This window comes from Sylvia atricapilla, chromosome 2 (assembly GCF_009819655.1).
Source record: "Sylvia atricapilla isolate bSylAtr1 chromosome 2, bSylAtr1.pri, whole genome shotgun sequence".
In the NCBI taxonomy this organism is placed as follows: Eukaryota; Metazoa; Chordata; class Aves; order Passeriformes; family Sylviidae; genus Sylvia; species Sylvia atricapilla.
In genome coordinates, this window is record NC_089141.1 from 108,926,644 (window position 1) to 108,998,732 (window position 72,089).

General features: G+C 41.4%; 1 protein-coding gene across 1 annotated transcript; it reads right to left on the reverse strand.

Moving 5' to 3' along the window:
- Positions 1-4,995: 4,995 nt before the first annotated feature.
- LOC136358170 (amine oxidase [flavin-containing] B-like) lies at positions 4,996-56,151 on the reverse strand. Its single transcript, XM_066314091.1, has 16 exons — positions 56,052-56,151; positions 38,458-38,552; positions 37,449-37,586; positions 26,551-26,655; positions 25,759-25,850; positions 22,232-22,373; positions 20,376-20,525; positions 19,609-19,768; positions 18,779-18,875; positions 17,980-18,033; positions 14,190-14,247; positions 13,132-13,229; positions 11,909-12,020; positions 10,267-10,329; positions 9,697-9,860; positions 4,996-6,994 (listed from the first exon to the last, which is right to left on the reverse strand). The coding sequence occupies exons 1-15, from the start codon at positions 56,095-56,097 to the stop codon at positions 9,705-9,707; spliced, it is 1,566 nt and encodes a 521-aa protein (XP_066170188.1). The 5' UTR covers positions 56,098-56,151; the 3' UTR covers positions 4,996-6,994; positions 9,697-9,704.
- Between the last annotated feature and the right edge of the window lie 15,938 nt (positions 56,152-72,089).

Consider the following 72,089-nt stretch of genomic DNA (forward strand, 5'->3'; position numbering starts at 1 on the left):
GACTGAATTGGCAAGTGGAAGCTGGAGTAATGTCTTCCCTTGATTTTGATTAAGTACAAGCATGCATTTCAATTGTTTAAGATAATGACTGCACAGCCCGATGGGACACCTCCCTGCTTCAGACCTGGAATAGAAGTTTCCACATCTGAAATTATAATGTAATTTCTGCTAAATGCAACACTGCTGTGCAAAATGTTTCCTTAGAGCTTGGAGCATATGCAAATTGGGCACAGCCCGAGGGCTGACAAGGATGCCTCAGTGCATTATTGATATGTTTCCATTCCCCTGCTCCTTCCCAGCCAAGCACCGGAGCATATTCAAGTACAGTGTTAAATCCCAGTGGGCAGAGGGGCAAAGAGAGCCACTTGACAAACCAAATCATCCAAAGGCTGCTGTTTCTGCTGGGTACTACTTCTTCAAGTGCTCCTTGGAGTCTCTGCTGCTGCAGGGAAATGGCACTCAGAGACACTCCTCCTCTCAAAGATACCACTAAAGTTCAATGATATTATGCCCTTGGGCAGATGAGGCTGGTCTGTGTTTGCTCAGCCCCTTTCTGCTGTAGGTCAGGTGAGTGGATCACTTAGATTTGGGTAATGCTTTTTCTCCCCCACAAACCTGGAGGGATGGTGGGAAGGAGTGTACAGAGCCTGTTGATGTCAGAGTAAATGGAACTGGATGGATATGGATTATTTTACTAGGGTCATCCTGCTAAGAAAGGATTAGAAACCTTGCTATCAGAAAATTCACTGTGCACACAGCAAAAACCAGCTCTGGAAGAAAGCTAATACTCTTTGCTTCTAAATTAGAAACTGCATCTTACCTTCTGTCAAAACACAGGGCGGGGGAGAACAGCTTGGACTTAAAACAACTTGGTTTGCCTCTTTCAGCAGTGCCAGGAGGAATGGAAAACTGGGATGAGCCAGCATGACACTGGGCACAGACCCAGTGGGTGAAGCAGTGTGTGTTCACTGGTATTTTGACAACAGGAAATACATGGATCTGCTGGAGAGAGCTCAGAGGAGGGTCACTGAGCTGATCACAGCACTGGAGCACCTCCCCTGGAAGAACAGGTTGAGAGAACTGGAGCTGTTCAGCCTGGGGAAGAGAAGGCTCTTGGGGAGACCCCCCAGTACCTAAAAGGGCTGAAAAGAGACTTTTTAGCAGGGCTTGATGTGACAGAACAAAGGGATTAAAACTAAAAGAAAATTTAGATTAGATATAAGGTGAAACAATGGAACTGGTTGCCCAGAAAAGTTGTAGATGACCCATTCCTGGAAATGTTCAAGGCCAGGCTGGATGGGGCTCTGAGCACCCTGGTCTAGTTGAAGATATTCCTGCCTGTGGCAGGGGGTTTGGACTAGATGACCTAGAAAGACCCTCTTTCTACATCCCCTCCAACCCAAACTATTCTATGATTATTTTTTAATTTTTTTGAGCTTTTTCTAGCCTAGCTTCAGAATAGCTGATCCCTATTGACTGTACAAATCATGCACACTAAAATCAACTTACAAAGCCTCTTACTCAGGTGTATTTTTTTACAGCTTATCTTGGCACTCAGCTGCTAACTGAAGGCTTTTCTAGCAAACTCTGCTAATATTACGACTAGAATATCATGGCTCTGTTTCCAGTGACAAACAAATTCATCCACAGCCTGCCTGGGTAAAGGACAGCTGTGTATTAACACATTAGATGTGCAGCTACCTATTAACATGCAACACATTAACTTGCAACGTGTTAGATTCACAGAGCCCACATCATCCCTGGTGCATTTCTTCAAAGCTCAATGCTCCAAGAAGTGCCTAATTGCCATCAGCAGCTGGTGGGAGGTGGAAGCTGCCTAGTTTGGTACCCAAAGATCATCTGTGCCACAGGGCAGGGCTGGTTTAGGACATGTTTCCCTTGGGCCTCTGGAAGGGCTGCCTCCTTTTGGGGCAGCAGCTGGAGGCTGAGCATTTGAGACTGTGCCTCAAATGTCTGAGAGGCACAAGGCAAGTGAGTTTTGGCTCATGAATTTGGCCCTCTAGGTGGATAAATGTGTGCTCTTTGCAGAAAAAGTGAGGTGTGAATAAATTCCATCCAATAGGTGAATTTCAAAATCCCACCCATCCCTCCTACATGGACACAGAGTGAGAAGGACATTTCCACAGGAGTCCTACAGTACCTGCATGGGTTGAAACACCAGATGAGGAGCCCTCTTCCACACCTAGAAAAATTTCTGTGTGTTTTTGCCAGCAGACACCAAACTGTACTTCAGTTCTACCTTCTGAGAGTTTGCCTATCATTCTTGGATCTTTTTTTTTTTTTTTTTCTCTCTCTAAGGCAATTCCACAGGCTCAGGGAGAATTTATCCCATCTTGAGCCAGAAGGCAAAACTCATCAGTCCCTTCAACATTCTGACATTCTGGGATTTGCTCCAGATGAGCAATTGGTATAATTACACAAGACAAGAAGAAAAAATTATCCTCAGCTCTTGTAGTAGCACCGAGTTCTGCATGATTTAGCCAAATAATTTGCACACACATCTTATCCTCTTCTAAACAATGAGTGGGATTTCTAATTGGTTTCTCAGGAAATCATATTTGTATCTTTTATAGATGATAAACAAAATGGATTTCTTCTGTATTAATCTGTCCACATTAATTTTCTATATGCTGGACTGATGGAAATAATGAAGTACCCCTTGGCTGACACAGTCTCTTTGAAATGCACACTGAAAGCTTTGTAAATAACTAAATTAATAATAATACCATTTCAGTTATGTCCTCTGGGATGCTCCAGGATGTGTCTGAACAAAGGGTTAAAGAGGTAGGTCAAACCTGACTCCAATTTCCATCCCTCACCTCTGTGAATCACATACTCAACTATTTAAGAATTATCACTAAAATCCACATCTATCACACAACCTGCACTCACGTCAACAAAACCAACCAAACAAAGCAAGACAAAAAAATCTCCACAAAAAAAAAAAAAAAAAAAAAATAACATCACCACAACACAGAACAAAAACTGGCAATTCACACAAAACCCATCCCTTGTGCCTTCACCACAATTACAGCAAAAATTCACCATGAACTACTCTCTAACATTATTCAGCCCATGTTTTGCCCAAACTTTCCTGATTACCATCCTTATCTCAAAATGATCATGATCTCAGTTTTCAGCACCAAAAACACCATGGTGGGTTGGCCCTGGCTGGATCCACCAAAGCCACTCTGTCTCTCCTGTCCTCAGGTGCACAGGGCAGAGAAAATATAACAAATGGTTCATGAGTCAAGATAAGGACAGGGAGAGATCACTCATCAAATACCATCATGGGCAAAACAGGCAAAACTTGAATTTATTAGCAACAAAATCAGAGCAGGATAATAAGAAGTAAAAATAAATTGTAAAAACTTCCTCCCAGCTCTCCCTCCTGTCCCCCAGTGGCACAGGGAGATGAGGAATGGGAGTTATGGTCAGTTCATCACACGTTGCTCCTGCCACTGCCCAGGGAGAGGAATCCTTCCCCTGCTCCAGGGTGGGATCCCTCCCACAGGAGACAGCTCTCCATCAACTTCTGCAGTGACAGTCCATCCCAAAGGCAACAGTTCTCCATCAATTGCTTCTCTGTGGGTCACTCCTGCACGGGGTGAGTCCTGAGGGCACAGCCTGCTCCAGGGTGGGATCCCTCCCACAGGGTCCCAAGTCCTGCCAGGACCCTGCTCCAGGGTGGGCTCCTCTCTCCACAGGTCTGCAGGTCCCTGCCAGGACCCTGCTCCAGCACAGGTCTCCCAGGGCTCCACAGGCTCCTCTCCCAGCCCTGTGCCCCACTGTGGGTCTCCTCCAGGGGCTGCAGTGGGTCTGTGCCCCCCTGTGCCCTCCCTGGGCTGCAGGGGCACAGCCATCCCACCACGGGCTCCCCGTGGGCTGCAGGGGAATCTCAGCTCCAGCCCTGGAGCAGCTCCTGCCCCTCCTCTGCTCTGACCTTGGTGTCTGCAGGGCTGCTCCTCTCACAGCTCCTCACCCTGCTCTTCTCTGGCTGCAATCACATCTGCACAACAGCTCCTTACCCTCCTGGAATTTGTTATCCCAGAGGTGTTCCCACCTTTTCTAACTGGCCCAGCCCTGCCCAGCAGTGGGTCTGTCCTGGAGCTGTCAGGGACTGCCTCTGCTGGACATGGGGAAGATTCCAGAAGCTTCCCACAGAAACCACCCCTGTAGCCCCCCAAAACCTGGCCACACAAACCCAGTACAGCAGCAATGCTTTAGAGTCATACCCACTTGCTGGCTGCTTTGAGGGCTGTGAAATGCATTGCTGGTTCTGACATGTTTCTTAGGGGACAGACGCTTTAGAGGATGTGTGAAGGATTAGTTGAGGGTGTTTGCTTTCATTGTGTTGGTGCTCCTTTAGAACTTGTAATGCTGACAGTTAAGCCTGTACAAAGAGCGCTGCACACTTTAGATGTTTTTCACATGGATGGTTACACTTTCTCCACTATTCACAGCCAACAGTTTGTGCAACCACAGGTCCCTTCCTAGGAACAAATTTGTTCTTCAGTTCCATTACCTGCAGCACTGACACTGAGCTAGTGGGTGAAATAAAGTGATACTGGTCTCTCTTTTTTTTTCTAGGGTTTTTATGTTTACATCACACAGTATTTGGTACAAGGTTTCTTCTTATGTTCAGTTTGAGCCACCTGTCTTACAGTAGTAAAAACTAATTAAGTGTAAAAGAGCTGGTCATTTATACTACTACCAAATGTGATTTTTTTTTATAATTATGTATTTAAGGGGTTGAGTGGGATTTTCTGCACTGTTTTGGGAGGTTGCTTGTGTGGTTTTGTTTTTTTTTTTCTTTTATACTCTCCTTTTCTCTACAGAGGTTTGTTTACTAAGAAAAGCTGAAGTTACCTCACAGGTTTCAGTATGAAATGCAAATTGCTGCGTCAGTAAGTAATACCACTACAACCAAGTCAAAAGGGGCTTCCACAAAAGAAAAGCCTCAAACAACACATGTGACATGACAATATTTATTGATTCTAATTAAGGTTAAAAAAATTTCACAGCTGTCAGATAAAAATATCTGCAGAGCCTATTGAAAAGGGAGCTGAAGAAGGAAACCAAGGGAGACAGTCACCACAGAGGCACTTTAGAAAATGCTACGGTTATAAAAGGCACAAATTCATCACACACACAGCATATATATTCCTGCAAAATGAAGTCACTCTTTTTAATTTATTTTTTTTTCCCAAAACACAGAGGCAGGCACCACTGAGCACTGACCTGCACATGACCACAGCAGACACGCTATAAGCAGCTGTCTATGACAATGCCTAAAGGAATTCACTGGAGAGACACTTGGAAAGCCAGGCTGCTTTGGCCATCTCAATTTCACAATCTGTTCTTCAACAGAAGGAAGATCAAGGTGATCTTACGTTGGTGGAGGTGGGAGAGAGAATGTTAGTTCATCTGAACACAGGTCAGGTTTATCTGTGAATGTTTGTAACCTGTGGTCTGAGGGGGTTTGCTTCTTGCCCAAGAGCTGATGCCTTGAGTTTTAGCTTTCATGTTTTTCAGATTCTGTGCTGCCCAGGGGTGCAGTTCTGAGCCTCATATTAAGTGTCAGTAAGCTCTCTGCACAGAGTAGCTGACAAAACAAATCCTTTTCCTGCTGAGGACCAAGGACAACTTTCAGGCCTGAAAGCATAAACGACAGTAGACCAAAGAGAGAAAACAAGGATGGGACCTCACAACCTGAGGCCGTAATTGGACCATTAAACCCCAATATGCAAATGGACCAAAACTTATAAAAATGTAAGACTCGTGACTGGTCAGCCATTCTGTGACCATTCCAAGTCTACCTTCAGTGTAGCCCTGGTCAGGGCTCTTGTCCTGCCCAAGTTGTATCCTACAGGCATTTCAATAAATACCTACTTTATTCCCTGGCTCTGTCCAGTCTCTGTTTCAGGACTTCAGCCTTCCTAAGGCATCAGAGCAGTGCTACGTCTTTTATTTAATCTTGACTCCCTAGTACTCCTGCAGGTCATACAACTCTTTCTTCCTCAAAAATATTACTTTTTTTGTGCCTCAAAAAAGGGAAAAAAAAATCTTAAAATTTCTGCACATCTGTAAAGCCTACTTCAGTGAAACAACAGGCCCACTGTGGAGACAGAAAGATTTCTTTAAGCCCCATAGTTTCTTGTCCAGCCCATGGGTTGCAGTGATGGACAATGCTCAGCGAGGTACTTAATTACTTGATTAATGTCTTTGTATTGAGAGCAGATACACTATTTGGAATCAAGAATTGCACTGCGGAAAAAAAATGCACAAATTAAAGGGAAGACAAGGAGGGTGCCTCAGATTGCTCACATCCTTGTTACTGTTGATTAGTTTATAGAATTAGATTTCAAGTACTTTGGTTAACACCGATTCCTACACCATGACCCATCATTCCTTGCATTGTACAGTGGCTACCAGAACAGTGTACAAGAAAGTAAATTTCCTTTTTTTTTTTTTTTGACAAACTCTTAAGAGCGTTACAAAATATGCATGGTAACACAGTTCAGTTCGTATGAGACAAATACAATTATTTCCATGGTTGTTCCTATGGTACATTTTACAAAGCTGGTAAACTCTTGGAACTTTCATGATAGCAGTTACCTCATCAAATCTGTTAACAAATTAAGAACACAACACAATTGGGTATCCATTAAAACAGACTTCATTCCTCTCTTCAAAGGGTTGGCATGAATTTTAATTTCAAAAATGTAAGCCAGTGCTAACAGTTCCCTCTACCCATAGGGAAGCAGCTTGATTCTCTACCTCCATTTGTCAATTCCTCATCACGCTGGCATCCATGTACACAAGGTGCCACGTATTCCTTTTGTGTGGAAAATGTTAAGAAAACAGCAGCAAATCCTTTTTTTTCATCCCATAGTGGTAGTAAGGTCCACAGCACAATCATAGCAAGACACGGCTGTAAAGACAGAGAGAGCTCTCCTACAGCTTTGGCAGTCTGCAAGGAAGAAGATAAGAGACTTTAGAGTGTTAAAACAGATGTCACAATTCAGACCTCCTAGCTCCAATCAGATTTGTTTAGAAATCTCAGGGAATCCAAATTTTTGAGATTCCCTGTCTCATCTGCTTTAGTTGTGGCAGAATAAGATGAGAAATGCTATGGGGGATTGCTTTATTCATTTTCCATCTTTCTTTCACTTTGAAATTAAGACTACAAAAGGTTTATAAGTACAGAAATTTTTCAATTTTTTTTTTAATTGGCCAATCTCATGAAAAGCTTAGGTTATGATTCAGTTCAGTTCTATCTACCTAATTTCTGATTTTGATTGGAACTTCTCCCCCTGTGGCACACAACACGATCTTGTTAAACTGGGAAAAACTTCTGCCAGATTCAGGAGCAAAAAAGAGAGAAATACATTTTGGATGTGAATAAAACCAATTTATCCTCATTAGTTTCATGAATTTTCTCCCCTTTAGAGGATGTGGAGTTTCTAGGAGAATTTCTAGGGCAGAAGCAGGACTTGAATTCCAAACAGTTTTGGCAGAAAAACCATCTGCAACTGATGAAGCAGATATACATACGTTACATATAAAGCAACTCTTTATAAGTAACGTATGTATTCACTGCCTAGCACTTACAAATATTGGGGCCAAGACTTTAAAAATGTCTCCGCAAATTTAGGTTCCCGTATTTATTTCTGGCCTGAGAATTTTGTGAGCTGAAAAAGCTCTGAACATCTAGTTCAGCTTTAGGTTCCTAATCCATTTAGTAAATAAATCACAAGGAGAGAAAACCACGTAGGAACTCTCTGCAGTAGGCAAATGTCCCAGCAAATTAGAGCTGGATGTGATACAACCAGAGAGACCATATGTACACTGCTGCACTCTTCTTCTGCCTTAAAGATCTTTATGCCTGAAAAGTTCCCCCATGCATTTTAAAAGGCTGTTATGAGGCTATTCATTTGTGATAAAATCCAAGCTGCTGCTACAAGAGGATGTTTAACCGGCACATCAAGATAAAAAGAACAAAACCTAAGGGCCAGAAAGCGAGGTGCTGCTCACAAATGTTACAGCTTTCCAAGCAGTTCAGTAAATTTCCACGGGACTATTTGGAGAACGAAGTACTGCTCTACACAAGCAAGATCAGATGTTAGCCCAAAAAGTCTGCCTGAGACTGGTGCTACAGCTCCTCCACCGTCTGCTCACACCAGTTGCTGAATTTATTATTATACTTCCCTCCATGGCTCTTTACTACAATCCAATATTTTTTACATATAAATTGCTACTCGTTGAAGGGAGAAGTGCAGCAAACAGGCTCTGAAAAATTCCAGACATCTTCAACTTCATGTGCACCAGATCTTGTTCTCAGCCATACCTGTCTTTTCCTGTTTCATCTTGTGCACAGGTAACGCAGCAGAAATGTCTAGAACAAGGTACCAACACGTTGACAAGTAGGAAATGAGGTTTTAGTGGGTGGATTTTTTTTTTTTTTCACTTCTCCCCTCACCCCTGTATAATGCTTTCTTTATATCTTCTCTTTTTTTCTCTCCCCATTTTTTGAACAGTACCAAGCGAAGGAGAGCAGAGGCACCTGCATGTGACTCTCAAATCCACAATTCTCTTTGATCTCCCTATCATTTAGATCCCTGATCAGTTATCAAAAGTGCAGAGTCAGTGCAACACAGCACAGCAGGCAGAAGTGGAAGTGCTAATCCTATCAATAGGGTTGTTAGGAAAGACCAAAACTCTGAATCAGCAAATCTGTGTTCAGAATGAAGCAAGACCTCAGGGGCAGAAAAGCTGGGTGGGTTGTTTTGGTTTGATTGCTTTGGTTTATTTTGGTTTTTTTATGCTAACAACTACATTTTCAAGCCCACTGTGCCCCAGCAGGCAAGAGGCAGCCTCCAGGAGCTCACAGGGACAGACTCCACTGGCTCTGCTGAGCCAGGCTCTTGTGAACAGCCAGGATGCTGGAAACATCTGAAATTCATCCACATTGCCAAACACAGCAGGACTATTGTCCTTTAGCTCACTGTAGGACATAAATGCCACTGGAAATGCCAGCATCCTACGGTTGAACTCGGGTAGATGGATAAATTTAGCCTGCCTTGTCCCTTAGGTGCTCCCTGGGCTCTGGACATCTGGGTAAGAAATAAAAACACTAACATTTTCTTACCAGTAATTGGCATGAACCATCTGATTATTCTGTAAGCTGTAAGGATTCTGTAAGAATATTCTGTAAGGATTTATTTTCTCAGTCTACCACACAAGAAGGCAGAAATCCTTTGTTTACAACTAGAGATAGTGTTGTACAGTACAAATAGGGCCTGTGGAGAGTTGGAGTTCAGTGTCTGGTTCTGACATAAAAGTAAGACCAAGCAGAAATCCAATGAGAATAGCCTTTAAAGAGGTATTTTGTCACTTGTATTCTGAGATCTGGATCAAACCCTCAAAGAGATAACACTTGGTACCCCAGAAATTCAACAACCAAAATGTTGCTTCTGGAAGTAGGCCTGGACTCTAGAGGGTTTTATTTCATATGGATCCCTTTATTAAATCCCTTCTCTCCAGCCTATTTTCTCTACTGTCTTCACCTCTACCTCAGATTTTGGAGACAGAAAAGTACATGACAAAAGAAAACCTCTGAAAACAAAAAAAAAAAGAAGAAAACCCCTCAGTTTTGAGGCTTTGAGTTGGTACCTTTTTTTTCAGTTTCGAACCAGAAGTCCCTTTTTGTAGGCAAATAACCCAGCTGCAGCCACAGAGGTGAAGAAAGTGGAAAATCCAATCAGCTTTAGCAGTCCTGGCACAGATGGCAAGTTCCTCTCCCAGAAGGTTGTAGTGATGGGCAAAGCTGGCACATCCTGTGGGGAGAGCATCCATTATCCACATAACATCTCCACTGAGAGAGGAGGGATATAAACTGAGAGAACCTTGCAGCAGGAACAGAACTGGGCTGAAGCAGTTATATCTTATCAAGAAGCAGTGTATCCAGATTTTCTGCTCAAAGGGTAGGACACACACATGGAAAGGATTCACAGCCCAGTTAAGAAGTGCAGCTCTTTCCAAACTTGCCTTACAGACTTGTCAGATGGGTTTCTATCCTCTTCCTTTTATAGGTAAGAGCAATTTTGGTGAATAAGGGAAAGTTTATTGTGCCTTATTAAGGCTTTGATCTAGTGAACTTATATAAAAAAAGACAAAATATTTATCTCATCAGCAAAACAGCAGGAAAAAACCCCAATCCATTTTATCCACATGAATACTTACAACTGATTCAGGTTCTGGCTTCCAAATTTCGCTGTCTGGGATTTTCCTCATAGCAAACAGTATCTGAAAATAAATGACATTGTCAATAAGTACCATTGATTCTTCAAGACAGAAAAAAAAATCTGGTTTCAATTTTTGTTTAAAAATGGCATGATGACTGAGCACATGAATCACAGTGTATTCAAACTTTAGAAGAAAACTCAACCTTTCACAACTTGTTTCTGGGGAGGGCTGATATTTAATAAGAAACTCCTCCTTGTGGATCATAGAAACAGTAACAGAAAAATCTCTTTATGCTTAGTCCATGCAAGATATTGGAATTTGTCCAGTCCCAGGGGAACAGGATAATGTGATTATGACTAAGAGTTAGGCTCTCATGGCAAAGTGAGGCATGAAGACACCAGTTACAAGGAACAGCTTGTTTTGCAAATTTTGTCATGATGTAGGAAGAGGAACAGCATCCTGGGAGTGATGACAGACCACTATTTTCAGCCTGAGAAAAGCAAAACTAAAACAAAAACCTTCATAATGGGAAAGTTACCATTCAAAGCATCAAAGACAGCAGAGATCAGTAGGATAACAAAGACTCTTTGAAATTAAATTCAGGCAAGACAGCAAGATTAGCTTCTTCTACAGTGAAATAAAATGGAGATGGTTATATTAATGCTTTTTTTTTTTTTTTTTCTATTCCAGGCACTTGTAGATTTAAGATTTAACATCTTTCATGAGGGGATTTTAGTGTAGACAAGATTCATGGACCCTGTCAACTCTTCAATGCAGGAGAGTGAGAAGCACTGAATTTTTAACACATTTTCCTTTCCTAAGTAAACAAGAAAAGGAAATTTTTACCAGTCAAGTGCATTTATCTACTCCTCTGCTGAGGCCTATGGAGGCTCTGCTGTAATATCCTTACATCAGAGAGATCATGAGGCCTCTGGAGTTTTTCAGGAGCACCTGAGGTATAACTTTCTCAAATGGAATAATTTATGAATAATTGATCTCTGTCTCTTGGGGCAGGAGTATGGGCCAGATGAACTCTCCACATTCCTTCCAGGACAATTCGTGTTCCTTGACTATTTTTTAGCCACAAGGGAACTTCATCTCATAAAACAAAGATTAAATTTTTTTCCTTTGCTGCTCCATAAGCTGTAATGTTCCTGAAAATGCTCAGGGCATTGGCATTTTCTCAGAAGAAAAATATCTCAGTCCTTGTTTAGTGACTCTGTGTTAAGGCTGTCTCAGTGGAACACCATTGTTGGAAATATTGAGGAAAAGCCTGGCTTGGTGTGCAGAGCTGCAGGACTGAGCTGTTCCCATGCTCTAACAGCCAGGATCTCTCAGCATGATGATTAACAGATCTGGGAGGACAATGACTGGGGGAGAACTTGGGACTTCTGTAAAAGAAGAAAGAATTTAATCCTAGAAACAAGGGGAGAGTCTGACAAAATAGCCAGAACCCTTTCTAACATTCCAAATCTAAGTGCAAAACCTTCATCCTTTCTGAAGTCAATCCCCTTTGCAGGGATTTGCACCAAGATTCAGAACATCTGAAGCTGTCCACACTCAGTTTTCATTTCCCCTCCAACCACAAGACCTTTCATTTTCCAGAGGACATTTTACAGTGTCCCCTGAGCATCTGTACCTCTCTGGCTGCTCTTTCTCCAGCCTGGACAGCCCCTTCCATGTATCCACTCCACTCAGTGGCTGTCTCTGTGCCAGCAAAATAGATCCTGCCAACGGGCTGCCGAATGATCCTGGAGGGGGACAAGCAAAAAGTCACATCAGCTGCATCAGGAAAGAACTGAAATAGCTGGGTTAATGTTGGAATAAAAGTGTTTTAAATAACAGCAAACACTTGAAGATAATAGCACTGGGTGAGTGGAGCTGGAGGAGGAATCTGGGCTGCATTTAATTTCTTACAGTGAACATGCCAGTGTTCACATTTTTTAAATGTTTACACTGTTCATTGGTGGAAACAACAACTATAGCTGAAAAGGACAACTATTTTGAGTTGAGTTCAACTTACACTATCTTACAGTTCGAGGTTGTGGAATAACTACCAGTGCCAGGCATTACTGGCACAGTGCAGCATTCTGAAATATATCCCAAAATATTTGAAACAATAAGTAAATAAACAAAAAGCATTGTTTTCATTCTATTTTTGCCAGAATCTGCAATAATTATAAATTTAATTACTTTAATACTAAGGCCTCCATAAGATCTTTGTTACAACTGCTTTATTGCTCTTAGTTACTTTTAAATTATAAGAACTTAAAACTTCAAAAGTACAGCTCCTCTACCACATTAAAACCTGTGTATCTAAATCCAATCACCAGTCTGAAGTAAGTCTTTTTCTTGTTGGTAATTCTTATTTTCATGCAAAAACTTTAATGGGAAAGGACTATACAACAGCACACTGATCACTGTATTAAGCTTTCACTGCTAAAAAAGAAAAGAATGAGCCAAAGGAATCCCTCATTACCATCAGTGTCAGCAAGAACTAACTCTGTCAGTATTTTTAAATCATCAGCTAAAGAAATGCTTGAAATGGTTACACTGATCTCAAATACCCAAAGCCATTTTTGTAAGCAGACCATGGAAGCTCCCCAGCTCCCTCCCCAGAACCTCCTGAGCTGAACTCACCAAATAACAGGAGTGGATAAAACCCCCTAATGATACTGTACTCATCCATCATAAAGCCCAACAGAGACAAGTGGAAGGTTATCCCATCTGTTTCAAACATCCCCCAGTGATCTTAAAGGTATAAAGCGAACAGTGACAGAGGATTTATGACCCTTTCTGAGGATATTTATTAACTTGGTCTTATCTTACCACTCCAAAGCCCACTATAAATAGACACTGTACCTTCCATACTGAGTCATTATGCCTGGTGGGAAGTAAGCTGTGTAGCAGCCCCCAGAATACTGCTCTTCACACCAGTTCTTCTCTTCATAATGCACGGGCTGTAAAACAGAGATTAATTCACTCAGGGAAAGGACAAAGTCTCGAGGAAGTTAATAACACAACTGAGGAGAGAGCAGAGAAGAACAGCTTATCATTTGCTGCATGTCAACATCTGACAAGATGAGCACATTTAACAAGTCTCTTAATGCAGCATGAATGCAACACAATAAACCCTAATTTTTTAAAAATAGGAATACACTGTCTAAAAAACTAGTTAATCTGGCCATTGTACAGCATAATCCTCTTAATCTGTCAATGTTAATTTATGCTTTGTGCACACATTTATGCTTTGAGCCATGTAAAGCAAAGCTAACCTCCAGTGTATACAGTTGTAATACTTGTAACGTGTATATTGGGTACAAATATACACTGTTAAAAATGCAAAAGTGTGGCACTTGCATGGTTCTGTGTACAACATCGTTGTGTTCAAAGTCATGTGTTCTCCAGACTGGTGTCTACAACTTTTAACCCTGTAAAACTGTTCTTACAAGTAGAAGCGGCATTAATCACAAAATTTAAGTGTGAGATCACACAAAACCTAACAGCCATTTACCTTTACAGGGAAGAGAAGGCAAAGGAAAGGAAAAAAAAAAAAAACCCAAAAAAAAAACCCAAAAAACAAAAAACAATACATGCAGCAGTGGATCTTAACAACTAGTAAGACAGAAGTCACAACATGGACAAAGAGGGAAAGCAAGCCTGTCACGTGTGACCGCAGCTGAGGTTTATGGTGGCAAGCACTGAGAATCCCATCCCACCCATGGAGCTGGACAAGAATGCATCAACAAAAACATCTTTTAATGTTCCATTAATGTTCATAAAGCTCTTTCTTATCCTCACTGTCAAACCCAACCCAAGGCCTGCCAGGATCTTCTCTCCACTCCTGCACTGAGGGCAGCAAGTGCTCCCAGAGCAGGTACCTTTTCCAAAGGTACCTTTTCCAGAGATTTGGTGCTTACATGTAAAGCTTCCTCTGATCCCAGAACCTTTGCATAGAGCTCACACAGCCTCATCTTCCTGTGAGAGAAAAGCAACAAGAAGACTTCAGTGTGAGGAAAGAGAAAACAAATCACTTTTAATATACCCTATTTCTAAGAGGACAACTATTGTATATGCTTGAATGTGAGGTTCCAGCTTTTTAGGATCTATCCCAAATTAACACTAGAAATAACCCAAGCTCCTGTGCTGCATAAGTTCTGGATTTCCAGCAGTTTTGCAAGCAGTTCTCTTCAGATAACTCCAGCAACCAAAACCCCCAGATTATCCAAATGGTCTCCAGGCCATCAGGAAAAAAAGGAGTAAGGAGTTACACATTTTTGTCTTGGTACATAGTCTAACCTACAGTTTGTTCCTGCAAAGAAGCAGGTCCCAATATACTGTGGCTCTCAGGGAATCAGTACTTAATTTCTGTTTATATAAAATTTCCTCCTGTTTTAAGTTTATGAGTCTATAAATCATTGAATACACTTCATTCTGTAGCAAACCTCAAGTACAATTAAGTTTGTTCCTACAAGCCCTTGGGTCTTACTCTTAGCCACGCTGCACCAATTCCCAAAAGCAAGAAGATCAGGATGAAGTAAGTTATGGAAAACAAACACAGCTCTGGGAAGACATTTACTTCTGGAAGAAAATCCAGTGCTCCACAAAAAGCCAAGCTGGGCACAGAAACACAGGAGTCCCAGCTCTGTAACAGTGAGGGCTGCCCTTTCAGCTATAAGAGCACATGAGGAAACCAAACATCATTGCTGTAAGATGCAGCCCAGCTCTACAGGAACCCAGCTATTCCCATGAGCAGCTGAACTCAAAGATGCTATGGAAAGAGGATGAAGAGAAACAGAATGACTTGAAGGGCCTTGAAGGTGTCCTCACATGCAGGTTGGAGCTTGAGCAAGAAAGGGAAGGTTGCTACAGTTCAGGAAGAGCCATGGCCCTTGGGGAAGGAAACAGCCCCTTCCTTTTGCCTTGGGGCAGAGGACAAGGGTCAGCCTGCTCCAGAAGCACTGAAGGGCCAGAAAGGCTCAGAGAGCTCCAGGACCTAAATATGAACATTCCTCTGCAGTCAGGAGTGACACAAAGCCAGCAACAGCTGTAAGGAAAAGGGTGAGCTCCCAATTTCTCCACAAGTGAGGTGAGCACCGTGCCCTGCACACCACCAGCACCTACCCAGTGTCTGAACAGAACAAAGCCATTTTAACTGCAGGATCCAGCCAAGCCTCTGCTGAGGTCAGCCCACCAGCTCTGACAAATGTCTCAATTTGATCAATTCCTCCTTTCAGGGCAGGTCAGAAACACCACAGGGCTCCACAGGAAAATGAATTATCACTTTGGGACCCATCTGCTTCTGCTCCTCACAGAACTATGGCAGGGATGAGAAAGACTCCTCTTTAGCCTGCCTGTGCCCTGTCCTTTTTCCACAGTGGCTTGCAGACCCTGCAGGGAGCCTGGAGATGGCATACCAGTGACAGAAAGGTATTGTCACTTGTGGCCAACTGCAAGGCTCCACAAAGGTGCAAGTTCACAGCTGTGTGCTGAGTACATTGCAAACACAGAATAGTTAGTTCAAGATAGCTGTGCAAAGGAAAATATTAAGCTTCAATATTAAGGTCAAGAGCATCTTCAGACTCTAAGGAAGTGTAGAAATTGGAAGGAATTATTCATTAGTAATAGGGTATTATTTGACAAGAAAAAAACCTCCAATGAGCAAACAAAACAAAAACCAAACCAGCACTTTCTAAAGGATTGAATTGTATCCACATAAATCAATTAATGAGGACACTACCCCTAATAAGAGCAATCTTTGCATGTTGCTGGTCTCTCCACAAGGTCTGCACTTTTTGTCTTAGAGAGGTTTAAAGAAATTCTTATTAATGGACTTATAGTTATGCTAGCATGGAACATAATAGCAGTACATGGAATATGCAGTGAGCAAAATCCTCATTTCTCGGCTTTGGGCTCAGCTGTGAAATTGCTATAAGCACTAAATAAGAGGAATGTTATGGCTGGAGCTGCCAAGGTAGGGTCCTGTTGAGAGTCACACTGAAGAAGTGAGAAGCTGAGAAGTGCACATGCAGACACTCAGCTCCTTTCCTGGTCTCTTACTCCACAGCAGTGTGTGATGCCATGGCCTTCACTGCACAGCTCTGAAAGGCAGGGCACAGTCTCACCACTGGCACCTGACCTGGGGAGACCAGCTGGAAGGCAGCAGTGAAATTTACTCCCTTCAGTCTGGCTTAGCTGTGTAAAGATTCCCATCTTCTCCCACAGTTTCCAAGTCATGATTTAGGACAGTTGCCACAGACTCTACCTCCTACTCTTCATAGCCAAGGATTACCAGAACACTCACCCTGTCCTCAGCACAGTGTCCTGCACCAGGGGACAGCCAGAATATTCCACAACCATTCTTTACCAAAGCAAAGTCCCTCCTAGCCTAACATTTATTCCGCAAAAGAATTCAGAACTCTTGTATAAAACTTGGCTGTTGGCAGCAGCAGAGTCAGATAATTGTGCCAGTGCTTTTAAAGCCCAGGGAAAAGGATGGTGCCTTGCAAACAGCAAGGACAGACTCTAATTTCATAGAAAGGAAAGCTGTTCTCAGAGACTGTAAAGGCTCACCTGTATGGAGGGTATTCACACACAGTGAAAGACACCATTTAGTGTTTAGGATGGTTCAAAATGCTGGGCACACTGGGTTTCACAATACCTACGTGACTTTTATCATCTGGCACCTGCTGGGCCTCAGTGCTTGGCCATCCCTGCCAAAATTAAAAGAGCTCTGTGGTACCAGGCTGTCATTTGAACAGACTGGGACATAAACAGCTCCATTTAGAGCCATTATCCACAGACTGCCAGACTATCTGAGATGACTGCATCTTCTCTAGTTAGACCAGCCATTACTGTAAAAATGTTTACTTGGGCACAGTGGCCCTTTATCATACTTTAAAATCAAATGTATTTTCTCCCTGTCAAACCAAGGCTCTCCTCACTATCCAGTTTCTACTTGCAGCTTTGATTTGATCAGATACAGTGAATCAGATGGAAATGGAAAATAAAAAAAATCATTATTTTATAAATGCTATTTTAGTAATATACCAAAGAGCACTACTTTATGCAGAGATTTGTTTTGAGAAGACAGTAAAATGACCTTCATCTGTGCCTGAAGGGCATTTATTTCCCCACACTAAGGGCAGAGATGGAGGCAGCTTTCTGATCCCTTCATGATGCTGAAGCTTCCTCTTGGCAGCTACAGGTTCAAGTTGCACTAAGTTACAGACACTGAAAGGACCCTTCAGGGTGAACAGAAAATAAAGATTAAAATCAAACACAGAGGTCAAACCTTTCCCTTCTGACAAGCTTTCCAAGAGCTCAGGGCACCTGCAGGAAGCCAGGGAGGCAGCAGTGGGGGAAGGAGGCTGCTTCTGGACACTTTCCAGCAGAATATCTACACCACTTTACATTCAGCACCTTAGAGCTGTTCCTTAGCAAGAGTCACGCAAACAGAGAAGCTCAACAAATAAGGACCAGGAAAATAAGAAGCAGGACCCTAGAGAGTTTCCAAAGGTCAAGAGCTATGTGGGAATTCTGTGGGTCCTTCATCCAAAACCAAGTAAGGCATCCTCCTCCTTAATGTCTGCCCACTGGCACAAGGTCACAGATAACTTCCTTCAAATTGGAGCATTTTCTTCCTGCTCTGCTCATTTATAACAAAACTTCCACTGGAATTCCACACAGATCTCCAGAGTTTGTACTTACCTTTCTTCTTTTGTGAGACCTGTCAGTCTTCTGCACTTCCGAGCAAGAATGAAGCTGTAAGACCAAAAACAATTTACTCCCATTATTCTGCTACATTTCCGGCATTATTTAAAATGCCAAGAACTTATCATGAGATGCTGTGATTCACAGCCATAGCTTTAGGGTCTCTAATAAAAGCAACCATTTCACCTCTCTGAATAATGCTCCACCTGCTGCTTGCAGGACTCATTTAGGAAGGAGTCACTCTAAAATTCATGTTAGAATATTTGCATAAGCTATTTCCCAATTACTTTAATTTTATACAGCCTTGGGTGCAGGCATATAGCAACAACACGAAACTCGAGATTGAGCTGGAAATCATTTTTTAATAAAAGTGTTAAGACTGATCATATTCTCTGGTTGCTAAAATAACCAGAACAAAATAAAATTTAATTCTAGAAAACAAATTTTCATTTAGAACTGAAGTACTTGGCGATAACTTTACATTTTTGCAATCATCCCTTTCTTTTTTTTCTTTCCTTTCTTCTTCTCCAAGTTTGTACTTTGCCTAACACAGAGGCAAAAGATAACAGTGATAAAAAGTAGAAAGAGATAATTTAATTTTTTAATTAGTAATGCAGTCATAGAGGAAAATTTTGAAGTAAAACAATCACAGAATATCACCATGCACTCAGAAACTAAACTTTAAATTATTTTTTAAGTATTTTCTTTCAAAAGTATCAGGTTTTCCACTTCAATTGTTGCCTCTAAGACAAAATAAAAAGCATTAACTAGACAAGACACTTTCTTTGTCCCTTACCCTATTATGGCAGGATAGCTGCCATCAGGCTTAGTGTCATCAAGTGTTAGACCAATTGCAGCATCCTCATCTTCAATGATCATGGTACCACAATACCCTGGCAAGAACAAGGTGGAAAAGCAGTCACGATCCATGAATCAAAGCACAGGAGCTTCCAAGAAGTTGTAAAATACTCATTCACCTCCTGCTGATCCATCCTAAGACTAATAGCCAAAACAAGACAGGATCCAGAACCATCAAGTTCATTTACAAAGATGGGGGGTGGATGATATTCGGAGGCAAACAGATGTGGGCTCATTATAGCCAATAATGAAAAGTGTTACTGCATTGCAGTTTGCCTTGGATTCAGTAAATTCCAAAAGAGGTGTCATGATGGAAGCATCCAGCACATAAGAGGAGCCCAGGATGACTAGCCCAGCTGGGGATGTCTGTGTGGAGACACCTTCAATTAATGCTGACCAGTCCATGCAGAAAGCAGAATCTGTGCAGACCCTTCCATCACACATCACCTGTACCTTACCTTTACACTCCTGTACAAGGGAGAGAGGCTCATATCCATATCCAGGTGCCACTCAAGGAGAGGACAACAGAATAACCAAGGCAACACAAGCAAGAGGCATGAATTCTCCCCTCATGACTACCTCCTTTTTTGTTTCCTCACCCACCCTCTCCTCCCAAGTTTCTCTCACAGAGGAAGGCAGAAATGGCATAGAAGAATATGAAGTCTCCTTCTAAGGTTTAGCATGCTCTGAACAAAGAGTCTGTTCTGTTGTCAGGTGCTCTCTTCCCTCTCTCTGTCACTACTATTCCTTTCAATTAAAATGCAATACCCTTCTTCCTCCAGAAAGTTTCCTTGTAGTACACGATGCACTTGATGACTGAGCCCATGGGGATTCTGTTGATGAGCTGGTTCCTCATTGGGGGCAAAGGTGGGTTGAAATGAATCTTCAAACAAAGAGCTGGGGGAATGGCAATGATGACATATTTGCCCTGGAAAAGAAATTATCCATAAGCCAAATACATTCTCCCCTACTTCAGCCCAAGTATACTGCTCTAATGATCTTTGCAGACACCTGAGGAGGCTGCAGGGTGTATCTTGTGAAGTGATTTTGGCATTTAGCTAAAGAATTGCAGAATGAAACCCTCACAAAATCCTTCTCATTAAATAAGAAACAATCATTACATAAACAGCCATCTGTTCAAATGATGGACAGCTGTCCTTCCCTGATGCTGACAAGGAAATGCTGTGCTCTAAGAGTCCACTCTTCTCTGTTACAAGTTGGAAGCAAAGCTTGAAGTGGTTTTCACTGAAAGTTTGCTGATAAATTATGTTTTACACCTTACAATTACCCTCTAATTGAGAAGGGAACCGAACACAAAGAGGTGCCAGGAAAGGAAAAGCCTGAATGCACACTTTGCTTTTAGGCATCACTTTAAAGCTCCTACACTGCTGCTGCTTCAGGACAATGAGAACGTGTGACTTCCTGTCACAGTCACATATTTTCATATAGAGCTTTGGACAAGCCAAAAAGGAGAAGCTAAGAGTTTTGTAGCCACCCATCCCACCACTAATGATGTCTTACAGACATGCCATTACCTCATACAAGTCGTGGTCCAGGGTTTCCACGATGACACCATCCCCTGACTGGTCGACGCGCACCACCGGCTTCTTCAGCCTCACCCGCCCACCCAGGCGCTCCATCATCCTCTCACTGATCTGCCCAGAGCCCCCAACAAACTTCCTCTCCTGAAACACAGACACCACAGCTCAGCAGAGCAGTGCTCGTGGAGCGTGTATCGTGACAAAGCATTTCTCTTGGCATTCAAAGCAAACCCCCATCTTCCACTGTTATCAAAATGTTTTAGGGAATTTTTGCAGTCTCACCTGGAAATGCACCCATTTTACTTTCTCCTTCCACCAGCTTTTCAAATCTTTCCCATATCTGACCACCATTTGAACTCTAGTCAAAACTAAAAGTAATAGTGATGCCTGAAGTTTTAGCTTTCATGTTTTTCAGATTCTGTGCTGCCCAGGGGTGCAGTTCTGAGCCTCATAGTGTCACTCAGCTCTTCACAGAGCAGGGAGACAAAACAAATCCTTTTCCTGCTGAAGACCAAGGACAACTTTCAGGCCCAAAAGCACAAACAGTGGACTGAAGAGAGAAACAAGAAGGATGAGACTTCAACATCTGAACCTGTAATCGGACAATTAAACCTCAATATGTAAATAGACCAAAACTTTTAAAAGTGTGAGACCTGGCGACCAGTTGTCCATTTTTGTGGCCATTTTGGGTCCACCTTGGATGTAGCCCTGGTCAGGCTCTTGTCCTGCCCGAGGTGTATCCTAAAGGCCCTTTGATAAATACCTACTTTATTCTCTAACCCTGTCCAGTCTGTGTTTCAGGTCAGCCTTCCCAAGGCATCAATAGTAACCTTGTAAAAAACTCCCTTCTCCAAATGTGGTCTCCCAAAAGATTCCACACATCTATGTGAATCAGCAAGACTTCTGAAAAGTGCTTAAGCCCTCAAATCTTTCTCTGAGTTCACTCATCCCTGAAGAGCTCTGTGTATCAGAAGCAGGAAACCTGACCTCCATAATAAATAACAAGGTGTAAGAAGTAACCTTAGCTCACATGAAAAATGTCTGCTGCAGTACGTAATTCAACCCAACTTAAACTCAAATCATCTCTAACATAGTACAGAATTCAAATAATATTTAATTAAACATATTTAACTTAAATTATCTACAGTAATTGCTTATCTGTGCATATTTAAGCATTTTAATATGGTTAATGTATTCACATTTTTATTTATGATTAAATAATTAGCATTTCTAAAAATATATCCATTTCTGATACAATTAGTGAAATTCGCACTTCTCAAGTAGAAGACCATTAAAAGAGTCTTTACCTTCTTCAAATGCAGAAGCAGCTCTAATGTACCAGACTGCAAACATTTCAAAGCAATACCATATTTAAGCAGGGGTGTTCATTTTCTTTAGACTGATTTTAAAATCTTAATGGTGCTAATGCTCAGAAATTTGCTTCTTAGGAACCCAGCTCTGGGCTACATTTTTAGTATTTACTTGCAGCTGACATTGCCATCTCCATTAAGTGCATCTGCTAAGGATGGCTTCAGCCTCATGACAGAAATAAGCATAAGTAAAATTTTCTCTTTTCAATGTGGATAAGCAAAGCACATGTTTTAATCTGTATCCAAAAAAAAAGCCAGTTACAAATCTTCTGATCCCTGGGGGCAATGCCTTCAGTAGGGAGCAATCTTCAACACCAGTTTTTCAAGATCCAGATTAAAGAGCAAATGAGTAAAACTAGTTCTCAGTGTGCTGCTGGCTCAAAAGTCATGGATGTGTCTGGATTACAGCAAACCAACAAAAGAATGAAGTTAAACCAGGGCCTGCCAAGAGCTGCAGGAGGAGGTGAAGGCTGACAGTACCTGTCCCCCGTTGGTGGTTGAGAATATTCTTGCTGTGCCCCCACACTGCTTCACATACCACAAAAACCAGAGGGCAGAGACCTCATGGGGTTCAGAAGTGACATCCACATTCACAAACAGAGTTGCAAAACTCTTGGCAGCTCTGCAACAAAGACAAGAAAGTCAGTTAATTTAGAAAGAGAACAATGCTGATAAGATTGTTCTTGAGTAGGCAGGAGCCCCTCTATGACAACTTTTCTTTCTCTGTGGGGGCAAAGGATTCCTTAATTCTAGCTGAAGGAAGGAAATTACCAATTGCTTTTATGTAACAGTTTTCTAGTAATTCTGCAAAAAAATACTTATGAAAGACTTCTGTATTCCAGACAAAATAAGGCATTCAGAGACACAAAAGCTTAAGATTATATCACTTTATGCCACTAATGCAAAGTTAGCCTGTCATCCTAGCCTCAGGATTGAGCACAGCAAGCCCTTCTGTCTTCACTGGACTCCAAACTCACCCTGTCCCCAGTTCCTGGGTTACAAACCAAATCTGCATCCCTGCTCTGCTGAATGCCTGTCCCCTCAAGCACACAACACAGAGATTATTCAAAACCCATGATTAAAAAAACCCAATAAGGGTCTTTTCTAAACTAATTATCTATTATCTAAAGATCTACAGATTAGTCAGTGTCCATTCACTGCCCAATCCTCTGCTGTGCTCAGGGAGAGTTTTCCAGCTGGAACACAACAAGGAAAGAAATATAACTAGGAAGCTTTGGCAGAAGAGACAGCATTCATGCCAGACTGGCAAGGAAAAGAAAATGAAAGGATACTTTTGGTAGCTCAACTCAGTATTTTAAACAGTGTTTTGGTATCCAGTGGCAATGGACACAGAAGCAGAAAGTTGACCTGTGTCTGAAAAGGGATCACTGTTTTATGTCCTGTAACCTCTTCTTTCATAGCAGCTCTACTGTAAATTACTGTATAAGCCTTTACAAGATTTTGGGGTGCACTAAGACAGAGGTAATTAAGGCGCAGGGCAATATTCTTCCTCCTGTTATAAATAAATACTTCCCTCTGCCTTCACTCTGAGGAGGAGTTTAAAGAGATATGAACAGGACCAGGAGATGCTCAGTTTAACTGGATTGTAACTGATACGGATGAAGATTCTATAGATACTTCATATGTAAGGCATCAAAGCCACTGCAGAATTCACTTCTGGTTGATTCTTTCTTTTTCTTCCGTCTTCAAACATTAAAAAAAAAAAAAAAAAAAAAAAAAAAAAAAAAAACCACCACATACCAAAAAAACCAAAAAAAACCACACAAACAAAACCCCAAACCGAAACAACAATAAAAAACCCCCTCATAGCTCTAACATGCTATTTCAAAGAGCTCTAGATCTATATTAAAAAGGCATCTTCTTTCTTTCCTAAAAATGCAAAGTCCCACTCAAGTACAAAGCTGGTCCATTTTCTGAAAAATGAGTGCATTCTGAAGTCATTCTTGACAGCCAAAAATAATACAGATTTTTTTTGCAAGTTCTTCATCTGTATAAATACATACTGTAAAATACGATCAACTCTATGAGATATTTTTGCTTAATGTATATGCATTTATTAATATTTTATAAGTGGATGCTATCACATGGTGTTTACATCCTACCAGATTCTGCCACCTTCTCCTATTCCTTTTCAGCTCCTGATGTTTTATCTAGAAATGACAGCATGATTTCAACAAAGAGCATTCGGGATTTTTCCAGCACACAGCTCTAGCCAAAAGCAAACCTGTACAGTCTGTTAGATAAGAGGAAAGAGTAGAAGATTTCCCTTCTGCATCATTACCTCCCAGGGTGGGAAGTTTCTGCAGCATGTTATCTCAATCTTGAACAAACCAAGCAAATCAAGCCGAGATGCACATATAAAATCTGAAAAGCATCTTCAGCTTATGCCAATATTCAGGTAAAATGTCAAATCTTATTCCATCAGAGCTGGAAAAAACATGACTGTAGTCACATGAGCTATTGGATATTGAGTGAGCTCCAGTGTGGGTGTTCAGCTCACGTGCACAGACACTGTCTGAGGCTCTCACAGCCAGCACAGCTGCCAGCACACATTTCCATTTGGTTTTGCTCAATATGGACCAGGGTACAAATGAGGAAGATTTTCTATGTGTTTCTGTGCCATTGTCACCCTTGTGAAAGCAAAGCTATGAACCAGAAGATTCCAAGTTTTTGGACAACAGCCTGCTATCCATTAACACTCGCTGAGCTACAGAATGGTGAAAAACTCAGTGTTCCTTTATCACGTCCAGTTCCAACCTCCCTGTCATGAGCAGAGACTTTCAATTAGACCAAGTGGCTTCCAGCCTGCCCTTGGACACTTTCATGGATGGGGCAGCCAGAGATTCTCTGGGCAACCTGTGCCAGTGCCTTTATCACCCTTGTGCTAAAAAAAAATCTTCCAAATATCAAATTTAACCCTGCCCTCTTTCAGTGTAAAGCCAGAACCCCTTGTCCTATTACTAATGTCCTTGCTCACAGTCCCTCTCCAGCTCTCTTGTCACCCCTTTAGGCACTGGAAGGGGGTCTAAAGTCTCCCTGGAGTTTTATCTTCTCCAGCTCAGAGCAATCCTCTCAGCTCAGCTTCACGGCAGAGGTGCTCCAGCCCTCAGATTATCTTTGTGGCTCCATCTGGACTCACTCCAAGAGGCCCAACACGAACAACAAAGGCCATGTTGCTCTCCAGAGGCTGCCTGAAACCATGAAAATGCCCCATAAAAATGTCAGTGACAGCACCAGCTTCAGTGAGCACAAACAGGTTTCTTCACCAAGCTCCAGCTCATGGCAGCCACGTGTCAGATACTCAGCAATTCTGAAGAAGCTGCTGTAGAAATCAATCTGCTCTACAGCAACCAGGATTAATGGGCTGGATTTTTCTTTGGTTTTTTGGGGTTTTTTTCCATTCAGTGAGAAGAAAAACAATCAAACTGCAGTTGAATGGCAAGTAAAGAAAAATTGCTTTGATGTACATATAAAACCAGGAAGCAGTTTCTGTTTCCCTGGGTGGTATATAGTGCAACAGCTAAAAAATAGAATGATGAGTGCTAAAGTGATTTAGTGCTACTGAAAGACAAATGTTATCTTTATAGCACTTTGGTAAAATCAGCTGGTCCAGCACAGAATATATGTGTCTTGTTCCATCAAGAGTTTGATTCAAAAACCTGCTGTAACCGTAACATTTTTCTCTGAAAAGCTAAACACACAGTAAAGAGCAGGAAAGTGCACATAACAGATTAGTGCACTATCCATCTCTTCAGAATATTTTTTCTTTTTATTTTTGTCTAAAAGGTTAGGGAAATGTAACAGAATCTACTGAGTGTGCTGGCAGGTGTCATGGTCCATTATCACAGGACTTTCTCACCTCTTTTCTTTAAAAGAACTGTATTTTAGTGATTTTCGTGATTTTGATTGCAAAGCACTAATGCTTATTTTGAGCTCTAAATTATATAAATTTAAGCCATTATATTTCATATTAAAAAGTTTCTTACTTTGTCCAGCATATTTTATCTATGAAATCTTGCATAGTCATTTTGTCCCATTCTTCTGCATGTGGAGCCTTCCATGGAGCCTCGTTGGGAATCTAAGGAGACATCAAGAAAAGCATTTATCAGCAAGTGAATGAGAGGCGAAGAAATACAAATAATCTTGTCCTTAATTCAGCCTGCAAATTTCTGGCAGGTAACACAGTGAACTTAACAGAGAATGCTTTTGGGGGAGGGGGTTTGTTAGTTTGCTTGTTTTAACATTATTCTTTTTTTTTTTTTTTAAGATTGAAAAATAGAGAACATTTTAGAGTTAAGAAATGTCTCTAAGTTATTCCATATTTCTCACATTTATCTGGACAAATAAGAGCAACCTTTTCTCAAATTTTGTATGTCAGTCAATGGAAAACTGGTAACAAACCAGAAAAGACAAGCTGAATTTCAGGGTAGAAAAGGGCAAATGTTTCAGTTCTGCAAGCCTCTTAAAATATTACTTACCAAATCATCAGGAAAAGTGGTAAAAATCAATCACAGGCATAAACACTGACATTCCCATAACCAGAAAAATGAAAGGATGTGTGCAGACAGCCTCAGCAGCACAAAACTCAGAGGTAATTGCCAGGAGGTCACTCTCAGATGTGCCCTGGCCACCAGTGGGTACCAAAATGTGTGGCTGCTCATGCCAGCACTGGGTTTGTTCAAGGCAGAGAGGCTCTGTCTGTCTGCACCCCAGCCCCTTCCCTCTGCCCCTCCTGGAGACAAACTGAGCTGATTCAGCTGCAGTGCCTGATGCCATACCTCCTTTCCCATCTCATCCATGGTCCTCCAGAGGTTGTTGTAGTCCAGGTAGGCCAAGGGATTCCACATAGGAGGGAATGGGCCTTTAAAGGGGTAAGATTTACCCTGCAAGATGAAAAACAAATTAAAAACATCATTAAAAAGCCCCGAGGGATCACCATAACCACGGGTTCTGTGCACGGGAGGCAGCAAAAAGGTTTCTGTTCACAGAAAGCACAAATTTCATCAATCCATGTGACAGCTTCTGATGGGTCTTTGTCTGTGTGTGCAGGGCATGATGCACAAAGGGAGGTTCCTTCTGAACATCAGGAAATGCTTTTTCACCATGAGGGGGCCTGAGCACTGGCACTGGTGGCCCAGAGGAGATGTGGTGTCTTCCATCCTCAGAGATGCTCCAAGGTTACCTGAACATGGTCCTGAGAAACAAGCTCTGGGTGTTTATTCTGTTATTCCTGTTGCTCTGCATGTGCGATTTAGGTGTGGTACACGGCTGAATTAACAAGTCACACTTGAGCAAGTCAGTGAGAAACTGATACTTTACCTTCAAATGCAACCAAACTAACACCCTGCAGTAGAGTCACTAAGATCAGACAAAAAAAAAAAACAAAAAAACAAAACAAAACAAGAAAAAAAAAAAGTTGTTTGACTGAGTTGAAAATCTGGCTATTCACTCCTGAAAAGGATATTTATTTATTTATTAACTTTAATTTTTTTCCCTCTTAATTTTTCATGAAAACACTTAACTGTTAATTGCATTTAGATTTAGAAGTTTGGGTTGATTTATTTTTTCTTTCAAAATCAGACAAAAGTAGTTGTGGTAAGCTTTATCATATGCTAAATCATACCTCAGAGACCTTCCTGGTGAAAAGAAAGATCTCAGCTAACCTAAAAATTACCAGCCCTGCAAAAAATGTAACTTTTACTAATTAGACTTATTCTTCCAAGGCTCCTAGCTGTAAATTACAGAGTGGGACAGTGTGACCAATACCAATGTCCTAATTACATAATTACATATTTAATAGTCAGGTTTTTTCGTATCTAAATCTCCATTACTAGATGTTCAGGAAGTCTAGCTTAATTAAGAGTGGAAGACAATGGGTAATTTGTAGAGCTGTTTTTATTTACTTGAGATTTCCCTGGCTGACTTTATGGATGGCAGCCTAATAGCTTAAAAAATTCACAAAGAAAGGCTCATTAGCATCATGTGGGTACTTGCTTTTTTTACAATGCATTATGGAATCCATAAGACAGATAAATAATTGCATGCACAGCTGATTTTTCAAATTTTATATTAAATTATGTATTTAAGTGTGCACTGCATGAGCATGAATGTCAAACAGCAGAAGTACTAACTTTTAATAAATATTTGATGCAGTGCCACACCAATCTATCATTAAAAAATCATTTACACTGGCTTAACAAAATTGTACTGCGTCAAGATTTAATATTTATAACCAGGTAACAACAACAACAACTGTCTTTTTGAAGAGGAGTATCCAAAGACCCCTTACTCAAAGAAATGTCAGGCCTAATTTGATTTAGCCTCTTTATTAACACTGTGAAAGAAGGGACAGAGAGCACATTATTCAATGCAAGCACCAGAAGATACAGTAAAAGGGTACAAAGGGATCCTAAAAGACTCAAAACTCGGTCTAGAAATAACAAAATGAGATAAAACTTCGGAAAATGCTGGAAAATAACTTTAAGGACTTTTAATTCAAAGAGAAGGATACTCAGAAATCAGTAAGGAAAAAAAAATCAAACTTATGAATAAGAGAAAATCAGTTTACAAAATTCCCAAACAGGTCAGAAAAAATGAAGAAGAAGTTGGCTTTTCACCTAGTCTTTATGGACAGAAGACTAATGGAATCCTTGCCAAAAACACCAAGGCAATAAAAACTAAGAAGGAAGCAAGATGGAGAGAAAAGCACTTTTTTCTTGGGTAAATGGATAAGAAGTAGCTACAAGGCAACAGTTTAATTCTGCAGTGCTTTGGAGGATAAATCACAGTTTTTGCAATGCCAAAATCAAATTTTTATAAGTTTTCAATCAGAAGTAGTGTCACAGCCAGAATAGATCTCCAGTTACTTCATGTGCCAGAGGCACCAAGGTTGAAAACCTAGCACTTCCAGTTTAAGGATGGGCATTATGGCACATATTCACCCAAAAAATGGAGGCTTGTCTTTATTTTCTTTTCATTCAATATGAAATCAAAGTGCATTTCTACATCTTTTGTGCTCAACTTTATGAAAATACCGAAATCAGGAAAACATCTGTGTCCTGATATGGAATCTCTTCACATAAAATTAATTTATACTGGGGCACACATCAGCTCATACTTGGCTGCCAAAGGGCTGTGAGAGAAGAACAAAACCTCTCAGACCAAGTGCCCTCTTGTCCCAGGTGATAACATCTGAACCATGTTGGAAATCACCTTTTAGATATTTGGGGGACATAACTGGCCCTATGGCCTCAAGAAGTCAGTTTTACTGTGGCATTTTTGACCTCTGGAGCCTTTACTAGTGTCAGCATCCTGTAAATATTCCAAAGCCAGAGCTTATCAGTTCAGTTTCAAGTACCTGCTATTTCCCAAATTAAGGTTTATGAAACAAGCCTACTGCTGTGCTCAAGAAAACCAGGACAGCATCAGAATGGGTTATTCTAATTATTGATTTTGTTCTGAGCTTCCTGGTCTGCCAGAGGCAACCCTAACCCAGTTATCCTCCCTGAGTTAACTCAAGTCTTATGAATTCCCAGTGGTGCTTCCTCATGAGTGCACGGCTAAGAGGCACATAAACCATATTTCTGTTTTACTGTTCTTCTATTTCACAGCATTTGAACTGCCCAAAGGAAAATCTTGGGTATGTCCCTTGTGTAGGAATCTGGGGTGGTAAGTCTCATAAAGAACAGGAACAAACTTCTACCTGAAAAAAAAAATAAAAACGGTCATCAAAGTTAGCGAGTTTCCTGTGAAAGTTACTTTCAAGAGCTTCTAAGGCATCTCCTAAGGTCTGATCCTTATTTCTTGCACAAACAAAACTCCAGGAGCTGTCAATCAGAATTCTGTCTGAGAAGAGACTGCCAGACTAGGCTCTACACAGAAACAAAAATAGCAGCAGCAAAGAGAGACTACAGATGGCTCTGAGTAGTTACCAACAAACCAAAACATTTCAGCTTCATTTGTGCTGAATTTGCATTTTCGCAAACACAAAAACCCTTTTTGATATTTAGGCAAAATTTGCGTATTTGCTGGGAATAGCATTCTCTGTGCCTCCTGGTGGTGTGTAATCTCTAAAGAATAACAAGGCACTTGCATGCCCCAAGATGCATAAAACATTTCCTTTTCAAACACTTTTATAGCTAAATCAGAGCTGTATAAAACCATCAGCCATAACCATCCTTTCCAATCATTTGACACGGTATTTCAACACCAGTTCTACGGTGCTCAGAAATATTTCTTATCCTTTTTTTTTTTAGTATATAAAATTTTAGAAATGGTTTCATGATGCCACTTACAGGGCTTAAAAAAAAACCAAAACAGCAGCATCAGCACTTGCAGATCTGCCATAGCATGGATCACTTGCTGCTCACAAAGGCTGTGGCTGCAGTGGGGGATAAAACTCCATAAAGAAGCTGAAACTAAGGGAGGAAACTCGTGCAACCCAGCTGTCCCAGGGATAAACCAGCAGGGAAATGAGAAGCCCAGGGTTTGTCACAAACTTTACAACTCCCAATAGATTTTTCTCAGCCATCTATTTCACGTCAACCAGCATTTGGCTGAGTTACGACGGACCCGTGGAAGTCATGCAGAAATAAGATTTCTTCATACACCAGGTCTGTTTCAGGTCAAACAGCTGACATAAGAAATGGGTTATTACAGGGGGAAAAAAACCCACAACATGACAACTGAATATCAGTAGCCCCTTGAATATCAGCCCCAGCACTCAGGGGGGCACAGGGACCAGATCTCATGCACCTTCTGTGAAGATGGCAGTGAGCAAATGCTTAGCTGAGAAAGGACTACCAGAAAATATCAGTATCTAGTGCAGAGTGGGATTCCCAGGAGAAAACCTGCTTTTGCAGGCCCAGGACAACTTCAGGCTCCCCTAAACACTATGTACCCAGGCAGTACCAGAGTGAGACGCAGCACTGTGAATGGAAGCCCTTGGTGACAATGATCCATGCATTTTTCATAGCACAGTATAAACATCTTATAAATAAAGTCAGCTCTCGCTGAGCACAAGATATTCCCTCAGCTAAACCATCTAAACCTTGGGCTAACTGATGCTCACTTCACCAAGACTGTCACTCTGCATGTTAATTCACAGCCACGCAGGTTTATTGGCACGGAGTGCCCTCTGCTGATTCACAGCTCTGGTACATCACACACACCCTGCCTCCTCAGTGTAAAATCCCAGGAATCTCATTCAGACAAAGCTCAGGAAGTGTCACACCCCAAGCTGTGACAACGAAAATCAGAAACAGAAAAACATCACTTCAGGCTGTAACTCTGTACCTCTCTCAGAGGCTGTTTCTCATCTACCTTACAAAAAAGTATAATTTTCGTTTGTTGGAGAGGAGGGGGGAGTGTTTCTTTGTTGTTTTGGGGGGTTTTTTTGGTTGGTTGCTTGGGGTATTTTTGTTTTTTTGTTTTTAATTCATAACATCTGACAAGACATTTTTGAGACTAAGCCTCTCGTATAATGATAATTCTCAATTAAAATTTGGCAAGTAGCTGGAGCAAAAATGAGAGATCTTACAACCTATTTAAAACTATAATACAGCTGAGCTTCATTAAAGCTCCCTTCATTGCAAAACTGTTCAGGTTCTCAAATGCTTGGCTGGTTACTATACTGACAGATATTCTAAAGGTAAGAAGATCTATAGGTTAGAAAATATAACTGCAGCAGCAAAAAAATGTATAACTGATGGTGCAAAGGTAGAACATCAAGACATGCCAAAACGTCCTCCAAATATCTTTCAATATTTAATTTGAGTTCATCGGCTGTGGATCCCAACATGTCTTGGGAATTTCCTTAAGAAAACTAATTCCATTTTAAGTGTTGCAGAGCCAGACACAGTGGCTTGAAATATGCATTCTGATAAGGAAAGGGGCTAATTGGGAACAACTTGTTTCTGTTGTGTTATGGAAATAAAGTCCATCTTCACTCTGCCACACTGGTCATGCTATCTGTTAAATATTTTTCATATTTGAAAAAAAGAAGAATTAGAGCGACAACACTGAAGTGATATAGAAAGTGAAACTGAGGATCTTGAAGATCTGCTCTGAATTTAAATTCTATATATAACTATATCTATATAACTATTGGTTCCAATTAGCTCTGAAAATAATTAACCAACTCTCCTTCCTACTAGAATCAGATTTTTTGTTTCACAGACATCAAAAACACCTTTAGAAAAACCATTAAAGTATCTTATGATGCACAGACTTATAGAGACTTTGTTTCTAAATACTCTTTGATACTGGACTTGCATGTGACTTTCAACACCTGAATTAAACCAGTCAAAAAATAGATAAAATAAATTGAAAACTTTTCAGTATTTCTAGAATTAGTCTTAAAAAAAATTCCTTCCCTTCTAAAACAGCAGATAAATGGGGCATAAATAAATTAAAACAAAAGAAAAGTGGAGCTTCATTTGAAAGAAAGGCTTCAAAAGAGCATCTCCCCACAGTACAACTGAGCAGACAAAATGTCCCACAGCTAGAATACTGGGTTTACATAAAATACGACTTTGGGGTCACTAAAAATAGGAAAACTTACATAAAATTTTACAGACATGTGAAACCCAGTATACTCAGCTAGTTGGTCCAGTATTAAATATACATTTCTCTAATTCCATTTTCCTGTAGACATTAATCAGCTTCTCAAGGGAAACAAAAATCAGCTCTACAATCAGATGCAATTGAAACTTTTCTCCCAGCAGGCTCAATTAAATAATCCAGGTGGGAACACAAGTCCTTTTCCTTGTCTCCTCACAAACAGACCACGGAGTCTGGGAAAGCAAAGACCCAAGAAGATTTTTTTTTTCCCCTCAAATTTAATTAGCAAAATGCATACTTTATTCACAGTTCATTTTTCTTTCTGCTTTCATCCTCACGCTACCATTAGGTCACAGCTTCTGGCCTTCCATTCAATCTTCCTGATTAATAAACACCCTTTGCAAGACCTTGCTTTACAGCCCCTCTTGACAGAGATCACTTGGCAGATTTGCTGTCTGTAATTGCTTCTTTTAAGCTGCTGTAATACCAACATCTATATTTTAATTTAAAAGGTCCTAATTAGAAAATTTCTTCCTCCAAATCCTGCCAGCTGCTGGCATGGAGAAAAGGGAAGATGCCCCTCTATTTACATGCCCAGTGGGAACAAACAAGTCCAGCTTTTCCCATACTCCTGCCAAAAGCTGTTCTTCATTCTCTGGCTGGAGGATATCCCTTCTGGGGGTCTGGAAGATGCTTTCACCAGCTTGAGCCTGGTCAACCTCAGACTCACTTTTAAAGCTACAAGTGAGTGTGATATTGACCCAGCATCCTGTGGCAGGAATGTCTGCATCTCATCTCCAGTAAAGAGTTAAAATAACATAGATCTGCATTCCAGTAAAGACACGTGAAACTATCAAGGCCCTGCAGCAATTTAAGTGTCTTTGGATTTATATTTGGCTCCCCTTTCGAGACACCAGGTGCCCAGCTTCTTCAACATTCAGATCTCTTCTCAGTTCCCCAAATTCTTGTTTGCAAATTATCAGCAAAAATGGGAGAAAACAAAAGACACAAGACCATTTCACCTCACTTAAACTGATAGCTACTGAGAGTCTCACAGTCTTTTCATTCTCTGACTGTACTCTAATTGAGGTGTACAAAGAACAATGAAAGCACTTTAATCCAGTCATTCAAAACTCCATTTAAGCAGTTCTGTTCTATACTGCAGACTATGCCAGAAGATACTGCCCTTAGACTTGCAGACAAGGCAGGTGAAAAGCTTAAATAAATCATATTGCTTAGCTTCAGTGCATATATCACAGATGTCACAGAAGGAACACCACTAAATTCTGCAACTTTAGATACAGCAGTCACTTATCCAGTGGCTAATTAAATCCCAACACAACGTGACCATCTTATTTCTAATCATGAACAAGACCACTGCAAACTGCATTTTAATAAGCACAATAGTGATGAAAATGAATGACACCAAAGAGGGCTGTAAAATTTTGTTCTGCAAGTCTACTGTAGCTCAGGAGGTAATCTGGCAAATCAGTGCAGATTTGGGGTCCTGGTTAAATGTACTGTGTGCATAGGATTAAATATTCACCTTCGTGAGGTGCTGCAGGCAGGGTTCACATTATCACTCTCCCCAGAGCTGTCAATTATTTATCCTTGTATGAAAGTGGTGCCAAACTTCAAGTGGGCATGACATGCATTCAGACAGCTCCAGCCAGTGCTGCTGGCAGAGGGATCAGCATGAGGAAACTCCATCCCCTTAACTGAGGTAATGATGTGGTGGCAAGTTGCTGTCTAGAACTTATCCAGTGACTGGGGAGGAGAAGCTTCATGTTTCCCCCAGCATCTTAACCTGAAAGGTCCCCAGGATGGGTGCCAGGCAATGGAGCCTTTTTGGTGCTAAAGAAACAACTCAATTATATCCACATGAGGAATGTTTCAGGTGCAGCAGGCTGTGAAAATAGCCAGCCACCTCAGCCAGCTGTTAGCACTATCCACAGCCTGCCCTGAGACAGCACAGAAATTAGAAGGAACAAGTGTTTCTACCATTTTTCACAACAAGGAATTTCCAGGAAGCATCAATGGCATTATCCCATAAAAAGATCTGGTAGAAAATAGGATCAGAAGATGCTCAGTTGGCACTACAGCTGGACAAAGAGTGGATCATCTTCACAGTAAGTGAAGGAATCATGTGAAAACATCCATTGGGCAAACCATTCAGACAAAGAAATGTCTCCTCACAAGATTCAAGATAGCAGAGCTAACCAGGTCCACAGTTATATTGGACAATGAACCTGCATTACAACTGAAAATATGGTAATTTTGTGTTTTAAAATCCAGAAAGTTAGCATGGCTAATGACACTCCACAGAAGTGAACTACAGCTTGAATTAACAAGGAAAATTTGTTAATTAAACCCTCACAGTAATTGGCACATTCTCATATTTCAGTCTTTCCAGGGACTGTTACATGGTAAAAATTACCTGGACTATTTGCTCTCAGCTTTGCTTTTTCAGAAGACAAAAGCTGCCATTTTGGTGAGGAAAATAAACATCACTAGTCAAAAGCTGCAAATTTGCATACCTAAGGTACAACCCTAAATCCTTTCCTGGGCAGCCAAGAAGTTGTTATCTCATTCTAAGAAGCATTTTTACAGATTTTACATCTGCCTACCTGTCCAGTGGGAGAACTGTTAGGAGATGATGACTTCTCAGACAGTTCTGCTTTTGCTTCTTAAATTTGGATTTATGAACCTAATTTCAGTTAGGCTATTTGAAAAATCAGTGGTGTTCAGGCAGCAATTTGCCTACCAAATACTACTTACAGAGCTCTACTAATTTTCTCACTGAGGCTGATGAACCAGTATTTATAAAAATGAAAAGAAAATACTAATCTCTTTTCAAAAACCATGAAAAAAGCCTGCTTAACAAGTGGAAGGAAAAGAAAAAAAAATGTAGGGCAAGAAACAAAGTTTTGAGTTTCTGTGAAGATATCACACGCAATATAAGCAAGACCAAAAATAATCTCACAATAGAACCTGGCATTAAAAAAGATTAAAGGAGAAAAGAACCATGCAACCCAATCAAGTTGGTAAAGCCTAATTAGCAGAGACCCACCCAGAGATCAACAAAATGCATTCTTTTCATTTTGTAGTACAAAGAAGCTGCATATATTACTTGTATTAAAAAGCCTCTAAAATGAATTTAATTAACTATGAAAGGCTTGATTTTGCCTTTGGGTATAAGTAAAGACAGCAGCTGATTTTACAAGCTGCACTGTGAGGCCTGATTTTTGTGTAGCAAAAGAAGAACTAAAACCTTTAGGTTTCATTCCCTCTCTGGGCTCGGATAATTTTGTGGTCCAGAATTTAACTACATTTGGCCACAGTCACAAAGCTTGGGTCAGAATGTGAATTCAAATTCGGACAGGGGACACAGCCCTTTGTGTACTTAGATCTACAGCTTGGGAGCACTGCCTGGATTTGGAGGAGCACAGAAGCACTGTTCATTTTCAGAGAACTCATGGACAAGCCACACGGCTCAGGAACCCATAAGGAATGTGTTGAAGATACATTAAATGCTGAAGATTTGGCCACAAGACAGTGGATATGTTCATTATACAGTCCTCACCTGCCAATTAAACTGTGAGTAATTCTTCAACTATGTTAATACTTCCTCGCAATTGTATGAACACAGAATAAAAATAGAAACAAAGGATTTTAAATGAATGAAATCAGGAAATGCAAAGGACGTGCTACTGACAGTGGAATTCTCTTCTCTTTACCTCTTGCACAGCTACCAAGGAGTTCTGGCACTCCGCTCTCTCCTCCCTCTCTTCAGGAACTCCTACAGGCAACGGAGCCTCCAGAGTGTTTCCATACAACCTTTAGGCTCTCAGCATGGCTTGGAAGTACTCAGCCAGCAGCTGGATCTGTCACCTTGAAGTCTTTCAACACTTGACTGGGAACAACTCCAAGAAACAGTGATTTCTGGCAATATTTTGGAATGCCACCATGCTAGGACAGCAGGTTCCCCTGAAAAGCTGGGCATCCTGACTGGCCATGTCAAGTGTTTGCCCTCGTGGCATGACCTCCTATCGCTGTCGGGGAGATTTGAAGGCTAAATACTGTGAAGAAACAGAAAATTTGGCTTTGAAGATGATGACAGAGGCACATAGAACAGAGCAGTGTGGATGTATCCATTAGTTCTACCACAGAAATGGTAATTATAGTCATCATAGCAAATCACAACAATTAAGTGGAAAAAATAATAGAAAACGTGACAGGACATATTTTCTCTATTGATGTTTTAAAAACCGTCAGTGTCTTCTTTAACCTCTCCTCAAACACCAACTACAAATATTTTGCCAGTCCATGCACACTGGCTTTTCCTAAGCATACAATGAAACTCAGAGTTAACTTCCTTGGGTCTAAGAAGGAAAGTTTCCTTTCTGTGCAAATGCAACGCTGGTCTATATCAGGAAAGGAGAAAGGATGCTCTTTTGGTGAAAGACTACTGAGAATACGTGGGCTTTTTAACAGCTTTGCCACAGCTCTTCTATTTCAGACCACGAACAGATCGCTCAGATCTGCCTCCACAAGACTGATTCCCAGAGCCTTTTGCAGTTACTATTTTGTTACTCTGCATGTTAAATCTCACCATCAGCAAAACCAGACATAACCTCTCACGCTTCTTTCCATCAGTGTAATAACTGTCACTGGTTTAGGAAGCCCATCCTGAGAGACTTTCAGCCTGCTTGGAGACACAACCAGGACTTCTGAAAGGGATTTTCAGACACCTTGGGCAGTGCCTATCAGAGCTGACCTGCACAGAAGAGTCACAGTTGCACTGTTCATAAACAAGGAAGTTTCTTGAGAGCTTTCAACTAAGAGATGAGACCTGAACCAAGAGATGAACTAAGGATGCACCCACAGGGCACACACATAAATATGTGTGCAAGTCATAATTTATAATAATTTGTATGCTAATACTAAGTAATTTGTTGGTGATTTCATTATCAACACTCTTATTTTTTTTAACCAACAAACTCAGCTGCTGCATACTCAAACAGGTATTCTCCACTGCAGCAAGAGTGGAAAACAAGGAGAAAGGCCATCACTGCAGTGTTCATGTTTTCAGCACCAGTGTGAGAGCACCTCTTACCTTGACATGGTGTATCAGGTGCTCAACTTCATTCACTTTGTATGTTTCTATTCCCAGCTCCTTGGAGAGCCGCAGGAGACGATTCTGTGTTGGCCCCACGTAAGCCCCTCCAAGGTCCACGTATTTAACTTGCTTATTCTGGTTTATCACACACAACACACACAGAAGGGAAGAAAAGAAAAAAAAAAAAAGAAATATAAACTATAACCAAAAGAGATAAGCCCTTTGTAAATAGCACACAAGTTAAAAGAGCAATCCAGAGGAATTAAATGAAATTAAATACTCCCAGAGCGTTTTGGCTAAGATTCTTCTCCCCGTGGAAAACAATTTTTTTGGTAGAGTTCTGGTGTGGTGATTACGAGTTCACAACCAGCATGTTGATTATAATTTGGAGTTCATAACCAGAATAGGAGACCCACTGTTATATTACAGCCTTAAAATGAGGAAAGAGCCTGGCAGGCAGAGAGAGGAGAGTCAGAGACATCTGTGCAGCTCTTGCTCAGTCAGGCATCTCACCAATGACCAGTTTAAAACACACTATCCTGGGAAGCAGCACAGGCAAGATTTCCTAATGGGCAGAGTGAGAGGGGATGTCCCACAACAAGACAGAGCAGAAAGGAGTGAAGGGAGACATGGTGGTTCTAGTTCCCAGCCAGCCCTGACACTCCCCTGCCCTACACCACTCTGTATGAGCCCTGTCACAGCTCAGCTCAAGACTCTCCACAGCATGGGTGGCCTCATGGGTGTTTCTTCCATACAGATTTCTGCAGTGTCTTTTCCCAGGAAATGGTTTTGAAACTCAGCTCATTGTGTTCTTCTCCTTCCCAGATGGGTGACTCCAGAGCCCCAAGATCACAGAAATATTCAGTCCTCGCCATCATGCCGGTCTTTACTCTTATTGGTACAACATCAGGGAATTTCCCACCTGCTGGTACTCCAGGAATTTTCCCTTATGGCACATACTGTAAGTATGAATATGTAGTATATAAATGGCTCTGGGGATAATTACCCTTACGGTGAAAGTTCTTCCACCAACTCTGTCATTGGCTTCCAGCAACACCACATTCAAGCCTGACTCAGTCAGCAGCTTGGCTGCTGAAAGACCTAAAAGATAAAAAGAAAAGCAATTAAAGAATACTTCTGAATATGCACTGCACAGCTCACAGCTTTTGTGACTTGATATGTATATACTCTCATGGCTGTCCATCCAAATCCTGATTTTTTTCATCCAAACACTATGCCAGAGTGGTGAGGTGCTGGAATTAAAACCCTCAAAACCCAATAATTATTAAGTAGAATTGAATCCACCTAATTAAACAGTTTGTTGTCAATTTGCACACGTGCTGAGCAAGTTTTGCACCACATGCTCAAGAATTCTGATGCATCAGCCAGCACTTGGTATGATGCTCACCCAGCCAGGCAGAGAACTTACAAACATTATTGTTTGTAAACAGAAAGTTGTCCCCCCCAACATTTCATTTTGTATAACCCCAATAACAAAAAAGGAAGAAGTATTATTAGGACTGTCCTAAATTTGTGAAGTTTTCATGACACTTGTTCTATGTCTCTGCTTCCCAGTTCTGAATATTTTGAAAGAGAGTAGCAAAGTTCCCACACAGTCAGGTCAGAGGTTTCATCTCCAGAACAACACGTGGTCTGACTAAAAAGAGACAGAATCTGCAGCTGTGTGTGGAAACAAGAATTAAAAGTATGGGTAAGTCTACCCCCAAAAATAGCTTTTTTCCTCATCCATTTTTTGATACATTTTATTTCCACCTTGCAACTCTTGAAGCTGAGACAGGCAAGTGAAGGAACAGTAAAAACAGAGGAGGCAATATCTCATTTTTAGTTGTGGTATCATAAACCCTCACAACTGCAGTGGAAAATATCAGCGTTGAGCCCTGCAGCAAGAGTGTCAAGCTGCTGTGGGAATGAAGGGAACTAGAAAGGGAGGGAATGGAGGGAATCCAGCCCACAACCTCTCAACTTCCTAAGATCATCTCTGTGTTTTGCATCAGCACACAAACAGATTTGAATAAACCAAGGTGCTTACTTTGGCCACATGTGAATTTCTAGTAGGACAAGAGTTACATTCTAGGATGTATCATCCTTCTGAACCAACAGGATGTGTTGAAGAAAGTTCAGGAAGAGGCCAGGCTGGAAGCCACACTCATACATCCTGATTTATCCATCCTTTCTGGCTCCCTGCCTTGTTACCATGAGAATGCAATCAGCTCCCTCTGTGTGTCCTAGTACATGCAGTTTTTGAGTCGTCATCCAAGCAGATTGTTCCAAGCAGAAAGCAGCCATGGAAGAAATAGAAAAAAGCACTGACAGCAAAAACAGATGGCCCCAGTTAACATGGCAGGACTGAATGAAATAAAATAGAAGAAAATACAGCAGTCCTGGGGATAGGCTACAGAACATTCTGGTCATCAACTCATGGACTGGGTGTAGGAGAACCCAATCCTTTCCTAGCCCTGTAGAGAAACTGCTGCAATGTGCTGCAGTTAAGCTATTTCTTTCCTCATCTGGGGGAGGAAAAAAAAGATAAAAAAGTCCCTTTTTTTCTCTACAATACTGTAGATCTATCTATCTAAAGAATTTGACATTTTCTGAAGAAAAGCTGCAGATGTTTCCATTAAAACCTCATTTTCCATTCATACCCTCCTTCCTTTTTTTTTTTTTTTTCTATTTTCATGGGCTTATTTATCTTGGGTTTTCACGTAAGTGTTCATGAGAAAACCAGTAATGAAACAGATAAAGGTCTTTCTGTGCTTCCTACTGAGGAAATTATATTGCAAAAACATCTGGCTGGATCAGTGGCCTTGACTACACTCAAAAATATTTGAAGATACCAAGGAAGAACATAATACAGAAGCAGCCATGGTATGTAAACATGGACAACCCCCTCAAACAACTTGCAAAGAGAGATTGGCTCCTGGAGGAAAAATAAGCAACGAAACTCCTAAATAAATCTGGCTTATCTGTTAAAGAAAAAAGAAGTTACTTCTCAAAAAAGACAAATATTTCATCACTTGGGAGAGGATCAATAGTAGTTATTAATAATTCACAGAATGAATGTATAAACTGAAGGCTGCTGTCACTGAAGGTCTCTGCTGGCTTTTCATGCTAACAGGTATTGAGTAATCAATTAATAGCATTCAGTTACCAACACTGATTAAGGGATATGAGATTTGACTTTCTTCATTAAAATCTAATGAATAAACATCCCAGTGCACCTGGGAACAAAGGCAGTTTATTCCCAGGAGCTGAACCAACAGAGAAGTTTGTGAAAGGATAACTCTCTAGATTCCACTGAAACGCAGCTGATTTGTAGCCCAGGCCCCACCTTCTTGTTTCCTCCTGCACCTTTCACCCACCTGATTGCACTTACCATTTGTTCCCCATTGTTTATTTTGGGATATGTGCCATCTTTTCCCTACCCTCTGCCACATTCACACAGGGACCTGTTTGAGATGGACAAGATTTTACTCTTTCCTGAAGCAAAAACAAAACAGTGATGAGGGAAGGATCAGGCTCGTTGATATCTCACCACCCCCTCCATGCCCATCCTCCAGCAGATCTGATCTCTGCAGGGGGAGGGATGCATCCTTGGGGCTTGGAAGATGCAGTCTGCAGGGTTCCCAAACTAAGCATCACCTGAGCAGTTCAGGGGCTGATGTCTCCCCCCCTTCCTCTCACCCACATCACTGCTCTGGTCCCAAGTTGGCTGCAGAAATCATCACAAACACATTACAGGAAAAAGATGGAGGAAGCAAAGGCAGAGGCTCAGGAGGCTCAGAGGGCACAGCAAAAGAACAGAGTAGGTCCCAGCATACACAGAACAGGATAACTCAAGGCTGCTGGTGACAGATACCACAGTACAGGGCAAGGGTCAGGTGGGAATGTTTGGGAATCACAGTACTGCCACATCACTCCACACCCTGCTCCTGGACCTGAATCCAAGACCCCAAATGGGCTCTTGGACTGTCACTATAAGAACAGTGAGGGGACTGGATGTTGTGGAGGGAGAGCTCTGAGCCAAAGTGCTACAAAGGCAGGTAAGGCACCAGGAACAGCAACAAAAGCATATTAAAATGGAAATAGATACTAGAATGTGAATGAGGTTGAGGTTTGATTTTCACAAACTAACAACTGCTGCAGAAACCCCCCACAAACCAAAACCCATTTTCTGGGCAACATCTAGAGTGGTCTCTCTCTGCCCCAAGTGCTGCAAACAGAGCACACAATACCTGTGAAGCAAAGCCTGGAAAAATCAGTCATATGTGATATAAGGTCTTCTCTTGAGAAGTTTAACCTGCCACTCCAACACATCACTAACAAAAGGCAGATCTTTGAGATTGCCCCCATTCCTCACAAGTGAGGCAAAGAGCCACATTCAAATGCAAAAGCCCCCCAAAACTGTGACTGATGCTATTATTGCCCCTATTTTGTGCAGTGGTTTGTCACCCAGAGGCAGCTTTCCCTCCTCCCCAGGGGCATTTCAGTAGAATCAGATATGAATTGCAATATAAGGCCTCAGCTACTTTTGCCACCACTTCACAGAAGACAGAAATTGGGTCCATATATAAACATACAGAGAGGGTGATACAGCAGAAATCAAACAGTTAAGCAGCCTCACCTGCAGTTCTGCTGAAAAAACCAACAGGCAGGTGATTAATGCAAACAACAAAGAAGCAAAGATATTTATTTGAAGCCCCAGACTGAAAACACCACCGTGTTTAGAGGATGCTCAACCGGGCAAGCCTCCATCTGTTACCACGGCAACCCGGTACCCAAGGCAGCCACCCAGAGATCCTGGTGGAAGATTGCCTCCCCCAGAATCCTCTAACACAGGTTCAAGTCACGAAAATCATTTCTTTCCCCATCGTGCAGCACTCTGCATTCACACAGATTGGACTCAAACGTAATCATCACAGTAATTATTTCATCTTCAGCTCCAACTTATTTCTTTCTTCTTTGATGTCTCTGTACCTACAAAACAGCTTAAATTGAACCATTTCACTAAACAGCTTCATTAGAACTTCACTTGCTAACATCAACAGTTTTCTCATCCTGAGAGAATGACTAATTCAGATCTTTAATTTTTTTTAATAAAATTATATTTTTAAAATTTTTTTTTAAATACATAAGCTATGGCAAAATCCAAACTGGACTAATTCAGATCTTTAATTTTTTAATAAAATTATATTTTTAATTTTTTTTTTTTAAAATACATAAGCTACAGCAAAATCCAAACTGGTATTTCATATAATCATAGGATCATTAAGCTTGGAAATATCTCCAAGATCACAGAGTCTAACCTTTATTATATATGTGCTTATATATATATATGTATGTATATTTGGATTATATATACTCATACTATATTTAATATAAATATTATAACCTATTTATTATATTTACATTTGAACTGACGAATGTGAGAAGAGTCTCATTTTTCATCTGACCCCCATGTGCCCTACAATGTAGCCCTATGACAAAATATATATTTGACTATATAAAAAGTATTTGAAAGCATATTTTCTAAAATAAAAACCTGATTTGAATTTATTAACACCATTCTATTCTGCCTGGAATCAGCAATTGTAATGAAACACCCTTTAATCTTAGCATTAACAACAACAACAACCAAAAAAAACACCAGAAAGGACATGACTGTAAATTTCTGAAGGTGTTCGTGTTGTACTTTCTTTGCATTACTCACTACTTTGTCATGCTCCTCCATATTTATTATCTCCTTTCTAGGAAAAAATTTGCTTCTATCATTTATATAATTATAAAAAATCATCTACAAATTCTAAATTTGAATTCACGGAGGGAGCAAAGAAAGTTCTAAGACAAAAGCATTCAATTAATAGCTTCTAAAATAGCTGGCACAAAAAAAAAAAAAAATCACCTCATAACCATAAAAATTCTTCCCTTTGACTAAAATTGTACCTTGAGCAGGGAGAAATGCTGGCCTTGTACTTATGCTGTAGTAACTTGCAGGTCTCTTCCTTCAGTTCATGGAATTTGCCAACATTTTCTTCACTGTATTTATTTTGACACAAAAGATATGTTTGCAAAGGATTTTTTTTTTCCTGGTTGTCAACCTGTTCAGCCACATCTAAATCAGTGAGCCTGCAGAGATGGCAGGTAGCAGATGCTGCTTTACTCAGAGCCAGTGGGCAGAGCAGCCTTGGTGCAGTCCAGAGCAGTAAACAAACACTGCAGCAGGCTCAGCATGAGGATGTGCCAAAAAATGCACCTTGGAAATGGGATATAACACTCTGCCCTGCAGAGCAAGCACAGGCCTCTGCCCCGGGGGATCATGGAGAAATTGTGGGATGCAAAAATGTTTCACAAGACTGATATTAAAAAAAAAGGAAACATAATCATAACATATAATTAATTATATACAGGCAAGTAAGACTTCAGTTCTAAGGTAACTCAAGTATTTTTAACAGAATTATTTAATTATTCAACAGATGGATGTCCATGGATAGTTAACACTTTGAACCTGTTATTTTAGCAATCTTTGCATTCTTCTTCTTGATCTTGAATGTAAGTGTCACTTTGACCAGAGGGGCCATGAATTTCACTTCTTTTCTTAACTTAAGTAATGAGTTTCAAAAGAAAAAACCAAACCAAACCAAACAACCCTAAACCCAAATAAAGAAATTTAACAATCCCCACTTGAAGTATCTAAAATGCTAAGAAGAAAACAAGAAAAACCTACAAAAAGTTATAGAAGCTGGTATTGCTGTGGGATCACATGGGAAATACAACTTCCCTCACTATGAGATGTCTTTGTACAGTATCCCTGACCAACCACCTCGATGCTCAGGAATACTGACCAAATACACACAGCAAATAAATGAATTTGGACAAAACTTCTGCACTGTACCCAGAGAAAAAAAATCCATCTGTTAATGCTGCAGGAGGACATTTGGGGAGATCACCACCATTAGTGGTCAACACAGTTGCAGTGAACGAGGTCAACAAGAACAAGCTCAGAGGAATATGCCCCAAGCAGGTGAGGTAAATTGTGTGGGAAAGAGAAAAAAACCCTCTCATCAGGAATTCTAGCATGTAAAAATTAGATCAGCTAGGGAAAGAATTCACAGGTTTTGGAAGGAAAACCTCCAAAACAGAAGGTTTTTTTCTGTTTGCTTAGACCAAATTACTCAAAAATTCAAATACAACTCAGAAATTCAAATAAAACTCAAAAATTCAAACCTTCCTTGTTTATAGTCAGGGCTCTCTGACCCCCTTTGGAGAAGTCCCCACAGCATCCTGTAATTCAGTGCCATCAGCATTAGTTACAGCTTCCATGTCACTGTGACCCTGCAGGGGAGGGCAGGACCTTGGAAAATACCTCACCCACAGCCAAGCAGGCATTTTGCACCAGTGGGATTTGTCCTTCGTGCTCCTTTATTGCATTGCTGTGCTAGAAACTGCAATTTAATAGCCTTGGTCTTGTCTGTGCTCTAATGAACACAATCCAATTACTGCCCTGCCACTGAGAGACTGAACCTGGTGCTGCTCACCTTTACCTCTGCCACTCATCATTAGCCAGCCTAAACGTTTTAATTGAAATTATGGCTTGAGACAATAAGGCCTGCAAGGCATGACAGATAAGGATTGTAAATAAAACAGGAAACCAAGACAACAACAGCAACAAAAAAAGCAAAACCAGCGTTGGCCCAGGGTCTGGGTGAGTTAAGGTGGTACAGGATTGTTTCCTGAGGCTCCTCACATTATGGAAAGGTCAAGGAATTCTGCTCTTGTGAAGAATACTGTGCCTTCAGTGTGAAGGTGACCTTTTAACTTCTCTAATTTGGGCCATCCTAACAATGGTAATTTAGATACCTGACTCAAATCTCATCAAAGAAAATTGAAAAATTATAGTTCAGAACCTAAAACCATGGTGGTGCTGGGCCAATTTAAACTGTCACTCTCAGTCATGCCTTACCTTCATGTCAAAACAGTACAATGAAAACTAGCAAAGCAACTCTTTTTGAACCAAGTATTTTGGCCATGGGGGGGAGATACTCTGCAATTAATGCCATTAAAATGAATGTCCCTCACCTAGAACATTACAGTGCTTAGGCAAACAACAAAATTACAGTTTCAGAAACCCCAAGGAGCAAAAAGAGACATTATCAACATGACTATCTGCTTAAAATATACATTTACTTAAAATATTTGTACAAAGGACCTAACATTTCTGCCTAAGATACAGCACTCTATGAGCAAATATTATTTATTTCTGTTGGCATTTCATTGTCTAGCCAAGGCAATGAGGTTTTCCATCTGAGCTCTAATTCTGTAATTTTGTCACTGAGGTCAGTATGAGCATCCCCATGAATTAATGGGACTTCATGGGAACATAAACTCCAGTCCCAGCTTTCTGTGATCTCTCCTCCTTGCAAGAGCTCCTGGATGATCCATCCACGGTGCAGGGAGCAACATTTTTTAAGCATTTATTAAGTTCTCAAAACCAGACTTAGAAGCATTCAGCCTACACCTACCCAGGCACTGCAGCTGGTTAAGTGATACTGAGCCTGGGCAGATACGAGTGAGATGACCAAAGTTGTGGAGTGTTAAGCTCAAGCCCTGCCAAGCATGGGATGAAGACAATTTGTGGCATTTGGGTGGAAACCCAGCACCTTTGGTACAGTGGTACCCAGGCTTAAGCACTGAAGGCTCAGCTCTTCTGCCCAAGGCTTCCTTTTCCACCTCACTTCTACATAAAAAGCTTCCCTTCAAACTTCATCTTGACAAAACTGGGCACGCCTGATTTCCAAAGGTTGAGTATTTCTAGTCTCAATCATTTACTGTGTTTTTTTAATTTAATGGACTTGTCATGAACAGCCATGCCCACCTCACACTTTAAAAGCATGTCAGAAGTCTTCTTCTAGGCTTCAGTCAGGTAAAAAACACAAACCCAAACACATTCTGCATGTCCTTTGTTATGGTTCCAGGATTTGCTGAAAAGTTAATATTAATAACGATATTAATAATGTAATTATCATTTATACTGAGATATTATCACACCCCCCTCTCTGTCCCAGAGCCTCCTTTAGCTTAGGTCATCCCTTTCTGCTGGTTTACAATCTGGGCTGCCTCAAAACACAATAGACACAATGGAGGGGGGGGGAAAAGAGCAGAGAGAACTGCAAGTGCTACAACAAACAGATCATAGCACTGGATCAAATAAAGCTGAGCACAGTGTACAGGCAGTTTCCTAAAAGCATCTTTTTAGGCACTACAATTATGAAGAGATCTACAAGCAAGTAAAATGCCAGCCAGATTTACTCTGAAGAATAGTTTTGCCTTCCATACACAGTAGTGTGGGAATAAAAAGGCTAAGCTGCATCTGGAAAAATTTGCAAAATTATGCAACAGTTGCCTCAGAAGAGAAATGCTTATCTGTTTCGCCAAGTCTTGCTTGTTCTCAAGTGAAGAATTAGTTTTTTTTAGTCCTCTGAGAAAAGTAAATGCTCAAGAAACAGTCAGCTGGAAGAAGTAGATTTAAAAAATAAACAGAGTATCATTCTCATATCTTGACATTGAAGATTAATATGTAACTTCCCAGATTTCTCAATATCTAATGATTCACAGGTGTTCACCTAGGCCAGGCTGGGCAACAGCAAAGCCCAGCAGACCCATCCTGTCCCCATTCCATGGCTATCCATGTTGCTTCATGTTTCAATTGAACTTTAGCTATTGATTTTCACACTAAGAGCACATAATTATTACAGATTTATATCGAGCACCTCTCAATGTCACTTCCAAACAGCCACACCCCAGAGAAACTTTTTGGAAATTCCTATCATCATCACAGCCCACACATAGAAGGAGGTGTGTGCACACACACAGAGGCTAAATTGCAAAGCCCACAAGGATTTGTGAATATTTTATTTATTTGAACAACCAAAAAATTAAGATGAACCCTGTTGAAAGCCCAAACCTAAGCTGAGAATGCATATGTCATCCAGAGAAGCCCAAAGCAGAACCACTAAATAATATGACTTGTGACTTCCATCCATCCATCTCTAAGTGCAGGCAGGAGGAAGTTTGAGTGAAACAGTTCATAAAAACATCACTGCTCTGAAAGAAAATATTCTACCACTAGAATTGTACCATTCTGATAGAATGTGTAGGGCTAAAAATGGTGAAGGAAGCATAGAAGAAAAGATAAATATCTAAAGTGGAAAATAAAAGCATTCACACCCTTTCCTGTCCTTATTTGTGCTCATTATTTAGCATAATTCACTAACTGAGCCTCTGGCCAAGCTACTTAATAAAAAATTAATTCATATTGGAACAAAAGAGGTGTCTTGCTCCAATATTTAATGCATTCAAACACAGATTTATCACTCAAGCAAAAATGAGCCCAGTTTATACTCAAGCTATCCTTGTAATCCAGGTAATCACGGTGCACAGCATGAACCTGCTGTTTGATCAGCTGTTGCTGTGTGCAGTCAACTGAACAGACTCATATCAATGTTTTATATATGAATTATACCATCAAGATAAAGCCCAGCTGCCTGGGAGGGAGGAGGTTACAGGAGCATCTTTCCTCCTCACCCTCCTCACTTCCAGCTCTGTGGAAACTGAAAATAGTAAAAACGTTGACTAGTACAAAATAATATCTGTAAGATGAGCAGGTTTAAAATGAATCAAAACTTCAGGGGACTTTATAACCACCTGAAAAATGAAGTGCTAACAGAAGCCAGGTCACCACCATAACTTAATCTTTGCAAGATACCCAAGCCTCTAATGAGCCACAGCCAGACTCTTCAGTGGTTGAAATTAGTGCATCTGTGATTTATTTTGCCAGATGTGCCAGCTACCATAAGTAACCCACAAGGCCTCAGACTTTCTAGACTAGACCACCCATTCTTCCGGGGATGGTTTTCACTTTGCATTCCCCCCATCCTATCCCTTGCTCTCCTTTCCTCTACACAATCACACACAGACCCCCTACAAAATCCCAATGCTTTGGGCATTCATCATTTTCTTGGGCAGGTCCCTGCTCTCCATCCACTGCTGCTCCTGATGCTGTTAAGAGCCCACAAAACTCACACAATTGACTCCTGTGGGGTTGGGTGGCAAGGAGCAGAAGCCTGCTCTTCCTCATTAATAATGTTTTGTTCCCATAAATAATATAAATTTTTTCTTGACTGGGTCAATGCAATTCCTCTCAGGCTTGACAGGCACCTTTCAGCACTTCTTTTATTACTAACCTACCCAGAACTCAGGGTCTCCCCAAATGAGACCCTGATGACCATTCTTCTTTCCCTTCCCTTCCAGCCCCAAACCAAATAATGGTTTGTGGAGAAAACAGTTTTCTGAGTGACTTCATACTGATTTATCTTTTAAGTAAGCTGCTTGAACAGAAAAGTGACAAGACAGAGAAAGTTGTGCAAAATACAAGAGCACGGGTGGGTTATTTAAAAGAATGCAAGTCATTCATGGTTTAAATACCAATGGCCTGTAGCGCAGCCTCACTGACCACAGGAAACAGCAAAAAAATAAAAAAGTTGAAAAAGAACAATGCAGCATTACAAAATTATAAACCTTAAACATGAATCAGTCCATAAGGAAAATAAAAACCCCAGTGGATTAGATGGATGATCACATTTTGATCAAGGCAGCAATAATATTAATATCTGACATAAGTTTACAAGGATGAAATAGGTTATCAACCCAGAAGGAAAATCATGTTAAGTTCAAAAATGGCTATATAAAAATTAAATGATTGAAACTTTAATGATGTGAATGTAATTTCCTCAAGAAACTGAAGCCTGGCTGGAGTCCTGAGCACAAAAAAGCCAAGGACCTATTGCAGCAGGTCCAGAGGAGGCCCACAAAGGTTATCCAAGGGATGGAACACCTTTCCTATGAGGAAAAGCTGAGAGAACTTGGGCTGTTCAGCCCGGAGAGGGCTCTGGGAAGATCATCTAACACCTTCCAGTGACTAAAGAGGCTTATCAGAAAGATTGAGGATGAAATTTCTAGTAGGGCCTGTCACAATAAGACAAGTGATCGTGATTTTGGACTAAAAGAGGGTAGATTCAGATTAGATGTAAAGAAAGTAATTTCCTACCATGAGGACACTGAAATGCTGGAACAGGTTGGACAGGAGAGGTGGTGGAAACCTTCAAGGACAGGGCTCTGAGCAACCTCATGTAGTTGAAGATGTCCCTGCTCACTGCAGGGCAGTTGGAATAGATGACCTTTAGAGGTCCCTTCCAGCCCAAACTGTTCTATGACTACAGTTCCTCAGGAATGATGATTGTAGAATCATCCCTGAGCGCTTTGTAAGTACATCAAGGCGTACTCTCAGCAAAGGAAACCCAAAGGAATGTCTCCAATGATCTAGGGCCCTGCTCAGTAAACTTTCATAACCATGATAAACTTCACTGCTGTATCAGTGCACTCTGTGCAATAACTCCCACAGAACAGACAGAACACAAAGGCAAACAACTCCTGTTTTGGGAAAGGGCAGCGACACAGCACGGCTTTTTATCATGAAATAACATAACTATTTAATTACAGTTGTCACTTGTGCTATGGAGAAGGAAATTGTGGCAGTGGGAAATGTGCCAAAATCCCCCCAGATTGTTTACATACAGAATAATAACTTCTGAAGAAGAAAAGCCTTCTGAACTGATTAAATTAAACGTGAGGCCTAATTCATTGTCATTAGCTGCTGTGTAAGATATGTAAACACAGAGAAAACTCTCTGCTGGTTTACAATAACACAAGCAGCACTGGAAGTTTACCCCTGGGACTATCAGGGCTGTGTCAGCCCACATTGCTCAGGCTACCTACTCAGGCAGTGCAAACATGAATACATTGCTTTTTGGCAGATCTCTCCAGCTCTGCATAAGACTACATAAACACACCAGTTGATAAGAGTACCTCCAGTAGGCAACAGCATCCTTGTCAACACACTCCTGAGATCATCTTAGGCAGCCTGAACACTCCAGGATGGAGCCAGAGCAGTGGGCTGCTCATCACAGGCACTGGGACCACAGGCACCAGTGTTTAACCCAGAGCTGTGTCACTGCAGTGTCTGACACCGTGTCACCTGCTGGGGATTGACACTGATCACTCACTGCAGCAGAAGAAGCACAATGAGTTGCATTTCTCTAAAATAACTCCTGAACTTGATGGTGCTAAGGAGTAAAATGAGCAAATCATGATTCATAAGTAGTCAGAATGTGAACTTTTGGCAACCTCTAGATGCTACAAGAAAATGGAAGAAAGAGGTGTAGGCAAAGAGGAAACAGGATGGACATAGAGGATGCAAGTGCACATCTGTGGTCAAGATGACCAAAAAAATAATTTTTAACTGTGCCTTCATGAAAGGAAGAAGAGCACAAAATTTAAATACTTACTCTTTCCATGTCACTACCTTTGATCAGGGAAATAAAGTTTCCCAAGACAACAAATTGGCAGTGTCTGTGTAAAAAAATAGTGCAGGACATCACACACTTGATCTGAACCAACTCCCTAATGCAAACACCAATCTCCATCTCCAGTGCAATTAGGTTCTAGTCAAGTGCTAGCCTAAACTCTGACAAATCTCACCAAATAAAAACACCCTTGCATGTGGTTGCCCAAGCAACCAATGCAAAGAACTTGCTTACAAAGAGCTCTCAGTCTCTCCTGTTTCAAATCTTGTTTGTCCAAAAAGAAAAAAAAAAAAAAGGTCAATTCAGCAGTACAGATAAGAAAATCCTGTGGACTTTCCAGTTTGTAACTTTAACACCAACTGCTGCACATAAACTTTGGTTCCCTATCACTTATTCCCCATAACAGCTTAACATATTTCCCATAATAGACATAACAGCAATTTCTTTCCCAAAGTTTTGCCATCTTAACTTACCTTTTTTCCCCTTCCATAGTAGGTTTCACATTTTGCTGAACAGACTGAATGAACTTTCCATAACAACACCCTTTCATAATGGTTAAATAAGCTAATGAAAAACCTTTCCTTAATGATGCACCACCCTGAGCCTTGGGAGATGAGATGGCTCCTGCAGATAGACTGGAAAGCTTCTTATCAAATCAACTCTCAGACCAATTAGGAGGTCTCAGACAGTGAATTACAAGAGCTGTCCCTGCTGCCTAGGCTACCAAACTATTTCACAACATTATGCAGCTGCTTTCTGTTCTGTTTACTGTGCATTGCCAAGTTTTTTCTATGTGCAATGTCTAGAAGTCAAATGCAGGTTCCATCTAACTGGCTTACACTGCTTTCACCATGAGAGTGGTTTGGTACAAAAGAAATAACTTCTGCTGTCAGATACAGAGACAGGTGACTGAAAGTGTGAACCAAGAGCTTCATCATGACAACTGACAGAAAAATATCCTGGATTCTCTTTGCCAGAGAGGTGACATTGCCTGGAGAGGGTCAGAGGCCTCCCACTGACTGACCCACTCTGGTTCATCATGAGCAGCTATTTCATCCACGCCCTCATTTTGGTTTTGTGGGGTTTTTTTCTTCTCCAAATGAACATCCAGCATAGGACTCCCAGACCAGCAATGTTCTCCAAAAACCTCCTCTTCTTTGGTAAACCATCTTTTCAGAGGAGGAGTGTTGGGACATTGTAATTTACTACCCGAGGGCAAAAAGAAACTAGTATTTACTGAATATTATGTTTTAAATCTATAGTTTTCTTACCCATCCCAGATTTGTTTTAAAAAAACAATTTTGCCCTCTCCATCATTCTATTTTTAAACAGATAGAATACCATCATATAATAGCCCTCAAAACACTTGATGTACTGGGATGTTTTGGTTTCATTTTCATTTTTAAAGTAACTTAACAGTGGTTCACAGATGCAGTGAGAGCTACTGTAATTATACAGCATATTAAATTGTCACATAAATTAAAAGTGAGGCTTAAGAAGAGTAGAGAGCACAGTGGCATCTCAATAATGTAAGAATAGGTATGGAATTATTTTTAAAATCCAACATAACTATAGAATTACTTCATTTTTCAGTATGTTTTGGTTCTAAACTTACAGGAACATGACAGATTGTGAACAGCAAAACACCAAGCATACTTTAAATAACACCATAATTAAGAAAAAAAATCACCTTAAAGAGAAAAAAATCAATTCACCTCCCTTTGATTGTAAAATCTGTGCACTAGTGATTTAAGAGAAGCATTTTCTTAAGTAGGAGTGGCATAAGATGAGGATAAAATCTGGTAATTTACTTGAAAACAAAACAAGGAAAGTAATTCCCAAGGCAAAAGCAGGGACAGGAAGACACTTTTGAAAACAAAAGCAGAAAGTCTAAACAAAATCTCTGAACAGATTTCAAGATTTTATTTGAAGCCATTGGTGTCTCTCAATTAAGATAAACAAGTTGGATGAAGTAACTTTATAGTTTTCTCATAGTTGTTTTGACCCTCATGCTAGAGGAGCTCTACAAAGTAAAAGAGAGGACTCAAAGCAAAGAGAAGAACCTGCCACATGCACATTCCAGCTCTAAGAGGGTCTGTTATGCTCCTGATCTAAATATTCTTTAGTGCATGCATACTGCACGCAATGTGTGGCTAAGCATTTTCATATATGCTTTTTGACTCTGGGAAATTTCCTTTCAAAATGGTTCTTTTTACTCCACACCATTTGCAAAAAATTTCAAAGACTTTTGCTGAAGTTTTAGCCATAAAACAGAATGTACCCTTAGTAACTGCTCCTGTTCCTCAAAGGTCCTAATTATTATCAATAGTATTGAGACTACCTGACACCTTCAGAAAAGCCACAGACTATTGCTTTGACTTGAAAAAAATGAAGACTAATTTTGAGTAGATTTTCATTACATAAAATTTATGTTGGCCAGTTCCTTAGTTTTATTCTTCCCTTTTATCAAACCTGCAATAAAGGACGACTAAAAATGATTCAGCAAAGAAAAGCGGCATCTTCAGATAAATGAACAGAGACTGCCAGGGTTGTGAAGGCCTCTGCACTGTTATTTCATTATCAGGTTTTCACTCTTCAAATTTTAGACCCTACTAATGACATCTGGATAGAAAACCGGGCAGATGCGCTGCCAAAGAGGGTGTGAGCCTGCAAATGGACAGCTTGCTTCATCTAAAAAAATAAACAGAAAGGAGATAGCCGAGCGGCAGCTCTTTGACACTTGTTTGCTTGCATCCTCCTGCTGGCACAGCAGGTCTCTGTTTGCTCTGCAATTACCTGCTTGGCTGAGTGAGGGCTGGGGTGGGTGACACGAGCACACCTCAGTGTGACAAGAGCCTTGTGTTTTTGCAGCAGCAGCCACGGAGCCTCTGTGAGAAGAGCCTCAGGCAGCCCAAAACCAGAGACTTTCTGAAGGAACGCACACCAGCTGTGGAGCAGCAACAAATCCAGTCTCCAAGGCGTGCCTCATTTTAAAAATCCCACACATCACTCGCTGGTGGACAGGGGAAGAGATCTCTGCAGCAGCTGGGCACTTTAGCAGGGGTTTTAAACCAGTGTAAGGAGATCTAAACCCATGGTTTCATCACCTGGCTGCAAGGTCAATGACTTACAGCCACGTGTGAATCAGAGGTGAAGCAGGAGCTGCACAGAACAGCTGAAGGAAAGTGACTGAAGAGGGGTACTTAGCCAATAGCAAATTTTGTGCTTGGAAAATGTTCCAGCTTTCATGGGAAGACAGGAGAAAAGTTGGTAACAGCATGACACAGGAGCATTTCGGTGGGTATTTATTACAAAGAGAAGTAAACAGAAAACTGGTTCCCCCCTGCCACTTGCTGCTGTCTACAGGTGGCAAAGAGCAAAGCAAGCACACGATGCTCTGATGCTGCTCCAGGAAACCTGAGTGGGCTCTGCAGGGCTGTCGCTAAAATATCCCCATGGCAACCACGACTAACAAGGGTAGTTTAAAAGCTGTTGCACTGACTCTTTCACTCCAACTCATTCAACAGAGGGAATGCAGCACTACTGCTGTACAAAACCATGCCACTGGAAATGTTTTTGTTTACAAGGCATGAACAGATATTTACCATGGGGTAATTGCTTTAATTGAGTTTCACCGTGACACACGGTGTAAGTTAAAAATTAGCCATAATACCGTGTTCAGGACCCACTGTGCTTTATAGAAAAGCAACGGTTCATTTTGGCTGTTTGTGTAAACACACTTGAAACATTCCAACATTATTCAGCAGTTTGTTATCAGAGAATCGTGCTTAGGAAATAATGCCTATGATTTTGTCTCTGCATTTTGTATATCATTTAAACTGCATGCTACACACCTGAACATGATGGTTAAACAGACATCTAGAATTGTAAGTAAGCAAATAGCGGAAATTAAAAGCCACGTGAAAAACGGATGGACAAAATCACATTTTGTAACAGATATAAGTAATTGTTTGTGGTTTGGCAGGAGATAGCGCTCGGATCTGTGGGTGTGTGCACGCTCATCATGCTCTGAGGAGATCACCACACGGGTCAGGAGCGATCACTGCATACCTCCCAATGCTAAGGAGCCAAAAAGCAACTGTTTGGTGTGCCAAAGGCACACGGGAAAAAGATCTACTGCCCAGCCACAATTTTTTGGCACGTATATCTCAGAACAAAATGCACAGGGGAGGGATTCACTGCGGGCAGGCACGGAGGTCTTCCAGCCCAGAGTGGGTTAAAAACAGCTGATTGTCACTCAAATGCAAGAAGGCTCCAGGCCCCCAGTGCTGCCAGTCCATTCTGCCAGGCTGCTCATGCTCTCAAACCCACACCTGAGCTGAAAGGGCAGCCAGAAACTTCCTATTCATCCAGGTGATTTCAAGCATTTTTCCTTTATGCCTCTACCTGCTCTGAACAAAAGGCAGCTAAGGATTCAAATTAATCACATGTGACCAAAGGCCTCTGCCTAACACCCCGGGACTGGGGGCAGAGTGCTTCTAGCCTCACTTGTCCAAAAAATCCAGGGGTACTCGAAGAATTGCACAGGTTCAGGGGATGCCAGGACTGGACAGTGGAAGAACCAGAAAAATAAAATGTAAATCCATAAAATTTAATTTAAAAAAAATAAGTAAGGTGAAATATAGCAGTAAAAATAAACGATAATGGACATAAACGGTAATGAAAATAAATTATTATGAAAATAAATTACAGAAAAAATAACCAATAATGGAAATAAATTAGAATGGAAATAAATTAGAATGGAAATAAATTATAATAGAAATAAATTATAATAAAAATAAAGAATGATAAAAATAATAATAGAAATAAAAAATAATAAAAGCAAGGAATGATAAAAAATAAATAATAATAAGAATAAAAAATAAAAATAAAGAATAATGAAACCAACGATAAAGCAAATTATAAAATAATTAAAAAATAACACTAGAATCGAAATCATTAATGCCTTATAATAATAAAATACTGCCTGCACCATACAGCACTGCTCCCGAACGATGGGGGTGTGCTCAGTCGGCTTTCCCCCGACGCTGGGGCTGAGCTCTCCGGGGCTGCCCCGCTCGGGCCGGGCGGGGGTGGCGCATCCCCGGCCGCGCTGCCCCGTCCCCGTCCCCGTCCCGGCGGCACCGCCGCCCCCCGAGCCCACCTGAGATGCCGCCCCCGACCACGATCACGTCGCATCTCTCGGCCATGGCGCTGCTCCGGGGCTCGCTGCTCCCGCGGCTCCGGCCGGGCTCCGCCGCTCCCGCCCCGCCCCGGCACCGCCCCCGCCGGACCGGCCCGGAGCTGCTGCTGCTGCTGCTGATGATGATGATGATGCTGGTGGTGGTGCTGGTGTTGGTGCTGCTGCTGCTGATGATGCTGGTGCTGGTGCTGGTGCTGGTGTGCTGGTGCTGCTGGTGGTGGTGCTGCTGGTGCTGGTGCTGGTGGTGCTGGCGGTACTGGTGCTGGTGCTGCTGCTGCTGGTGGTGGTGCTAGTGGTGCTGGTGCTGATGTTGGTTCTGGTGCTGCTGCTGATGCTGGTGTGCTGGTGCTGCTGGTGGTGATGGTGCTGTTGGTGCTGCTGGTGCTGCTGGTGCTGGTGCTGGTGGTGCTGGTGGTGCTAGTGGTGTTGGTGCTGATGTTGGTTCTGGTGCTGCTGCTGATGCTGGTGCTGATGCTGGTGGTGCTGCTGGTGGCGCTGGCGGCGCTGGTGCTGGGGCGGCCCCACGGCCGGGGACAGGCGCGGGGATGGGGCTCCGCTGCCTCCCGCACGGGCTGGGCAGGGAATTTGTCCCCGGTGGTTGAGCAGCGCAGCTCCCAAGGCGCGGCGGTCTGGGGTTCTCTGCGTGGTGATGTTGGAATCGGCTCCTGCTCCCTCTGCAGACACCGCGGGGCTGCCAGAGGGGATCTGTGGCTGCCCAGGTAGGGACTCTGGAGGACCAGCTGGAGTTTTCCTTGTGAGAGGCCCCCGAAATAAGGGTTGGCACCTAGTGCCAGCTGCAGGTTGTGCTGTGTGACAGTGACGTGTGTCAGTGCTCCTCCAGAGCGGCCTCCAAACACAGAGACCCCCAAGAGACCCACCCACAGGGCAAAGACTGGCTCATCCAGAAGCGACAGTGCCATCAAATCCACCAAGGTGCTTTGGGCTGGTCCCCTACACATCCAGCAAAGCTTTCCATTGCTCGGGTTTCTGCTGTGAGGGTGGCACCAGGAGAAGCAGCTTTGGAGAAGGGCAAAGCATGGAAATGTGTTTGGTGTATCTGTACGGATATCCCATCTGTGACAGTTCTGGCTTCTTTTCCTCTGCCAAGGTCAGGGTGAATAGTACACGGGAAATGTAGATTTCGATTTTGGACTTGGATGTTTATTGTTTCTTATCTATTTACAGACTCACGAGGAATGAGCTCCAACTAGCAAGTTAGGGAAATGACGTAAAATGGAGAGCTTCTAACTCTTTCCAAGGTTATTTAAGCAATAATTACCCAATAATGAGATGACACCTATATTATTTGCATTTCTGACCCAATAATGACCACCCAAGGCCTGCAATGCAGATCTTTTTCCACTCAATTACAGAATACCACCCAAACCCATGAAGAAGAAGGAAGAAGGTGGTGAAGAAGAAGGACCCAGACAATGCCTGGAGTCCTCTGGCTTGACTCACACACATTACTATGTACTAAAATCTTAAATCTAAGTTTTTCACCCTGTGAGATCACACAACTGCACACTCACAACCCCTGTGCTATCACTCAATCTCAGGAGTCTGTTCCAATGCCTCAAGTCAAATGTGGTGCTTGCCTGAGGGTCAGCACCTTTTAGCTCAGAAAGCCTGAAATTTTCAGCCTCCAGGGTTCCAACACCACCCAGCAGTCATGTCAGGCATACCTGACCTCCCACACTTGGCAGGCTCAAGGCAGAAGGTTCCCAGCTCCAAGACATCATCTGAGCCAAAGACACTTGTTCAGTCTCTGTAATTCTCCATTTCCCGGAGCTGTTCATTGGAACAAGCAGGCCATGAGGGTCTGGAGAGGGTCCCCTGTCCCTCTTCCCTCATACCTCAAGTGAGAATTTATGGGGTTCAGAGACAGGGGCATCTCTGATGGAAGTCACAAATATTGACTACAATGGGCACAGTCTTGCATTTTTAGGCAAAATGGGAGGGAAGAAAATTAAAGGGCCAGGAAATAGAATAAAAATAGAAATACATATTCATACTCTGATCAAAAGAATCTTTCTGATTAAACTCCAAGACCTCTCCATCCTGAGAGAGACCCAATTATGAAATTATCAGAGATAATGGTTGCAGAGATATTTCAAATCCCATATGAAACACTGAAAATTGGGAAAGGCTATTCCAAAAGCAGAAGTGGATTCTTGTCAAGAGTAGCTACAGTTACATTTGTGTAATTAATGCTCCTAGTGTTCCCAATAAATAACACTTATTTCTGGGATTCTTCTGGATCCTATTTTTCTCTTGTGGCTCTAAGAATTATTATCTTTAATTTTTATTTTTTTTTAATGTGAGTATTTGAAACAAAAGGCTGTGTTGCCTGCATTTGAGGGTATGTGGTGCACGTCCTAGAGTCATATGAAGGTCCATGGGGGTGTTGGAGGGCACAAAGCCCTAAAAGGTCTCCTGTTAAGATACAGCAGAGCAAACATCTGTGTCATTAAGTCTGTTTCTCTATGTTCATGGACACATTATATAATCCTGCTAGTGAATAAGTCTAGCACTGTCTCGAGCGGGCCAAAACTCTCCCAATGCCAGGTTGGTGGGTTTTCCCTCCTCTCTCCTGCAATAATTCTGGTTCAAAGGTTGATTTTTTTCATCTCAGTAGCTTCTGCTTCTGAAATATTCTCACCATGTGTGATGGTAACCCCAGCCAGTACAAAAACCAGCACACCATGGTGCATTTAAACAGGTTCTGTATTCCCCTCCTTGCTCTTCTGTTTGCAATGTCGTGATAATTGTTAAGCACTTTAGGATCCTCAGATTTTAGGATACACATTTGCTGATCCTAATAACGATTTTATACACAGGTCCTAATCCAAAAGTATCTGTCTTCAACAGGTATGAGCAGAATGGTGTACATAGATAGCTATAATAAAGCCTCTTTGATGGCATAAAGATGATCTTTTTTTTTTTTTTTTTTTTTTGTCTGGAACCCTCACATCTAATCACATTAAGATTCAGTTTCTGGTTTTTTTATGGCCCCATTACTTCTCTCATCTCATGTAGTTCTAACTAATTAAATAGATAAAGTGTGTTCTGCCTGGATTTTGGAACATTATCCTTTGAATGCATTATATTAAAAGCAGAGCAAACTTTGTGTGGAAACCCAACAACTGAGAGCCTCCATGTTTTCTCACCTCAGACTAGAGCTTGTCTGAGATAAAATACATTGTTTTCATAAATTTTCTTAGGGTCTCTGACAGTGTGGCAATGAAATGGCATAATAGCTACGCTGTCTGGTAGAAAATGGACTGACAGCCATGAGGACTTAGTGGAAAGCTGGTGGAGTAGGGGGTCAAAGCCAATGACCTCCACATTTACACAGTCTAAGGGGTAGAATTTAGGCACATGATCCATCACTCTCTGGTCAGTGGCTGGTAAAACCACTGTGCAGCTTTTTAAATTACGTATCCTCTCAGTTTCTACTAGTTAAATAGTAGTGCATTAAAAAAAAAAAAAAAAAAACAAAACAGTTTTTCATTGTTTTTTATGTGTTACAGTTATTCTTCAACATGTTCAGGGGTAAAGTCTCTTTTTGAGGACAAGCTGGTTCACATCTCTGAAATTTCCTGCTGGCAAGTAAATGGACATTAACATTACCTTTAATCAAAACATCAGAATGGATTCCTCTGTTACCTGCAGACTTTATCAGCACCTGCTTCAGGTGCAGAGCTGTGCTTGAAGCCAGGAATTCTTCTAAAATCCTGGTCTGAATGCAAACTCCCACTGTGCCAGGTCCCTGTCAGTGATCCCTGGGTGTTCATCCTCCTCCCACCTTTTTCCACCCCTGTCCTGACATGCCCTGGGGCTTGGTGCTTTCAGGCATTTTGGTGAATCTGGTGCTTGCACTTCACCCCTGGTGGAGAATCCCTCAAAGGAGGGGTGAACTTGGCATGGCAGCTCCCTAATCTGTGACCAGACCGTGCTGCTCTCCTGCTTAGTGCCTTTGTGCTTGCTGAATACTGATGTTGCAGAAGACAAGCAGATTTAAATACGTTTCTAAACATATATTTTACACTGTTTTGGAATGTCCCTCCTGCAAAATCAGTGCAGAAATTGTGAAAGCATGTCAGTGCTTTTGAAATACTGCACAATTAAACGAGCATAAGCTGCATGCCAGGCTTTCCACTAGGGGAAAACTGCTGCAAGTTGTCTCAGCAGGTTGTCCAGTCTGTCCCTGAACTCCACAGAGGCATCAGCCAGGACTGAAATCTATCTTGATTAGCAGTGAATATTAACTGGAGAGGTAAATGTTAATAGCCAAGAGTTTTAATCCAACACACACAGTCTGATATTCATCTAGAGCTAACAAGCAAAAATTGAATATTTTATCAATCAGATTGCGTTCAAAGTAGGACTGATCATTAAATGTAAAACCTACAAGATTAAGCCTGCTGGCAGAAGCAATGTAAACATTCACATTCTGAGCACACACAGACCCACAGCACAGGAACAAAACAAGAGTCTGAGTGCCAAGGTGCAGCCAAACCTGCAGCTGCCTGGGGATGGGGGCAAGGATCATGGGGACCCCCAGGGAGGATAACAACCCAGGCCTGTCCCACCCTCAGGCAGGAGCAGCACCCAAAATTAGGTTCCTACTGATGCCATGATTATTTCAGACAAGTACACAAGTTTTTAGAACAAAATAATTTTAGCTTTCTTATTGTTATCATCTGTGTGGACTTAAGGATCCTCCTGGTCAAAAAGGTACAGAGGCAGGTTCCCATTCAGTGGAGGGAGCCCATGTAGGCTCTAACACAACAAGGAGACAGTGACAGGTCCCCTCATTAGATCTCACAGAGAAGCCAATCATCAAGACTGCTTGTGGAATGAAACCCCAAGAAGGAGTGGAAGAAAACGGATGTGATGTCTCAAAGCATTCCAGCTATCCTACTTCATAGTCTCTGGTTCCCTTTCCATCTGTTTCTCCTAATGAGCCCACTTCTACAAATCTGTGACTGGTGTAACCACCATTCTGATGGAAGGATCAAAACCAATAACGGTAATCATGCAAATATAAGCATACTTATTAATATAACCAACAAAGAAAAAGCGGGGGGAAACCCTTACCTAACATAAATTAATTCCCCAATGTCAAGCTTCTCCTTGCACTGAGCTAATATCTTCCTGACAATTACTTACAGTTCAGGCTGATCCAATTTCCTATTGCTTCTCCTTTTTTTGCAAAATTTTCCTCCAAAAGAAATCCATTTTCAAGTTTGTGGCAGTGTTCACTATTGTTGTTGCCATGAATACCTGCATGCAGAAGTGCTTGGCACTACCATGGCACGTGTGGTGTGGACTTGTGCCAATTTCTAAAGAAACTTGGCATTTGTTGACGGGCAATGTCAGTTCCTGCCATGCAGAATTCCTGGGAGATGGGTCCACAGGTCACCCATACAGGCAAGGACAATGACAGAATGGAAAGCAGGGTTTTATGGAGATGTAAAAGAAAAGCAAGAAAAGTTAAAGTACCTTAGAAGGTACCATATTGCTGCTTCAGACAGAGACACACTTAAGGACAGACTTCATCAAAGGGTGTTGCTCAAAAATAATGTGTTTTTAAAGTAGTGGCCAGAAGACAGACTGTGAACTGAAAACCAACGGTCTTTGCTATGTAATGCTATTTTTTACTGACCCTTGTGTAGAATTTATTTCAGCTCAGTTCTTTTTCTCTTGAACTAGATAAGCAAAAGCTAAAGATGCAAAGCAGATGAGAACAGTGAAATTCCATCTCCTATTTCTAAACAGTGTCCTGTGCAAATGCACTAGCATACCTCAGAACACATGAGGAAATCAAACACTTTTATCCCTTTAACAAAAAAGTCTACCGTGTCCTTCGCCAATAACCTAACCTGAAGAGTTCCTGAAGAGACAAGTTATGCCTCTCACTCATGCCAAATCTTTTCTTTTGAATAATGGCTGGTGATATTTTATTTTCTCTTGATCATGATGGTCCTGCTGCTTTGCATCTATGGAAGTCACAGCACACTGTTTCCATCTGTCACTTGAAAGATAGCCCCCTTCCAGTCTGTCCACTGCCAGCCTTCATTATTAATTCATTGCTGATTTATTTCACCTTTATGTGAGTCAAAAGAAGCTCCTAGGTTTGGATTCCTTTGGTTCCTCATTCTCTTTATCTTCCCCCCCTCCATGTTTCTTCTGCCTCACTACCTAATTTTTAGCTGTGGTGAAATAGCCCATCATCAGTAGCAAACCTCATGTTATCTTGAAGGAAAAAACATACAGGAAGATATTCCAGAAGCTCCTACAGTGCAAACTTGGGAAAGGATTAAAATAATGAACAACAGGACACAGGCCATCAAGCATTGATAAGGAAGTTATTGTGCATGTTTTAGGTATTGCAATGTGTGTACATGGTAATGCTGCTGTGACTAATGGGGGGATGTTTCCATTGCACATTTCCATAGCCCAATATGGCCCAGTATAAATAGGAATGGCTTCAGTGAAGAGCCCTGAAAATAATTAATAGATTGGGAAATATGCTTGCTAGTGAAAAATCTAAATTTAAAGAGGAGAAGGTTGAGAGGTTATCGTTTTTACAGGTGGGATTCATTAATCTTGTGCTGCTCATCTGCACTGGCTCTCAAGATCTCTTCCCTGAGCCATGGGAGGGACAGGTAGTTCTAGAGAAGGATTTATGCTGTAGTAGAGTTGTTTCAAGTAGTTTCTCAAGTTTCCTCCTGAGATTCCTGGCTCTCTCAAGGGCCATCTAATTGACTTGGGCTACATAAACTTCCAGATGATTAGAACCAGAGAATTCTGTCCCACCCCAGGTATGTGCTTGGGGAGCAAAGAGCTACTCATGCAGTTCTCCGGTGAAGGTGACAGAAGTGCTGGCCAATACTTGTAACCTAGGAGAGAGAAATCAACACAAAGCTTACCTGGAAGTCTACCATTGGGTTTATTTTGTACGGGATCTTTGCTCTTGAGAAGCAGCAGGAGGTTGTGAGTTCAAGGTGAGCTCTGTGCTCCTTCAGGAAGGTTGGGACTACCTTGCAAAGGTCTGTATTGTCCTGCTCCTCCTCAGTGCCCCTCAGTGCCCTGGAACAAAGCTGGAACACCTTCCTGAGTGGGCAGGAAGGACCCTTTAGCTTGGGAAGGTTGGGGCCTTGTGCATCTTTAACGTCATTGCACTGATTTTATGCACCCATAAACACAAGCAACATGAGTTGTGTGCTGGGCCAGAATCAAGCTTTTATCTTAAAATTGCCCTTTGCACTCTGTGTTTTCTAAATACTCAAAATCCCAAGCATTGCCAAGTGCTGATTTTAATCCAAATCTTTCTGTGCCAAATCTTTTGAGGTCAGGGCTTGATCCCATTCTCTGAGGCTTGGTTTGGATTTTCCATGCACATGTTATTTTTCTTTTTATATGCAGTTTTAATTCTTTTCACACCTGAACTTCCTCCAAAATCTTTAATTACCCTATAATTTCCAAAGCCTAGCCCTCATCAAATTTTCCTTGTATATGTCTTCCTATAACTCGTTTTTGTAAGCACAAACCTCCTTAAACAATTTAAAAATCGCATATGTATCCTCTTACTAGATATACAATAATTTAAAATCCATAGAATCTGGATCTGACAATGAGCAGGGCTTTTCATATTCATGTTGCTTTTAGTCTCTCAAAACATCTTTGCTTACCGTCTTCCATTTTATAGGGGTCTTCTTTTCAAGTGCTTGGTTGTTTTGATAAGCTCAACTTGCAAAGGTGCTTTGTTTGTATTAGCACTGCTTTATTGGGCTCACACATAAGTCTCTTTGTTTTCTGCAAAATGAGGCTGCTGTATTCATTTTATGTTCATACATCTCCTGTTGAAGCCAATCTTCTTGTTTCAATATAATAAAAATCAGTTTAGATACATCAGAATTTTAACTACTGTCCCATACATACACTGAGCAATCATTTTCAAATTGAAATATTATTCAATCTTCTCTTACATTTCTCATGATCAGTATTTTGGTTTCATGGGGTAGCCAGCACATATTTTTATTGTGGCTTGTATTTTACAAATAGCAGATTTTAGAGGAGATAAAGACCAAACTGAGTATTTTAAGTGTTGCTGATTTACAGATGTGATCAAGCAGCCAGACAGCATCAGGGCCCCTTGTTTTGTCCCATTCCTCAGCTCAAGGATATGTAGTTTCTTGTTGCTGGTGACTGCATTGAATGGAATTGCCAGGGCCAAGGGCAGCTTTGACTATTTTACCTAAAGACCTCACCTGGTCTGACTCTATCTTCATGAACTAGATCCTTCAGCCTGAATATCACCTAGAATCTAGAATATCACCTAGAAAGTAGAATAACAACCCTCTAGGTTGCAATGTGAAAACAGAAGCTTGATGTGTTCAAATGCCTGACCTTACTGTCTGCAGGCTTGGGAAGGATTGCAGTGATCCTCCATCTTCTGAAAATTGTCATTTCATGGCCGATGGCAAAAAAAAAAAAAAAAAAAAAAAAAAAAAAAAAAAAAAAGAAAAAGTCAAGGTGAGCCTTCTGCATTTCCTCTGTTGGGATTAAAGTGTTGGTCCTGAGCCGCTGTGTGCACTTTTCTGATTGACTCCTTTCTGCATGGAGTGGCCATTGCTTTCCCTCGTGCCTGTCTAGGGAATGGTTCATACCTCGTGGGGATGTGTCAGGTGTTCATAAATCTTTATGTGGAGGCACTTGGCAGTAGGGTACTCTGCAGGGCTATTCCCATCCATTTTCCTAGTTCAGACACAGTTTTATGTTAAATCTCAGAATTGTAGAATATTCTGAGTTGGAAGAGACTCACAAGGATCATTAAACTCCAGCTCCTGGCCCTTCATAAAACAGACCACCATGTGCCTGAGAGTGTTGTCTATTGTTCCATCAGAACTCCAAATGATGCCCTGGGATCAGACCATGCAGTGATTTGGGTCTGTACTCTTTTTGAAGTCTTGCCTGATTCCCTAACATCCTTTTGGTCTGTCTTGGTGTCTTGGTTTAGATAGACAGGTATCTGCCAGGGAAGATTGGAATTTCCCTGGGAATGTAAGCCCCTCTCCTCTCCTTTTCCAAATTATTATGAATTTGCAATTAAAAGGCTATCAGGCAAAGATTTTGGGAATAGGTGGAGCAGTTATTTGCTAGGGATATTAAAAACACAAATGTTGTAGTACAGAAGAATAAGCAAGCAAACAAATAAGAAATCCTAGAAAACTCTGACAGAGTCAGAAATACAACCTGACTCCCTGTTGGTCAGGGTGTTGGAAACAGTCCAAAGTCAGCCCTCCTGGAGTGGCAGATGTGGTCCTGTTGGAAGTAGCAATAATCCTGTGGAGCCAAGGGTCCAGAGATGGATCCTGTCTTCCTTTGGGAGTCCTGTGGGAACACTGGATGTCTGGGGACACTTGTGTCTCCTTTTTATCTAGTTGAAGATGGTTTGGCTCCTCCTCCCTGGGTAGAGCATCTTACAATAGTATGATGTAATGTGTCATGTCATTGGTGAGCTTCAATGGTCCATTAACAGGAGATATCCCCGTGGGGGTAGTGGAAGAATGAACAGAGATAAGCAACACTGCCCCATCTGATAAGCAACACTGCTCCACTCAGTTTTTAACAGCTGGGTTCTTACCACAGAAGGCAGTTAACCCCTCCCTAACAGATTTAAAAGAAAAAAAAAATCTCTCCAAACGAGTTTCAGCCTCTTTGTTTGGGTTAAGTACTCTTAAGTATCCAACACTTGGTCTCCTTGGTTACTTATGGGGAAAAATTATTTAAAGTGAAAAAGGAACAAACTTAACCCCAAAAACTTGGTTTGCACTATTTATTTCTGGTTCCACATTATTGGTGTTCTCTCCTTTTGTTGTGTGAGCCTGAATCCCTTCGGTCTTTATTCCCATTCCCTGTTTGTGTCTGCAACATAGGCACAGTGGTTGGGAAAACTGCATTTTTTGTCAGAAAAATGGCATTTTTCTGAGAACAGTGACCCTCCTTACTGCTCTTGTACTTGTAGTTTGTTCAGCTGAGTGATGATTCACTCACCATGTTTCCACCAGTTTGGAGATAGGTCACAAAACAAGTCTCATTGTTTGGATGTTTTTAGTCATGCTGACTGTGGTGGGAGGGGCTGGCTCATCTGCAGCTTTTGCGACATATTTTTGCTCGGCATGTTGCTGATCACTGATTGTTTTGCAATCTTCTTCTGGTTACTGTCAAAAGTCACTGGAGCAATTCCTGCTGGTGTCAGGGACTGCTTTCTGAAAGCCTCTGTTCCAGTTTTTTGTTGCTATTCTAAAACAATTGGGTGTGAAAAAAAAACCAGTTTTGCTTCTCAGGTATGATTTTAAATGAAAAGAACCTTAACATGTGCAAGCAGATAGACATTTGTCCAAGTCACAGTGCTTTCTGGAACTGGTACCTGTTCAGAAATAATTGGAAAAATGTACAAGAAGTATCTCATCTGGTAATTCTTTTGACAGTTAAATATAACTTTTAATGTATGTCAGTCAAGTGAAGCAATTGAAGCAGTTCTGTCAGTCGAGTCTTCTGAATTCACAGTCACAAATGCCTTAGCACTGAGGTAAGGTTTTAATAAAGCAAGTGTATTTGCATACTTTCTTACTTGAGGAATGTGTATAGACAACGCCAGAAAGAACTGGCCTTTTGAATACTGGTTAGTGATTTCTAATACTTAGAGTTCATTAGAAAAGTCAGCATTTCACCTGGGGTTGACTGACCAATGAAAATAGCAGACATAAGCAAAGTAAACACACTATGATTAATTAGCAAATACATGTGGTATTTTGTATTTCTGAAAAAAAAATCCTGACATTTTCATATGAAGCTCTGGGATTGTACATTATATAACCACAAGGCTTGCTTAATGAAGGAACGTATTCTGAAATGAGATATTTTGATGTGCCTGTATCTTTTAAACTAGAATAGCCATATACCCATGAACACTGGCTTTTGCTATATTATAAAATATCATTCCCTTAAGAAACAGGTATAGATTTCCCTCTGAACAAGGTGTTGCACAGCATGGAATAGCAACAGCTCCTAGAGATCACTATGCATAAAACCCTCTCCTAGGTTCAGCACCTCTGCAAAATGTATTGCAGAGCTGGGCTGGCCAGTAGTGCTTGTGTTTACTCTGGCTGATCAAAAGGTCAGAGAAAAATTGACCTTTAAACCCATGCAGGCTTCATATGAGCTCAGTGTTGGTGGAGGGCCATGCCTCAAACCACAACAGACTCCTTCCAGGGAGCTGTTCTGCCTAAAATTCCTACTTTTCTCTCCCAAGTTATTGTCTGGAACTTTCCATAGCTGGTTTCCCTTGGTGCAATTCTTTGTAAACCACAACCATGCCTTCTAAACTGGATAGTGAAATTTTGTTGTCTAGTTGTCGTCTCGTGGTGAGAGGGCGATGCTGCTGAGGGGTTTGCTCTTCCTGAGGAAGAGGTGGCAGATGTACAAACCTTGGCAGTGAATAGCACACAGGGTGATGTAGGTAAAACTGATGTGAAGGATTTTATGGTGGCAGGAACACAAATCCTGGCACCTCTGCAGGTACTGTAGAAGAAGTGACATTTAATTGATCCAGATGTGGAATATTGTCATGACAGCTGTTCAGGGTTGATTGATTTCTTCACTAGAAATAGCTGTACTTTGTCTTCCCCTCCCCTCTGAAATGTATTGATGAAAACAGCTTAAGCAAGGTGCCCTGTGCTCCAACAGCTGCAGAAACAGGCATGGCACCTGTGAATAGGACATGCTCTAATAATTCCAAGCACAGGGAGAGGGAAATTTAAGGTCCCTTCCAACCCAAAACATTCGATGATTCCACAGACCCAGGGCACTGTTCCTCTGTGGATAATCTTCCAGGTAAGCAGTAAATCTTTATGTGGCCAGGGCACTCACTTTTGGATTTGAGGACCTTCTTCAATTTGGGGACATTGAAACTTGTTTCTGAAGTTTATATTTTAAGGTAGCATTATACATTCATGATAATTCTTCCCCAAAGACCAAGGGTAGATAATTATAGAATCATTGAGGTTGAAAAAGACCTCTTATGATCAAGTCCAACTGTTTTTATGCTGTAGAGGACAGGAACTGTATCATTTCTAAAAAAACAGCTTCTGACATTCATAGTCTGTCTTCATCAGTTCACCAACTGTAAAGTGCATCCTGAACATGGACCTGATAATGATGTTTCTTATAAAATAATAGGCCAACAAATAATCTCCTTCTGAATTCAAAAGGCTCCAGCCCTAGTCAGGGAAATCTCCATTCCTGCCCTGGCACAGGGAGCATTGCCCACGAGTCAGAGGAGGTGATCCCCCAGGAGAGTTGCCTGAGCTCTGGAGGAAAGTGACCATCACTCCTGTCTTCAGAAAGGACAGCAAGGAGGATCCAGGAAACCATGAGCCCATCAGCTCCACTTTCATCCCCAGGAATGTGACAGAACAACTCACCTTGGATGTCATCTCTGAGCCTGAGGGATCATCACAGGTCAGTAAAAGGCAATTGTGCAATACCAGAAGCCAGTGAAGCTGCCCAGCAGCCTCCTGAATTGGGATCTCAGAGCTACAGTGGTTTAGCAGGGGCATACACACAGCAAGGTTCACCCAGGGAAAGACTGGGATTCACCCAACATCTTCACCTAACCTTGGCTCTTTGTCTTGAGCAGAGACTGCAGTCACCCCAGAGGGCTGCCCTGGCAGTGTAGCTCCATGTGCCTGTTCTCTACAGAGCCAGCATTTGCCTCTTTTTTTTTTTTTTTTTTTTTTTTTTTTTTTTTTTTTTTTTGTAGTTTTTGTAATTCCCTATGCTCACCACTACCTTCTCCCTTCAAAATATTTTCTGTTGGATTGTTTTGTGAGGTTTCAAAACCCCTTTTCCCCTGCTTTTCAAAACCCCTTTCCTATATAGCTCCACAGCTATAAAACCTAAGCCTCTTATGGTCTGGACACTTTAGTTCAGACCAGTGGCATAGCTGTTCAGAATCATCCCTCCAGGAATGAAAAAATGGGAGAGAAAAGGAGTAAATGCTTCAAGTAGAGAGGCATCTTCAACACTCTGAGATCAATCTGTCTCAGCTCTACAGCCACCTGCAGCAGGCACTGAGAGCTCATGCTCACAGCTGCAAGCTAAAGCTGGATTTTCTCTGGCCAAAGAACAGTCAGAAAAAATAGGGTACCTGAGCCTACACTTTAACATGCCAAACGTTGCCAGGCCTCTGCAGGCTGCCCTGCTGTGTGAAACAAATCCACACTATTTACATTTTCTAAATACTGTAGCTCTGCTGTCTTTTTAGCTCAGTTTTGGTGGCAGCTTGCAAGTGATTCTCCTTTTCTGCCTCTCAATCAGAGTCCTTTTGATGTCATTTTTCTGCAGCAGCCTCTACACCAAGGACACAAACCTTGATCTCCTCTGCTGAGTTTAGTGGTACAATTGTTTTAACCCTCTCCTCGGAGGTCATGCATCATGAGCTTACCCAAGAGAAAGATATCGTGACAAAATGGTCATGATGCACTGTTACACACCAGGGCATGGAAAGAAACCTGAGGAGCTTATTTAATTACCTGCACCATCTGGAGGCAGGATTGGCTGTACCTAAATGTTTATCTAAACTTCTTAAAGATGCCTAAGGACGTGTCTTAACAGCCGCCTACTGTATTTCTATCTTTTCTGTGCAAGAATGTTTCTTTCATTATGGATACTGTGAGCTTAATCCCTGCAGCTGTTTATGTTAATATTTTCAACAGATTTTTCCTTTATCCTTCTCTTCTCTAGACTGTACAGCCCAGTTCCTTCAATTCTTTCTTGCAGGCAATGTTTTCATCCCTTCTGATTATTTGAATTTCTCTCCTCTTTACTTTCCCCAGCTAGTGAACACCTTTCCTGAGCTCAAAAGTGATCCCACTCTTCTGGTTGAAGCATCACTAAATAAAGTGAAAGTGAATAAAGTGGAAGGATTGCTTCAGGTACTTCACGATGCTGCCTGGTATTGCATTTAGCTTTCTCATAACAACATAATGTTGACTCCTGCTCTGCTGTGACCCACCATAATCCCCACATCTCCTCCTGGAGAAGCTTTATATTTGTACTGCTGATTATTCTTTCCTGCCTCGCTGCATCTTTCAGGTCTCCCTTCTGTTTGCTTTAGGCAGTGCCTTCCATTTGTCAGGATTGCTTTGAATACTAATTTGTATTTGCAGCCCCTCCTGCTTAATGCCACATGCAGATACAAGAGGATTTCTCTCTATTCCATCAATGGAAATGTGAAGGGCCTGAACTGATCCAATCTCAGACTTGGACAGTGTTTGTTAGTAGCTACTCTTGGTAGGTGCTCTAGGTGTAACTCAGCTCTCAGAAGATCCATGTTTCCTCATGTTATTTGTGAGGATATCAACAGAGAGACTACATTAACAGCAACTCTGTGATTCCTGTTTGATCTCCACAGCTGCTGTGTGGCTGTACATGGATCTGGGTTCTTTGAGTTAAAATTCTCCTTTTCCCTTTTTTTTTTTTTTTTTTTTTTTTTTTTTTTTTTTTTTAGATACTGTATATTGATCTGCACCTGAGACTTTCTGCTGTAAGAATGATAGTAAAATAATAAATTAGAGTGATAGATTTTTTTTCTTTTTAAAAAAGAAATAGGTTGATTCAGCTTGAAGATTTAAACTGGAGAGGCTATGTCTACCTCTGCAATAGGTGTCTAATTTCCTGTTACAGACCACAAGCACCTAGTCAGGACAATCAGTCTAGAAGGCTACTCAGCTCACCCAGAGACTCACACTGAATGTCTGCTCAGGTGAGTGGACTTTAGGCTCAGTTTTCTCACCTGGATCTTCTCCACCTGCAGTAAGAAGACAAACACAGGCCTGATTCTGGGCCTCTTAATTCAATAGCCAAATCCTGCCTGCTAAATTCTGTGTAACCTACAGGATAACATGCTGCCTTCAGGATGTTCTAGTCAAGTTTTGCTGAACATCTTTAGAGTGTAGAAGAAAACCAGAGAAAGGATAATATTTACAGTGCAAGTTGGAGTAATGCTGCCTCACTGGAATTTGTTATTGCTGATCTCAATAGCTGCTTACAGTGGTGGGTAGTGGCCTGTAATGTGAAAGGGGCACTGAATCCTCCTAACTGACCTAGGAGAGGCTCTTAAATTACTAATGTTGCTTATAGATATAGTAATTAGGCATTATCCTGTAAAAAACCCAGGGGCTGGGGAGGAAAGTAAAGTAGAACGAGAAGCAACACCATTAAAATTTGTTTCCCTTGTAACTGGATTTCCTTTCAAAACATCTGTTACATACATGGAAAGGTGGTCAGGGCTGTGAGAGACCACAAAATAGTGACAAACTTTTGGGACAGATGTAGTTTCAGCTGATGAAGCCTTTTCTGGGAAACACGTCACTAAACAATTTGCTTTTCCCCAAATCTTCACAACCATTAGGTTGTTGAGGGGGATGCTCCTTGCACAAGTAGAGAAAAAGATGAGAAACTTATGAGAATCCAACTGAAACAAACAGGCACTAAAAAGCAATAAAAAAGCAGCATCTCCTGCTCACTCTTTGATATCCATGCAAGATCCTTATTATCCCACAGCTGGCAGCAGGATGCCCTCAGTGTAAAGTTGCTTCTGTAAAAGTTTGCAGTCCCAAACATCTCTTCACCCCAGGAAACCCTTAAGTGTAAAAACATGGTAGGCAAAATTGGAGGTCGTATCATGATCTTCTGTGAGAAGGGTGGGATGCTGCTGGCAGCTTCATGAGTAAGAAAAGTGGAATGCAATGATTTGGCCTTTTCATGTTCTGCAGATTTAAAGACAATTCCTGCTCCCTACTGCAGTCCAGAGCTTTCCCCTTATATCTCCAAGGGCAAACTCATTCTTCATGCTCCTAAGCTGACACAGGCCCTGCCTGTGATGCCTGGTAGCATTTTTACAGTGTGAAACAAATGGGCCTT

Bases quoted from the DNA above. Each gene is read 5' to 3' on its own strand.
- LOC136358170 (XM_066314091.1), bottom strand. From the start codon at position 56,097: ATGGCCGAGAGATGCGACGTGATCGTGGTCGGGGGCGGCATCTCAG. The intron at 37,587-38,457 runs GTAATTATCCCC...GTGATAAACCAG, and splicing joins GAAGAACTTTCACCGTAAGG to AATAAGCAAGTTAAATACGT. The intron at 18,876-19,608 runs GTATTGCATTTT...TGTTCTTGCCAG, and splicing joins AACTTTCTGGAGGAAGAAGG to GGTATTGTGGTACCATGATC.